At 46.1% G+C, this 54,384-nt stretch overlaps 1 protein-coding gene across 3 annotated transcripts; it reads left to right on the top strand.

Moving 5' to 3' along the window:
* The first annotated feature begins 15,115 nt into the window (after positions 1-15,115).
* Positions 15,116-50,245, top strand: LOC102376251 (TATA-binding protein-associated factor 2N). Of its 3 annotated transcripts, none has more exons than XM_006037343.3 (16): positions 15,116-15,417; positions 24,572-24,611; positions 25,854-25,902; positions 26,118-26,208; positions 26,287-26,404; positions 27,287-27,597; positions 29,368-29,482; positions 38,723-38,757; positions 39,305-39,337; positions 41,015-41,124; positions 41,560-41,689; positions 47,561-47,659; positions 49,115-49,199; positions 49,293-49,378; positions 49,491-49,593; positions 49,898-50,245. In XM_006037343.3, the coding sequence occupies exons 1-16, from the start codon at positions 15,408-15,410 to the stop codon at positions 49,935-49,937; spliced, it is 1,455 nt and encodes a 484-aa protein (XP_006037405.1). In that variant the 5' UTR covers positions 15,116-15,407; the 3' UTR covers positions 49,938-50,245. The 3 variants fall into 3 exon arrangements, with proteins under 3 accessions (XP_006037405.1, XP_006037407.1, XP_006037406.1); XM_006037344.3 differs by having other exon boundaries at positions 15,126-15,417; positions 27,290-27,597; XM_006037345.3 differs by lacking the exon at positions 47,561-47,659 and having other exon boundaries at positions 15,117-15,417.
* Positions 50,246-54,384: the final 4,139 nt, after the last annotated feature.

Genomic DNA, 54,384 nt, shown 5'->3' with positions numbered 1-54,384 from the left:
CTTCACAGCTCAACAGGTAATGGAAGTTAAATGGCTCATACTGGGCAGCCAAGTAAGGCAACGATGCTGCAGAAGCAAGATGGGTGTGAACTGCTTCCCTGGGCATGCTGGCCTTGGGGAAAACCACCAGATCCCTCCTGGCTGGGAGGAGAGCAGTTGGCAGTGTCCCTGTAGAAGCTCCTGGGGGTGCCTCCATCTGCAAGCCCACTTTTCACCCGTTGCAGCCAAGCCTTGGCCAATGGGCGAGGCTCCACTGTTCACCGTGACACTGGATGCTTGAATGTCGCTGGGCCACCTGAGTGGCAGTGCCGAGGTGAGTCAGGCGGGGGCCTGTGAAAAGGTTACATGAGAGTGAGGGGGCAATCTCAACATAAGGACTACCAAGCCTGTCTGTTGGAGTGCGCGGGCCCAAGGCAAGGACACAAGAGAAGAGGCTGCAGAAAACTACATGGAGTGAGAAGCCACTTACATGCTTAGACAGGCAGAGGCACCAACGCTGTCATCCCGTGGACCCATCCCAGATAGGGCAGGGGAGGACGGAGGGAGGGGACGACGGGGGTTGATGGGGAGGGGAGGAGTGCAGGGCTTCACCTCCTCAGGGTGAAGCAGCACGGGAGCAGCCAGGTGAGCTGGAACCTGCAGGAGAAGGGCAGAGTCAGGGCACGCTCAGTGTGGGGTCCCTCCGCTCACCCCCAGGAACAACCACGGGGTAAAGGAGCGTCTCCCCAGCAGGGAGCAGGACGTGGCTCTCACACACGCCTCAGTGGGGCTTTCTGTCCCAGCCTGGGCCAGAAGCTTTGATTCCCGGGATGAATCTCTGGCAACAGGGTCCTCAGGCCCAGAGGTGGGCAATGAGGGGCCAACCCAGGAGATAGCCGGTCCATGCAGGGCACTAGGGCCCTGGCAAACAGGTGGCGGGCCCTGGCAGAGAGGTGGGACGGGTCATCCTGAGCGGCCTGGAGGTGGGGGGCACCCAATCATCATGTGGGCTGGTGGAGGGGCAGCCCCTCAGGCCTGGGTCTGGTTGGGGTGCAGGGGGGAAACTCACCTCCTTGCTGCCCCCGACCTTCTCCTCCTCCCCTCTGCCACAGTGTCAGCCCTGCAGGTGGGAGGCAGAGACACTGGTCACCTCCCATTCACCCCAGGCTCCGGCCACTGCCACCACCCCATGCCCAGGTCTCCCCTCTCTCCATCACTGCTTTTGTACCAGGGACCAGCCCTGGGCATCCTGCCAGACCCACTTCGCATCCTCCCTCTGTGCTGCCTGCGCCTAGCTCTGGTTCCTGGCTGCCGTCTGGACATACACAACAGGGACGGCTCCCAGCACAGAGAGCCCAGGCCTGCAGCACCCCTGCTCCAGCCCTGCCCCACCTAGACAATCAGGGCGGTGGAGGGAGTTGTGGGCAAGGAACTTACTGAAGACACACTAGTCATTTCCCCTTCACTCACCTTTTCCTTCCTGGGCTCCTGGCCCCCACCCCGTCCTTCTCCCAACCGGCGAGACCCTTCCCAGGACCAGGAACGGGCTCCTGGTTCCAGCCCTCCTTCAGCTCCCCTCACTGATCCCATGCTCACAACCTAACGCTAGTGAAAGCATCGTGTTTGCCGGCTGTAGGGCCACTAATGGGTCTGGACTGACTCACAGAGCTGGCTGATTTGGCTTGGAGCATGAAACATTTCTTTAGAAAAAACCCCCAAAAACTAGGAACATTATCATACCTTTCCCCCTGTCTTGTCATCTTTGGACCCCGCAAGGCTTTGGTCCACAGGGGCAGGGGGTCACAGCCCATGTCTACCAGGCAGAGGGCCCTTGTCTGGATGGAGGCGTCCTGATTTTGGGGGCCATCTGCCTGGGTGCTGGCTTCCACAGTGGGGGGAACACTTGCTTTTGTCCCGGCCTCAACCCCCTGGGAGGGGCGTTTCCTCCTGCTTGCACAAGAAGCAACTGGTCAGAGATGGATCATGGACTGAATTCAAGCCCAACAGGCCCTTTGATGGAAGAACTCCCTGACCTGCAAACCCCCCTGCCCCCAGCCCCGCCAGCCTGCCCTGCAGCGGGAACGCTGCATGTGACACCCCCAGCACCCCCACACACTAGCAGCATAAAAAGCATCAAACCTCTCCCTGTGCCCTAGTCCTTTTTGACAGCGTTGAGCCTCTGTTTGTGTGCTCACCGCTATCCTGGCCCCCCGGCCAGCCCGCATCGGCCAGGCAGAGGGCCCTGGTCTGGGTACCGGCGTGCTCGTGGCGGGGGCCCTCTGCCTGGGTGCTGGCCTCCACGGTAATGGGCAGGCACTCCTCTGCGACCCCCTCCACAGAAGGCTGTTGGAAATGAAAAAACAGTGGCAGTGAGGACAAAATGCAAGCCCCTGGCGCAGTGCTGGCAAACTGGCGGAGTATGGGAGAGGGGACAGCCAGCCACGAAGCAGGGGAGGTCCGTGCAGCACAGACCCAGACCTGTCACCCCACCGGTCCCACAGTGTGACACCCACAAGGCTCACGTGGTGCCCAGCACCGCACACACATGCCGTCTACCCACGCCTGGCCGGGCGGGACCCAGCCTTGCCCTGGGCACACACGGGGCCACACACACTCCCCGTCTCCCTGGGTAGGGGCGTGCAGAGCAACTCACCTCTGTGGGGCTGTCCTCCAGAGCCTGGCCCTGCTCCCTGTGTGCCTGGAGGGCCAGCACCCGGGCGCGATTCTCCTGTTGCAGCTCCTCCACTTGAGTCTGCACCACAATCACCCCAGCCCGTCAGACCATGCCCACGGCTGCACCGAGCATATCGGGCACCCAACAGCGGCACCTCCCAGGCACCCGTCAGGCCCCACCTGTCCCCACACGCAAGGTGCCAGGACTCTGTTTCCCTCTTTCATGTCCTCTGGGATATACCCAACTGGCCAAGCTCAGCCTCAGACTGCTCCCTCCCGAACCCCACAGCCGTGCTGGCCTCGTCCCCCCTCTTCCCCCCCCGCAAAACTCACCAGGAGCTGTTCTTCCCTTTGCCGAGCACTGTGGGGACAAAGCACATTTGTGGGCTCAGGGAGACTGATGGCGCCATCCCACAAAACAGCCCTTCCCCAAGGAGAGACTCACGCAGAAGCAGGGACGGGCTCTGGGCTTCAGCCCCGAGCCCTGCGCCGCACCCCAGGAACAGCCCGGTGCCCCCCAGCCCCACACCTACCGGGACAGGAGGACTGCTGCGTCCTGCTCCTGTTGAGCCAGGCGGGCCCTCAGTGCCTTCAGCTCCAGCTGCAGGAAACAGGACCGTGTGGGTTAGAGAGGCCTCACGCCACTGCCCGTCTGTCTGCGCACGGAGCCACCTCTGTCCCTCTGGCCCTGCCTTTGCCCTCCATCCCCCAGCCCAGCCCCAGGCTTGTCCCTCTGCTCCACCCCTCCGTGCAGCCCTCAGCCAGCCCACTTGGTCTCATCACAAGCCCCCCGGCTGCTGGGACCCACTCACCTGCTGCTGGCGGTACCCGCCGCGGGGTTTCTCCTCCTGGAGAAAGAAAAAGCGTCTGGGGCGATGGGCTCCCTTAGGCAGCAAGGTCCCAACTCCTCATGATGCAGGGTTGACGGGCCCCCGAGCCCCGGGGCCGGGCAGGGCTCCTAGAGGTGGGCCCGGGGATCCCAGGGGCTGGTTGTTACCGCCTGTCCCACGTGAGTCCCCACCTCCCAGCTCCAGGTGCCCCCAGAGCCCACGACCCTCCCTTATTCTTGGAGGGCACCTGGAGTTGGTGGGAGTCGGAGACTGTCCCCCGGGGTCCCATGTGCTGCATGGGGCTGGGAGGGGCACGGAGCACCTGGGGAGAGACCCCCACCCTCAGAGCTGCCTGTCCCACTCCCTGGGAACTAAGGGAGAACTTAGTCCCCCCACTAAGTCCCAGAACTTAGTCCTGTCCCACTCCCTGGGAACTTAGTCCCTCCACTAAGGAACTAACTAACCAACGAAATAAGGCACGAGGACGAGGAAGGGCAAGTGGCGCGGGCGAAGGGCAGGCGAGCACTGGGAGGAGCCGGTACCTGAGAGTGAGGCTGGCCATTGTGATGTCACTGGGCACAACAGCTGTTTTGCCATGGCAACCAGGGGTCACCCTCCCACCCGGGCAAAGCGCTGAGTGCTGGGGTGTGGGCTCCTTTGGCCTGGCCTGGCCTGGGGGTGCTCCCGTCCTAAGACGACCTGAGCCCCTGAAGTCTTTGGGCGCATTGTCCGTCCTTGTCCGTGTGGCCCAAGCAGTGACCGCCCTGGCTGGAGGGTCACAGCAGTGAGCGCCCTGGTGCAGGGGGTCTTGGTTAAACAGTAGCCCCCTCTGATCACTGCCCGGTGGGGTCAGGGCACATCCAGCAGTGATTGGGGCTGGGAACACAGAGCCCAGCTCGGCCTCAACCCCTTTCTATTCAGGGCAGGATGACGATCCAGGGAAGAACAGGCCGGCTGGAGCAAGGCTCAGCACGCACCTACCTCCAATGCGGCCTCCCCTGCCCGGCGCTGCTGGGCCTGGTCCCGGTGCAGCACGTAGACAGTGCCCTGTGCTACACAGAGCAGACACACATAAAGAGCCATGTGAGAACCATTCAGCTGCACACCACCCCGCCCCACCCCTGCAGTGACACTTGCGTGCGCTCACACAGAGCAGTGACACCCAGGTGCACACACAAACACATGCGCCCTGCCCCATCTGCAAATCCAGAGTTACCATCGCCTCCACCCCTGCTTCTGTCGGAGAGAAAAAGCTCCCATTCCTTAGACTCTTACAGGAGCCTCCCAACATGATCCCCCGTGGGGGTTTCCTCTTGCCCCTGTTCAGATACAGCTCAGCTCCCCAGCACGGTGCAGTCACTAGGAGTGGACTTTCCTGATGGTCCTCTTGCCCCACACTCACCCCTGCCACCAGCAAGGGGATGGGGTGAACACGTGCAGCTCAGAGGGACACTCCCTGGGCCTTGTCACTCCACATGGGGAAGGAGGAGCAGGGACGGGCATGCTCATAGTTGTGACACAACCGAATCACCAACAGGACACTTGTGGGCTTCTCACATGAACCCAAGTGCCAGGGATGGGCCCTTCGATAGTGCTTGCTCTATGGCATGGGTCCCAGGGATGAGGCACTCAGACCCCCATGTCTTTGGGGTCTGTCCACAAGTCACCATTCAGCTGAGACCAGCGGGGTGGCAAACAGCTTGATCTTTATTAGGAACAGGATTCAGCAACTCACAGTCTCACAGCTTGCAGGGAGAACTACAACTACCCACCAGCACAAACCGCACCTGCAGGGCATCACGGGGAGAGACTGGGTCATCCCACTGCTGGCCCCTTCAAGGGACCTCCCATATACCACATCCCCCTTCTTTACTCAGGGAGCTCCCTCTTAACTACTTGGATGTTCATCAGGTGCTACTTTAACTGGGAACGTTTCAGGATCATGGAGCCAGAGGTTGCTAGCACTTGGCTCACCAGTGGGCTCTAGCCTTTACCGTTATCCCATTATGGTCCTTGTTCTTCACAGAAAATCTCACCACACATCCACTCTTAGTTGGCGTGGTGGCATCAGGTTCCTCTGGGCGACAGGTGGATTCTCTGCAATGTGATGAAACTCTTGCTTATGGTGGTCTGGTTCGTGTTCTGAAGTTTGCTCTGCTGCCATTTCTTGAGGTACACCAACTTGTCGTGCTGGGACTGATGAGTGATCCTATCCTAAGTGTCTTCTGTTCCTCCTGTAGACATTACTGCTGGGAGCTGTTGCTACATAGGAATGCGGTTAATTCCTTTTTGCCGTGACTGACGCTGGTGTCCAACTTGTACTTGTTTGCTCCCTACTTTCTCCCCATGTGGTAGAGGGAGCAGGAAACCAGCCGTGCGGTCGTAGCGCTCCTTCTGGTGCCTTTGAAGGTCCCGCAAGTTGTGGGAGGCTATCGACAATCGTCTAGGTCTCAGCACCGCCGTTGTAGCAGGGAGGGGACTGCACAAGAGTCTCCCCATCAGAAGCTGCGCTGGACCTTACTCAGGACCGGAAATGGGCATGTTGCTCAGATTGAGTAAAACCAGATATAGATCAGAGCCATCCTGCAATGTCTTCTTAAGCGTTGATTTGATGGTCTGAACTGTGCGGTCAGCCTGGCCATTGGATTGTGGGTACCCGGGGCTAGAATGGGTGGTGGTTATTCCCAAGTCAGTCTTATGCCCAAGTCAGTCGCAAACTGTTTCATCGTGTGACTTGCAAATGACACGTGATCACAGACAATTTCTCTAGGTATGAAATGCTGAGCAAACACAGACTTTGTTTTGCCTACTACCATGCCAGCTGTTTTGTCTGGCAGGTGCAAAACTTCAGAGTACTTGGAGTAATAGTCAACTAGGATCAAATGAGACTGCCCCCATTGGTCATAAATGTCTGCTGTCAGTTTTAGCCAAGGCAGGTCTAGGATCTCATGTGAGATCATGGGCTCTTTCTGATTCCTGGGTTGGAGCTCTTGACAAGGTGCACAGTTCGCAATCCATTGCTCAACGTGGGCATTCATTTTAGGGCAATACATGATTCGTCGGGCTCATGCTTTCGACCTTTGTTTGCCTTGATGTGTCGTGTGAAGTAATGTCAACATGCTGGTCCTCTCATCATCTGGAATGATTATTTTTGGCCCAATTATAAGCAAGTCATCCTGAATCCGGATTTGGTCTCTGAGAGGCCAGTAAAGCTTTAGTTCAGGTTTGACAGGTTTTTGCCTGCTTGGCCATCCATGAAGATGCTGTGCTGTAAGGGCTTGGAAGTCCTTGTCAGACTGCGTGTGGTCCTGTAATTGATGGAGTAACTGGTCGCTGAGTGGCTCCATTTCCATCAGACCATGATTCACCTTTTCTGAGTGGAAAAGATGCGGTTCAGGAGCAGGAGTGAGCATTGTGGCTTTAGAAAGTGTGTCAGCCACTAACATGTCTTTGCCTTTGGTATAGTGTATCTGGACGTCATCTTTTTTGTAGCTGCAACTGCATCCTCTGCAGCCGTGCCAGAGCCTGTCCTATGGGCTTCGCAAAAATCGCTTGCAGGGGTTTGTGGTCTGACTAAACCCATACCTGGGTGCCATACACATATTGGTGGAGCTTTGTCATGGCGAACACAATTGCCAGAAGGTCTTTTTCAATCTGTGCATAATTTCTCTCGGATTGTGTTAGAGCCCTCGAAACATATGCAACTGGTTGATTCTGCTGAAGCAGACATGCTCCTAACCCGTCTTTGGATGCATGGGCTTGGATTTCCAGCTGCTCTGCCGGGTTGAAGTACCTGAGCATAGGTGCTGTTTTGATGGTTTGCTTGAGCTTCTCCAGGGCTGCCTGATGCTTGGGTCCCCATTGCCACATAATGTCATTCCTGAGAAGCACTCTCGGTGGGGCCGTCAGGCTGGACTCACGTGGAATGTATTGCGCCAAGTACCGAACGTTTCAGAGGAGTCTCGGAAGGCCTTTCTTCAGAGCTTCTGAATCTATTCGGAAAAGATTCAGAACAGATTCAGTAATTCAGAGACTCGGAGGCTGCCTGTATGGGGAAACAGAAACTTAGAAGAGGGGTGGGGAGCAGCAGGGAGAGGGGGAGCAGGGAGGGAAAGACTGACATTTCTAGGTGGTCAGTGGCATGATTTCTTTCTGACTGCCTTGCCAATTACAGTGTCTGTGGGTAGGGACATACAAACAGCATAAAAGCCTTTGTGTGCAGGGTTGCTGTGTCTTTTGTGATCTGGTTCTGTCTGAAGAACAGCAACAGAAAGGTACTGTGCTGCTGCCTGGCTTGGTTCGTAGTCAGGAGTTGCAACTTGTGTGCTCCTTTTTGTTGTTAGAAAGGACTGGATAGGATTTAGCTTAGCTTAGCTTAGTTTAGTTTAGCTTATCTTAGAATCTCTTTACTTAATACTATCCAGTTCATTTCTTTCAATTTATATTTGCTCTCTTGTTTTATGTGCAAACTTTGAAAAAAGAAAGCTCAGTGTTTTCCTTGCCAGCGTGATCCATCACTGTGTAGGGAGGCACACAGATTGCCCACATACACTTATAATATACACACATAGAAGAAGGAAAATCAGATATTCATAGGAGATGAAGAGAGTCAGATTATACATAGTAGTTCTTAGTTATTAATATTATTATTAATATTTATATATACGCAAGTCAGATTCAGATTGAGTCTAACACAGAACTCAGGGTCTTAGAAGAAGGAGATATATCATTTTAGGTACACATTACAACACAGAAAAAGAACAAGAAGTACAGTAGCAGTCACACATTTGCATTAATAGAACATCACAGAAGAAGACACCATATATAGTTAATAATATTCAAAGAAGAGTCCAGTGCACGCACGTAAAACAGAGGGAATAAAACACACAGCAGAGTCACACTCCACATTCAGAATTCATAAAAGATAAACACATCCCAGCAGAGAAGAAGATAGCCAGCACACATTTTTTACATAGGCATTCATACTTATTAGTGAACCAAACAATCAAACCAGAGTCCAGTGCACAAGCGCAGCACAAAAAAAGAAAACACACAACGCCAAAGGACTCTCTCTCTCACACACACCCCCCTTTTGCAGCACAGGGAAGATTAATATGAAGCGTGCTGGAAAGGCAGGTGCCAGGTCTTCTGGCAGGGGAGGGAGAGGCTGTAGGGGGAGAGCTACAGCTGCATGCCCACCCCCCACCCCCAACATAGATGCATTCTCTTCCCAAGCAGCCATGATGCTTCTGTTGCCAGTGGAAGCAAGGAGGTGGGAGCAGTGTCTGCACCTGACATCCCTGCACCTGCACCACCTCCCCTCAGTCTAGAAGTAGGCACCAGGAGCAAAATCACTGTCTCCTCCACCCCAATGTCATCTCTCAACATGAGCCTCCCACTGCCAGAGGAGGAGCTGGAGCTGAAACCAGGGGTGCTGAGCACCCTGGCTGAAACAATTCTGGGGACTGAGGGGGAATCAGAGTTTGTGCTCCACACCTCTCAAAATTCCCCTACACCCAGGTCTCCTCCTCAACCTTGGAGGAGGTTGAGGTTGTGGAGGCAAGTGGCTCAGCTGAGGCAGCTCTTCCCGCTGTTGTGCCTCAGCCTGCTGAGGAGAGGGATAAGGCAGGATCCTCACCCTCAACCCAGAAGCAGGCGAGTAGCGTAGCATGGTAGCATTTTGAGCTGGCAGATGGTCCCAGGTTTGCCATCTGCCAGCACTGCCGAAGGCACATCCGCCATGGCAAGGATGTGAGACACTTTTCCACCACAGTGATACTGCTGCATCTCAGGAGACACCACCCCCTTTGCCCTTCTTCCTGCTCAGCCTGGTACCAGTGTGAGCGTGTCAAAAGGGAAGTCCCCTGCTTGCTCCAAAGCCCCTTTCCCCCCAAAGCAGAGGCAGGCCACCCTGGACCAGTGGGGGAAAGCTGCAGACAGAGCAGGGCAAGTTGCAAAGGCAAGCGAGATCACCCACACCATTGGGGAGATGCTTGCTGTGGATAGCCAGCCCTTCTACCTAGTTGAGCGGCCAGGGCTCAGGTGGCTCATAGCACTTCTGGCCCCATCTTACAAGGTGCCCGCACGCACCACCTTTAGCAGGACGGTGGTACCTTCCCTGTATTAGACATGCAGGGAGTACTTCAAAGAGGAGCTGTGCAAGGCAGGGCCGAAGGTTGCCTTGCACTTCACCTCGGACATCTGGAGCAGCTGGGGTGGCAGTCACACCTACCTCTCCCTCACAGGGCACTGGTGCGATCAGTGAGGTTGTCGGTGGGCTCTCTTCCAAGCTGAGGTGCTGGATGAGTCCTACATGGCAAGGGCGATCATGGGGGACATGAATTGCATGGTGCAGGGGTGGCTCATTGGGCAGGCCAAGCTCACTTGCGGGTTCATGGTCACTGACAATGGGGTCAATATGGTGAAGGCTGTCCATGATGCCATCTTTGTTGGCATCTGCTGTGTGGCACACAGGCTGCACCTCACAGTCAGGGATGCCTTGGAGGGGGACAGGGCTGCCAGTGATGGCGCTGCCACCACTACTGCTACAAGCCAGGTGATTTTGAAATGCAGGAAGGTGGTGGGCTACTTCCACCGCATCATCAAGGGGAGCAAGGTGCTGCGGGAGAAACAGGTAGAGCTGAGCATCCCACAACACAAAATCATCCAGGATGCGGAGACTCAGTGGAACTCCACATACCTGATGCTTGAAAGGCTGGTGGAGCAACAGAAGACTTTCCATGAGATGGCCTTGCTTGGGGAGATCAGGATCTGCAGCCCCCTGAACAGAGCTGAGTGGGGTACCATTTCCCAGATCTTGCTGGTCCTCAAGCCCTTCCTTGAGGCCACCGAGACCCTTGGCGCTGGTAATGACCTCCTCAGCCAGGTGATCCCCGTAGTGAGGGAACTTGAGAACCAAATGGAGAAGTTCCAGGGGATCGATGTTTCTGGCTGGGGCAAACTGCTGTCACTAGATGTGCAGGCACTGGTGAGGCGGCTGAAGGAGAGCATCAGGAGATGGCTGGATCCTTTGCGGTCCAGTACGATCCACATGATGGTGGGCACATGCGACCTGAGGGTGAAAGGGAGTATGTGCACTGATAGCACCAAAACCCTCGATCACTGGATGCAAGTGTTGGTTAACAATGTCAGGGAGGCCAGCAGGTTGCAGTGTCAGAATTCCACTGTCTAATCTATATTGAGTCCATGAGTTTCTGTACTGAGAAGGCTGATGAAGTGAAGTTCATAGGCCCGGCTATGAAAAGTGGTTCGCACTGTGATTTGTTCCCTCTCAGGATCAGGTCTGAGAGACTGGAGGCAGAGTGGGGTTTTTTGGTGAGGAATGTGCCTCCACAGGTAGCTGGGTACTGCTGTCTTTGATAGATTCTGGTGTGCAGTTTGTGGGGATGCTGGAGATAATTGGCAGGTTTTGTGTTTTGAGCTGTAGGAAGTTGACTTCAGTTTTGGTGATGAGGTTAGGTGCTCGTTTGAATGTACAAACCAATTTTCAGAGCTGGGCCTATGAACTGCACTTCATCAGCCTCCTAGGTAGTAGGTACAGAAACTCATGGACTCAGTATAGATTAGACAGTGAAATCCTGACACAGTGCGACCTGCCGGACATCTGACTCCCCAGGTACCCCTGCACATCCCCCTTTCCACCCCCACCTCCCACTCCAGCCTGTCCCTCATCCCCTGACGCCTCCATTTCCATTTTCATTGACTGCTTTATTGCCTGTACTGCATGCCAGGCCAGCCTCTGGCTTCTTTACTATTCCTTCCATCCAGGACCAGGAGACACACCAACTGCAGGTCCTTCCTCAGCCTGACAAAGGGTTTTTCAACCCGAAAGCTTCCTAAGATATATTTTTTAAGTATTCCTTTCTTTTTCATAATAAACATATAAACATAAAAACACAAGATAAGCCATCACACACCGTGAGTAACATCATATATCCAACACAACACAATATTTTTACTTCTTGCTGTCAATTCCTTGATAAAAAGAAAGGCTCTGGGACAGTTCTGTCTGGGTACCTTTGATGCTGCTGCTACTGGTGCTATTGGTGTTGAGCCAGCTAAGTTATTTTGACCTGCTGTTGTTTACAGTGGTGGACCAGGCCTAGGCTGTAGGAGGAGGCCTCACTGGGGCACACTGCTGTGTTGTGAAGAGGCCCCAGTGCCAGTGAGGATGCATGTGAACACAAGTACACACACACAGACACACATAGAGTTGCACAGTGAGCGCATACCTTAACAGACACGCTAGAGAAGAAGCAGCTCCTACTTGAGAGGAAAGAAGGGCTCTCTGACTGTTTGGCTACCTGAGATGCTACTGCTAGTGCTCAGTCAGTCACTAAGTTATTTTACCTGTTGTCATGTAAAGTGGTGGACTGGACTGAGGCTGTAGGGGAGGAGGAGCCCTCACGGGGCACACTGCCTTGTTGTGTAGAGGCCCCAGCACCAGGGAGGGTGCACCTTAACACACACACAGTGTCACGCACCCACATCACGAGATTTGCCTGTTAGTGGCCAGAGGTTCAGGGCCCCAGAAGCCAGACTCCCCCTACACCTATCTCTTTGACAGCTGGCGGGCTTCGTGACCTAGCAGGCCTGCAGTACTGTTTTTCACCCCCCTATGCCCTAAGACTGACACAGCTGGCAGGCTTCATGTCCTCAGCAGGGCCTGGCAGGCATGCAGTAGTTCTTTTCACCCCTCTGTGCCCTAAGAGAGACACAGTCACACAAGCACCCACGTCACGAGTTTTGCCTGTTAGCAGCCAGAGGTACAGGGCCCCAGAAGCCAGATTCCCCCTGCACCTATCTCCTTGACAGCTGGCAGGCTTCGTGGCCGCAGCAGGGCCTAGCATCCGGGCCTGCAGTAGTTTTTTTTCACCCCCTGCGCCCTAAGAGAGAGACAGTCGCACAAGCACCCATGTCACGAGTTTTGCCTATTAGCCACCAGAGGTACAGGGCCCCAGAAGCCAGATTCCCCCTGCACCTATCTCCTTGACAGCTGGCAGGCTTCATGGCTGCAACAGGGCAGTTTTCACCCCTCTCTGCCCCAAAACAAACACAGTCCCACAAGCACCCATGCCACGAGTTTTGCCTGTCACCAGCTAGGGGTGCAGGGCCCCAGAACCCAGACTCCCCCTGTACCTATCTCCTAGACAGCTGGCAGGCTTTGTGGCTGGAGGAGGGGCCAGCCAGCCCGCAGGGCCTAGCAGGCCTTAACACACACACAGTGTCACCCATGTCACGAGTTTGCTTGTCAGCAGCCTGAGGTGCAGTTTACCAGAAACCCCTGCACCTATCTCCTTGAAACTTGGCAGGCTTTGTGGCCTCAGCAAGAGCTACTACCCCTGCAGTTTTCACCCCACTGTGGTGTAACACACACACGTGACATGAGTTTTGCTTTCATGACTTTGAGGTGCAGTTTCCCAGAAACCCCTAAACCTATCACCTTGAAGCCTAGCAGGCTTAATGCTCTCAGCAGAGGCTAACACTCCTGCAAGTTTCATCCAAATCAGACAAAAAACAACAAAGTTATAGATATTTCATTGATTCTCCATTATACTCTATGGCCCAATCTCCGAATCTCAGCTGTATCGAAGCAGAAAACTGATTTGGAGCTCCGAATTGAATTGCCAGCATCCAAATCGGCTGAATCCAGATCCGAATCGAATAGTTCCCTGTTCGCACAGGCCTAGTACCCAGTGAATCCATACCTGATGCTACCTGGGGAATCGGCAGTGTTCTCATATCCATGATGTTTAATGTGAAAAGTAGAAGCTCCCAGTGCTTGATCTGAACAAATAAGGGCCAGATCCACAAGGTCATTTAGTCACCTAAACTCCCAATACATTTATTGAAATGTCCCTAACACCCTAAAGTGACAGCTGTAGTAGACACTTATTTGCCTGACTGAGCGTCCTCCCCCCTCCTAGTGTTATACATCTCTAGACACTGTTCTGGATTTTTTCTCTATCTGTATATTGCCCAGGGCTCTATCTAGATTATTTTTAAATGTTTCAAAACCAGGCTTTGAGCAATTCCCTCATGGGAGTCTGCTCACTAGCACTGCCTGCTCTAACTTTTGTGTGTTTACTTTCATTGTACTTATGAAGGGATCCATGCCAATTACACCAGCCAAGGTACTGGTTTGATGCGTCTCAGCAGCAGAGGCTGCATTAATCTGAGGGCTAGAATCAATGAGAATTACAGGGTCTGTCAGCATCCAACAGCTTTGATGTATAATTCCTTTTGTATTCATTACAGTCAAGTCCTATGTTTTCTCTACCACGAGGGGCAGGAAGAGAATCTTTAAATGGATAACGTTCAGTCTGGTGATTTACCTCACTTGACTTCCTTATGATCAAGAATGTTCAGGTTTAGAAACAGTTATCATTATTGTCTCCTCGTGTATCTTACCATTACAGTCATCTGTACTGGCAAATGACATCATGGAAGGCTGTTTTGACTGTTCATCTGTTTTGGGGACCAGGATATCCATAACATTTCCTGTGCTTCTCTGTGTAAACAAGATGGCATAACCCACTTTAAAAAAGTCTGTTGTCTAGCCCATCAAAACACTGCTAATAATTCCAACAGAATCCTTTGAGGTTATGACTCCAGCACTATAAGTAGGCCTTATGGAGTGCTGTTGATAAGTAACTAATAAAAAAGATTATTTTCAGTGAACTGATAAGTATCGGAGACACACATCCTCTATTCATCCGCAGACCAGAGAGCCAGATACAGGTTGAGGCCTCCTCGCAGGGTGGTATCAATGGCCTGCCCCCAAGGGGCCAGCTGTAAAGGCAAGAACCAGTATTTTGAAGAGTTCTGTTTGCTGATTGGAAGAGGTAGGCCTATAAAAGCATGCTCTTGTTTCCAAAGTGCTGGGGTGAATTTGCATAGTGATCTGGTCTTCAATGTATTGGGACTGGCTTCATTAATTTATTCTTCTGCCTAGCACACAGTTTCTCAAACAGTCTCTACCTGCTGGGAACATGCCTACTAAGCAGGGCCACACAAGGAGCTCACTGTAGGGTGACCACTCATCCCTAACTGGCAGGTCAGCCCCCGAATGGAAACCTCAAGTCCTGTCCTGGGCCGCTTGACTCCATTTGTTCTGGATCTGCAGTATCCTGCAGGGACTGGAGTTTCCCCTTGCACGCTGGCTTTGCTCCAGCCTGCAAGGGGCTGCCGGGAATTGGGCACAGGGGGTGCCACGGGCATGCGCCTGCCCACACACATGCAGGTGGCTGGGATTACAGCCAGGCAGCCTGGAGAGTAGCTGGGGGAGGTGGCTTGGGGGCAAATTGAGCCCCCCCCCAGTGAGGGAGGGAGGGAGTGGGTCAGGGACTGGGAGTGCTGCCCAGCCAGGGTGGTGCATGGGGTGGGGGCTGGGAGTGGGACAAAGCCCCTGGGGGCTCTTCCAAGGGTGGGGGGCAGCTCCCCACACTCAAGGTGGGGGCCATAAGGAGACACGCGCCCCCCAGATTTGTATGCGATGCCGGGGCAGGCGTGTAGCCCCGCCGCTGCCGGGTGGGCAGGACAGGGCAGGGGCACGTGGTCATCACGCGGTTGCCACAGGAAAGGCAGCAAGGCGCGCAGCAACCCTGCCCAGGCAATGCTGGCCGCCCCCTCCCAGCGCCGCCTATTGGTTCAGCCCCGCGCTGGGGAACAGAGCCACGGGACCAGCACACGCCGCAGCGGGGGTGCTGCACTGTGACACCCCCCCCCCACAGTGGTACTGCCCCGCCCTCCAGTAGCGGTTGGCCGGTGGCGTTGCCCGGCCCCCCCCGCCGGGTGGTAGGAGCCGCGCTCGCGGATTGGCCGCGCGGCCCCGCAGTCGGTGCTGCGGCTCCTCAGTGTGTGCGGGGCGCTCGGGGCCGCGTCCCGGTTCGGCGGAGTGGCAGGATGTCTGCGGGTAGGTGGCCGCGGCCTGGGCTGTGGGGGGCGTATGGCTTAGGTGGGAATGGGCTGCGCGCCGCCATGTTGGGGGGGGGCGTTCCCAGGCCCCCGGGATGGTGGGGTGGCCCCCTGAGGGAGAGGTGCGAGGGGGCGGGGTCGCCGGTCAGCCCCGCCCCGCCCCTCGCTGCGCCCTGGGTGCTGCCTGGGAGCAGTCAGCAGGGCTAGGCCTTACTTCTGCGTGACACACAGGAGGGGGGGACAGCATGTCTCCCGGAAAGTGTCCTCCGCGGGTGGGGATTTCCAACATGGATTCAACATCTTCACTTCTTTTAAAAGTTGAAACTCCCACTGCAAGAGGCTTGACAACAGAATTGTAGGAGTGCCCCCTTCCTGCCCACAGGAGGTCAGCAGGCAGCCCTGGGCAGTAGATGGACCCATTTTTTTTTGAGTTTGGGTTGCTCAAACTTGTGATTCCTTTTATCAAAAGGAACCAGAGAAATAGGAGCATCTGAAATGCAAGTGCTCCAAAAGTCCTCTCATTTTGAAGTGTGCGTTGCATGTTGTTAAGAAAAGCATGCTTTAAAAATGGCCCTTCAGATTTGGGAGATGGGACAGGTCTTTCGTGCTGGTTGCTGAGTTTAGGCAGCAGGTTGGTCCCAGCCAGGGCCCCTGTGAATTTTTCAGAAGTTCAGAAAAAGTGATACACCAACAATCCCAGAATACCTAATCTTTCCAAGAATACTCCAAGGCTCACCCCTCTGTTAAGCTTCTAGAATAAATCACAGTGGAAGTTTGTAAAGGACCTCTGAGCATTATTATCATACTGCACACACCAAGTATTTTTTCTAGTTTATTGGGTTGTTTTACAGTCTCCTTGTCTGGTTACACCTGAACTTTGACAAAAAGCGTCTTGCTTTGGCAGAAGGTTGCAAGTAAGTTGGGGAGATCAAAATGAATCCTCTAATTTAGAGCTGATTACGTTCTTATCTGATGAGCTCCCTTTGTTGAGCCCCAGCTCAAGTCTGGGATCGTGCCCGGTATGCAAAAGCCAATAAAGATACCAGGGGTGAAATTATAAAGAAGATTTATTGCTAGCAATACAAGGTGCAAGCAGAATAATTTCACGTAACAAGCACGCAGATTCTTAATTCTAAGCATCTTTTATACAGAAGTATTGGACCTTCATAAGCATTCTTGTTTGCTAATTGGTTATAAAGGAGTGACGCAAGGAGTTCTTTACTGAGCATGTCTCTATACCTGTGTTTTAGCTATGTATCTCATTTACATACATGTATGTTTCATTAGCATACTTTCTCCCCACCTAGGGGTGTGATTTTTAATATTTAAATTAGCTCTTTGCCCTAGTCCTCTGATTCTGCTTTTGTTTTCAAGCCTCCTTTATCTAAGACTGTCTCCTCCTTATCATTGCAGATGGGCATTAGTTACATAACAGAGACTTTTGCTTGGGCTTTGTATAGTGGTTTCTAGGTCAAACCTGACACCTTTGCTGCAACTCCATAATGTTTTTTAGTTCAATGTTTTAATTCATTTTGATATCTTTAAATATGTTAGACCCATGATTCTTGAGCCAGATGTTGTTGGGACCCTGGGGTGCCTTGAGATCTTTCCAAGGGTGCTGCAGGGTGCCACAAAATGTTAGCACTGTTACATGTAAAAATGTGATTCACAGGATAAACTCAGAAATTTCAACTAGGAATCTATAATATTGGAAACATTCTGACCTTTTGTGGTCTTTCTCAGTTCTTTGCAATAGAAGGTTATTACTATTATTATTATTATTATTCCTTTTCCTGTTATTCTTCTGCAGTCAAAGGAACTGGATTGATAAAATGGTAAATGAGGATTTTACTAGGTCGTCTGTGTGTAGGAGGCATGGTGGACAGCATGAAGGTGGGGAAAGAGAGACACAGTGAAAAGAATAAAAATAGCATGGCATGGGATAGAGATGCAAGCCAGGCAGAATCATCTAATATCCTCAAGGTGAGGACCCTGCAAGGCACAGCTTTTTGGAGGGGAATATGGAAATGCCAGGAATAGAGAAATAACATCAACTGTATTGGTGGAATTTGAAGTGTGGGTTTGAGAAGCTGGGAAAGGAGTTGCAGTACTTCAGCTGTGATAGAATCATGGCACGAAACTCAGTTTGATTAGTGTGGACACACATGAAGAGACAGATTATTCGCTGGTTTTTAGAGTGAAAAGTAACAATGTTTGTCAGGGTCCTGGATGAGAAAAAGAAAAAAATCAGAGAGAATCTCAAAGTTGTCAGGTTGAGTGGCAATAATAGTGGCATTGATGGAAGAGGAAAGAAAAGTTCAGGGTTTATATGCAAAATTTGAGATGATCTTTCCCAGACCATGTGCCAGAAAGAGGCATGAACCTGGATAGAGGGGAGAGATTGACTGTGTCATTAGCATTAAGTTAACAGAGATGTGCTCCTGTTTTGCATCTCTTGAGTTTGTCTTCAGATTTGGATTAGATCACAGATGACTTCAAGAAGTATTTAAAAAAATTGTTATACAAATTGAGAGAAGTTTTTTGGGTTTTTTGAAGCCTTTTTTTTAAAAGCCTTTTAAGCTCACCAAAAGGGAATGTGTTTTTGAAAGTCCAAATATATTATGTCAGCTGGCTCCCCCTTGTCCACATGCTTGTTAACACCCTCAAAGAACTCCAGCGGATTGGTGATACGGGCTTGCTCTTTACAAAAACCATGTTGACTCTTTCCCAACAGATCATATTTGTCTATGCAGATGCTGATTTTATTTTTCACTATAGATTCTACTGCCTTGCTAGGGATAGATGTGAGAGTCACTGGTCTCTAGTTCTCAGGATTGCCTCTGGAGCCCTTTCTGAAGATGGGTGTTATGTTGGCAACCCTCCAGTCCTCTGGCACTGACTGTTTTTCACAGTAGGTTATGTATTACTGCCAGCAATTCAACAGTCTTTCAGAACTCTGGCGAATGCCATCTGGCCCTACTGACTTATTAGTATTTAGTTTGTTGATTTGTTCTAAAACTCCCTGTTTTGTCACATCGATGTGATCCAGCTCTTCAGAACTACCTACTAAAAAGGATTGATTTGGCATGGGAATTTTCCCCCTACCTTCTGTGGTAAATACCAATGCAAGAAATGCATTTAGCTTCTCTGCTTTGGCCTGATCACTTCTGAATGCGCATTTTACACCTTAGTCATCCAGTGGTCACACTATATCTCTTACTGGCCTCCTGCTTTTGATGTATCTAAAAGGGCATGTCTTCCTTTTTTTTTTTTTTTTTTTTTGAAGAAATGCCCTTTTGCCTTCAGCAGCCTCCTTAACTCTGCCGTTGAACCAGGCAGAAGTTTTTTGGTCCACTTGGTACTTGTTTTCATCTGTGGTATACACTTTTCCTGAACCTCTAATATGTTATTTTTAAACAGCTTTCAAGCTGCCTGCAGGCTTTTTACTAGAGGTGCACCGATACATCAGTCCAATATCAGATCGGTACCAGTATAAAGAAAATTGGCTGTATCAGAAATTGGCTGGATGCGGTCGATAATTTGGCCAATAAATGTTGTGCATGGTGCTGCCGCAGTGCAGCATGCAGGCAGCAGGAACACAGCCCAGCAGTGCTAGTAAGTCCATTGTGGTGGAAGGGGAGGGGGGAGGGAAGGGAAGGGGCATGTGGGGCAGATCAGCCCCCCCTCATGGCAAGGGCCAGGGCACAGGCAGGCACTGCCCAGCCATGGCAGGGGGGAGGAGGGGGCCACAGGACAGAGCCATGGCTCGTCAGGGGAGAGGAGGGGTGTGGAGGTGACTCCCACCACTGCTTATACCCCGGGAGGGCATGGGGGGGTGTACCCCCAGATCTGTGTGGGGTGGATAGGTGGGCTGGAGCCAGGGTTGCGCTGGGCTCTTCTCATCAAGGCAAGGGCTATGGAGGGGGCTGCAGCCACCCCAGATTTTGCCATAGCTCCCTCCCAGTGCCACCACTGTTGGCCTCCTGGCGCAGTCCCAGCTCTTCCATGGCATGTGGGTAGAGGCAGGGGTTGAGCCCCAGCACCGCTGTGCCAGGTGGCCGGCAGTGGCAGTGCTGGGAGGGAGCTATGGTGAAATTTGGGGTGGCTGTAGCCCCCACCCTGAGCCCAGCCCCTGGCAAGCAGCCCTGGCTGCAGCCTGCCCACTGTTTCCCCGCCCTGCCCTGTGCAGATCCAGGGGCCCACACCCCGCCCTGGTGCCCTTCTGGGGTGTAAGCAGATGCAGGAGCCTCCCCCCTGCCCCCCTGGCCCTGTCTGGGCAGTGCCTGCCACTGCCCCCTCCCTCACCACGGGGGGGATCTGCCCATCCCCCCCCCACCCCTTCCTTCCCCTTCCACCACAATGGACTTACCAGCTAGAGGCAGCTCTCTATGCTGTATCGGAAATCGGATCGTATTGGCCGATATGCCTCCTTACAAATTGGATATTGGTATTGGCCCCCAAAATCTTTATCAGTGCAACCCTACTTTTTATGTTTTTGACTGCTCCTATAAACTTCTCTTTTAGCCAACTTCCTATTATTTGTGTAACTGTCCTTCCTGAAGTTGTTTATTGGAGTGGTGGACTTGTTTGGCTTATTGCAGGGGTGGGCGAAATATGGCCCATAAGCCAGATATGGCCTACCAACTAATTGGATCTGGCCCACTTGTGGGCGCCCATCCATTGATTGCATCTGGCCCATGGCTACCCCCGTGGTGCTCTGTGTGGGGCCAGGCCCCACCCAGGGCAGCCTGCACTGCACTCCCGCTGGCCTCCCGCCCTGGCTAGCACATCCAGCTTCTCAGCTGGTCTGCAGCCACAGCTACTTGGGTATTACTGAGCTCCCCCCACTTCTAACTGCTCCTCCTCCAAAAATTGCCCTTGGAAAAATTGGCCAACTGTGGCCTCGGCTACACCACAGTCCAATGGCTGGGAAATTGGCTCTGAGGTCAGACCAAGAGAGTAGTGGTTGATGGCAGAGAGTCATTATGGCGCTCCTTGACCAGTGGCATCCCCCAAGGCTCTGTCCTTGGACTGGTTCTCTTTAACATCTTTATCAACGATGTGGACATTGGTGTCAGAAGTGCACTGGCTAAGTTTGCTGATGACACTAAACTTTGGGGCATTTTGGGGGCCACACCTGAGGACAGACTAGTGATCCAGGCTGGACACAAACCTGATGACGTTCAATACCTATAAATGTAAGGTACTCTACCTTGGGGGGGAGAGGGGGGAGGAGGAGGAGAATCCACAGCATACTTATAGGCTTGGCAGTGCTACGCTTGCTAACACCACTGCTGAAAGAGACTTGGGGGTCATGACTGACCACAAGATGAACGTGAGCCACCAATGCAATGTCACAGCTGGTAAAGCAAACAAAAACCTGGCTTGCATCTCTAGATGCTTCTCAAGTAAATTTCAGGATGTCATCCTCCTGCTGTACTTGGTTTTGAGGCCTAAGCTGGAGTACTGCATCCAATTCTGGGCTCCACAATTCAAGAAGGATGTTGAGAAGCTTGAGAGAGTCCATAGGAGAGCCATGTGCATGATCAGAGGACAAGAGAATAGGCCTTATGAAGAGAGGCTGAGAGCCTTGGGACTCTTCAGCCTGGAAAAGCACAGGCTCAGGGGCAACCTGGTGGCTGCTCATAAGCACATAAGGGATATACATCAGGATCTGGGAGAACGTCTGTTCACCAGAGTGCTTCAAATAAAAACAAGGACCAACGATCATAAACTCCTACAACACCATTTTAGGCTGGACATAATAAGAAAAAAATTCTTTACGATCTGAGTCCCCAAGACCTGGAATAGACTCCCTCCAGAAGTGGTGCAGGCACCTACTCTGGAATCATTCAAGAAACACTTGGATGCTTATCTTGCTGGGATCTTTTGACCCTAGCTGACTTCCTGCCCCTGGGGCAAGGGGCTGGACTTGATGATCTTCGAGGTCCCTTCCAGCCCTAACGTCTATGAAATCTATGAACCGCTTCAGGCAGCAGGTAATGCAGGGAAGCTGTGGGGAGGTGTGCCGCGCAGCAGATGCCCAGCCAGCTGTGTGCATGGGAGGGTGCAGCTGGATGGCTCCTGCCCCAGCACATGGGGCTCAGGCTCCAGTTCCTGGCAGCCTTCCACACACTCGGCTGTCTGGCACAATGGGTAGCTACTTGCAGGTGGCTGAGTGGGTGGAAGGTGGCCTGGAGGTAGAGCTGGAGCCCTGCATGCTAGAGCATGAGCCACCTGGATCACTCCCTGGCATGCATCCACATGGTTTCCCTGTGCTACCTGCTGCCCAAAGCAGGGACAGGAGGAGGGATCTGCTGGAGGCAGGTGGAGCTGAGCAGTACCTGGGCAGCTGCGACATGACCGGGGCTGGGGCAGTGCTGTCTTGCAGACAGAGCTCAGCCCCGTGTGCCGCGCTGCAGGGGCTAGATGTGGGGGAGGGGAGGGACAGTTTGCACCTGCACTTGAACTGTGCAGACAAACTCTGCTGTATGTGCCCCCTGCCCCCTCCACCCTCCACTCCTGGCCAGCTCCCTGGACCTAGGGTGCAGGCAACCCCATGCCTACCCCACCTTTCACACACACCCCATGTCCACCCTCCACAATATGCAAGGATACGATTTTATTTCGAGCTATTATGCGATTGCCTCTATATACTCTACGCTACTCAAAAAAAATAAATCGGGAGAAAAATATTTTTAAATAGAATTTAAATGCGTTACAGATGTTTGGGTTTTTTTGTTTTTTGGGGGTTTTTTAAGTATATGATTTATTTTTTTTTTATCTATAGTGTTGGTTTTTTTAAAATGATATCTTCTGAAAGATTTTGTATGCAGCCCTTGATGGCTCACCAAAACTGATTAAGTGGCACTCCAGCCGAAATAATTGCCCCCCACTGGCTTACTCCCTCCTGCCAGAAAGTTGAATGTGATTGTTATGGTTGCTATGGCAGAGTGCAACCAACAGATAGCTCTTCAACCAGGTTCTGTGTGTTACTCAGGTTTAGATCTTGAGTTGCTTCTCTTCTTGTGGGTTGCAAGATAGAAAGCAGTCCTTTATCACAGCCAGAAATCTTGCTTCCACATTTTGCCGTGATGATGTGTTTACCCAGTCTGTGGAAAGGTAGCTGAAATCTCTCGTTTTTATTGCTTGTCCCACTCTAGCAGCTTCTCTGATCTCCCTGGGCATTTCATAATCACCTTTACCTTTCTGGTCAGGTGTTTGGTAGTACAATTCTACAGGTTCTTGCTGTCCCAAAAAAGTTCCTCAGTTCCTGATTAACGTAAACGCCTCCTCACTCTGCCATCGTCTCATCCATGCACTGACTCAGGAGCTCTGCCCATCTCTCTAGCACTCCGCATGGAGTGGAAAGCATTCTGGAGAATGCTATAGTGGAGGTCTTGGACTTCAACCTCCTGCCTTGGCACCTAAATTTAGCTTCCAGAACCTCTCCCCTCTGCTTTCCTATGTCGTTGATACCGACCTGGGCCATGACCACTAGTTCCTCCCCAGTACCTACTAGTAGCCTATCTATACAACTTATGAAGTCTTCTACCTTTGAACCTGGCAGGCAAGTCACCATGTGGTCATCCCAGAAGTCACAAACCAAGCTGTCTATATGTTCCTAATGATCAAATCCCACACTATGATCACCTGCTTCCTTCTGTCCTGTGGGGTCCCCTCCCTTGGAGGAGTATCCTTGGTGCAAGAGGAAACTGACATCAGCTGGAAGGTGGGTCCCATCTAAGGAATAGCTTCCCTCCTTCCCAGCTTGATGCTCTCCATTCCTGAGGCTGTCGTCCTCAGCAACACAGGAGTTGCTACAGTGAAGGTGGGACTGCTCTACATTGTACCTGAAAGCCTATTCTATGCATCTCACTGCTGTAGTTCCACCGCCCTAGACTCAAGAGAACATACGTTTTCTCTGAGTGAGGAGTTCCTTGCATTAAGCATGCACACAGGAAATCTGTGAAGTTCCTTTTCCAGGCAGTGTTCTCTCATATTATTATCATACATTATTTTAAAGTGAGAGTAACGGATTGGGTTTTGCCTGATTAGCTCTTTTTAAGAGGCTTATGTTGTACTCTTCACTGAAAGCATTTTATATTCTCTAGCCTTTGGAACATCCCCACTCAAAATCATCCTATCAATGGAATGTAAAGTGTCAGTTCAGCGAGACTCAATCTTTTTGTTCCCAGGGGCCAAATGAGGGATGTGGAGCCATTCCATGGGCCAGATCAAATCCCATGTGCCAGGATCATGCCCTGGGGCCCTGCCCTGTGCAATTTCCACTCAATCCTGCATGCAGAGGTCAGCTTCCAGGGCCCCATACTGTCTCCATCCAGCCCTGCACCCCAGGATTGTGCTCTAGGGGCTCATGCCACCTCTGCGCAATCTCACACACTAGGATTAGGCCCCAAACTGCATGGGATGCCCAACTTGACTTACAGGGCCACATCTCATGGGGCTCCCCACAAGCCCATGGGGAGCTCCATGTGCCAGATAACAAGACTCTGGGGACTGGATCTAGCCTGTGGGCAGGGGGTTGAGGGACCCCTGTTCTAGTTAATTTCAGAAAAGTATATGAAATAGTTGAAAGTGGTGCCAGGGCATCTGAGTCCACAATATTTTGTTGTTCTTACAGAAAAGTGAGTTTGTATTTGCATAAAATTTCTCTTTCCTGTTTTCTGTTGCAAATGAAGGGGGAAGTGCTATACAAAGAAGATATCTAAACTCATGCAGAGTGATGTCAAATGCAAAAGTAAACAGTATGCAAATAAACATTTTTTTATTTTAATTAAAAGTTTAGGAGCTACTTTTAACAATAGTTAATACAAGATTCAAAAGGAATTTTTTTTCTTAATTATTGTTTTTTAAAAACTTCAGGTCTGAAGAATTATGGAGAAATCCAGTTTTAACCTTTGTATGGAGAACCCATCTGAAAATCATTGAAAAGTTACTGACTTGAAACATTTGTATTAATAACTAACTGTTATTAACTGCCTACAGCTCTTAGACCCTGAAGAAGAGAGTATTTTTCCTGTTGACTCTCATCTAGGCACTCTATGGCTCAGGTTTCATTTGAGTAAATTGTAAGTGCTTAGTTCTACTTATTGGAAATATTTTTTTTCTCTTGTCTATTCTTTTAACAGACTCTGGAAGTTACAGTCAATCTGGGGGCCAGCAGCAAAGGTATGTATGCGGTTGCTCTTTTCCTCTCTCTCCCTCTCTATTTTGTGCCACATTTATTAGTGTTCTTTGGGATTGCAAAGTGTGTTTTGTTCAATTCAGGATTTCCTACCAAGACGTTTGATGTGCATGATCATACATACTCAGAAAGGTTCAGGTGCACAGGACATCCTATTTTGGGTCCTTGTTACAGTCTTAAGCTCAAGTATAAATATCTATGAAAGGAAGAAAGCAAACATGCTTAAAGCAGGCCACAGATGCTAACACTTAAGGACATGGACAATGTCATAAATATACAGCAGTATTTTTCCTTTTTTTTTGACTGCCCAAAGTTGTTCACAGGGGTATCAGCAAGAGGTAATGCAAGTATGGTATGTATGAGCAAAATAGAGGTAAATTTTCATCCAAGAACTATGGAAAGGTATATAAACCACCACTCTGAAATTGATATATGTAAAATTTAAGGGCTTTTAAGAACAGATTCAGAAAATAGCTACAAAGGTAGTTACAGTACTACCAGTAGTTTTTTTGGATACAAAAAAACCAGTAGTTTTTTTGTATCCTTTAGGACAATAACCAGGTGCCTTGAATTCCTTTCAAGGATGCCATACAATATTAGCACTGTTAGGTTTACAAATACAATTCATAAGATAAACCCGGAGATTTCAAATAAAAATCTGTAGTTGTGGTCTTTCTGAGTTCTTTGGAACAGAAAAACAGCTCTATTATTTTTCTGGAGGTAAAAAAAGAGTGAAAACTAAGAACTGGCATTTTCAGAGAGGTGCCTTGAGTCTAAAGAGGTTGAGAAACCACTGCTTTAGCAAATATTAGATGAACAGGAATTCATAAACAACTGACTTCAAACATCTGTATGTGTTTTAGATTTGTCTCTTTAAGTGATCTGGACTCATATGATAAACTTCACTTTAAGTATTGTAGCAGCTTCCAATAAGGCCCAGATCTCATAATAGCGAAGTTTTGATCAGGGTATTGATTTGAATTCTTCCTTAATGGCCTCTACAGATCGTTGTGCTTTTCAATCAGCGTTTTATCAATGCATTTCTAATGTGCTCATCTCTGTAATACAGTATGTAAGTTAAACACAAATAACAAATGGTTAAATTAGAAATATTACCAGATGCAGGTTCTGTACAAGAAACCTGCAATTTACTTTTTCAGGTAATATAAATAGGTAGTATAGGTTAAGATGCATTTATTAAATAAAATCCCTTATTTCTTTTACAGTTATTCATCTTACAGCAGTCAAGGCAATCGGAATTATGGAGAAGGGCAGGTAGGTTGAAGCACAAATGATGCTTTTTAAAGTAACTTTTTCTGAGCAAGAAGTGATTCTTATGTGGCCCTGTCTATATTGGGCTGTGGAGCTATTTTCATCCATCATGGGAGTTGCACTGGTGTAGCCCCCAGTCTAAACAAAGAAATGTGTAGGGGGGGGCGGGTTTCTCTAGCAGCATTTACTGCTGCTGAAAATCTGTCTCTAAATTATAGGGTTATTCTGGCTATGGACAGAGTGAAGAAAATTCCTCTTATGGACAGAACTATGGAAGCTATCATGGAAGCTATGGACAAAATCAAGCAGGTTTGGCTAGCTTATTGAATTTATTTTCTGTGGTTAATCTGTGACTATTGAGTAAATAATTTCCTGCGCAATTTTCAGGTTATGGACAAACTTCACAAGGATATAGCGGGGGATCGAATTATGAAAATCAAAATCAGAGCTCATATGGCCAACAGTCTTATGGCAACCAGGGACAACAGAAAGAATCATCTGGAGGGTGAGGAGACACATTAACTTTGTCAGTTTCAATTTTTCTTGGACAGAGATACCTGGTTAGGGCCTTAATAGAACAATAAATCCTCTACAACTCCAAGTTCTGAAAACTTTAAATGGAAGTGTAAGTTAAATGGCAAACTTTTAAATGACTGTATTTTTGTAACAGTTCTCTGTCCAGATTACTAAAGCTAATTTATTGCTTTATGGGCATAAATAAAATCAGATTAAAAAAACAAACCATAATGCAGTATGTTCTAAAAACTCTGTATAATTTTGTGGAAACTGGAATACCAGAAGACATTTGAGGTCTCGCCTCCCTCCCACCAGGGCCTTTCCGCCAATTGGCACCAAGGGATGGGGTGGGGCAGGGCGGCACGAAGGGCAGCCCACAATCAAGATGGCCCCTCGTTCCTCCTTCCCCCAGGGCCTTTCTGCCAATCATTACCAAGGGGCAGGGCTGCTGCAGATTCCTCACAAAATTGGCTCTGTGCATTGCGAGTGGGCCACAAATAGCCCTTTGTCTTGCTGTGATTTGTGATGAACCATATGATGAGCCAATATGATAAAATGTATTCTCCTGTGGTTCTAATAGTTTGTTTTTTCTTTTCCATTGGTTAGTTTTTGCTGTTAATGTAATAGCATATCTTTGATTGTAATGGTTTAGTTTTCTGCTTTCTTTATTTGGAGCCATCTAGATTCTATCCAAGTCAGCAGTGAAATGTTATTTTATTTAAAATGCTAACTCCTGGACAAAATCAAGACTAGGAAGTTGTGCCAGAATTACTATGTTCCTGCAGCCATTGTGCTGTGCTTTGGTATTCGATGAGTATAAACTCTCTTTGCTTCTAATACTCAATCAAGTGTTATTCCTGTTTGTTTTAAGTAGAAGATCCTCTTCTTATGAACAGAAGTCAAGCTATGAGCAGCACAAAGACTCATATGACCAGCAGTCTGGCTACGGGCAAAAAGACTCATATGACCAGCAGTCCGGCTACGGACAGCACCAAGACTCATATGACCAGCAGTCTGGCTATGGGCAACACCGGAGTTCATATGATCAGCAGTCAAATTTTGGGAAGAACCGAGGTTCTTATGATCAGAAGTCAAGCTATAGCCAGCAGCAAGGCTCATATGGTCAGCCACAGCAATCCTATCAATCTCAGCAAAAGGCAAACTACAACCTCAACACACAAGGTAAAGCATATTGAATGAGTGCAGTGATTTTAAGTTACATTAAGAAGACTTTGATATTCTGTTCCATGAAAAATGTTAGGCTTATTCCTACTGGTGGGTCATTAAAGCCCTTTTTTCTACATTTTGCCATAGGCTTTTCTTGTAGTACTTTATACAGAGATGAAAAATTCTAATTTCACAAGGTTTGGTAGAGCCTTGTGTCTGTGAATGAGAGAACTGGTAGATTAGGGTTTTCTGTGATTCTTGGACAAACATATTGTATAAAGTTATTGTTAACCTATTTCTTGTGTGTGTATTTGGAAATATGGAGCTTGAAAGGGTAGCTCTTGGAACGTCATATGTCATGTTCAGTGCTAATTTTATAAGGCTTTCCTGCCTTGCAGTTGCCTTAGTTGAATTAAACAATATCTTGATTGGAAAGGAAGACAACTGACTGAAAAACAGCACCCCTTTTTATTAGTATTTGTTTTTCAGTCTAAAGTGGATTTTTAAGGGGAGAGAATAGATAAGTATATGTAAAGGGTGAATGGCACCCAAAAGGCATTAGGGACCAAATTTCTGCAATGCTTCAATTAGCTAGCAAGATAAACATGGATAAATTTACTTACATTTGTGTAGTAAATATTGCTACTTTTGTGTTATTTCTTTGCTGACAGTGGTTGAAACAGGTGGTATTACCATAGGCAATTTAAAACTGTACAGGGAATGAATGGAGGAACAATGGAACCTGCAGAAAAAAAACTTGTTTATCATTACCTTGCGCACACTGTGCACAAAAAAGTGTCTGTCCAAGGAGTTAGTGCAGAATACCAGGTGCACTGTAAAATGACATCCTAGTTAGTAGAAAAACCAAGAGACTTGCAACTACTGCTGAAGAGGCAGAAGGAGTTAGAAACTTGAGAAAGAGGTCTTTTCTAAGTGGCATTACAGAAGCTACAGGTTCAGAAATGGCTAGCATTAGATCTCTCTCCCAAAACTCTGTCCCTCCCTCTCTTTGCTTCTTCCTCATCAGAGCTTTTTGGAAGTGGAAGGAAATGAATCTCCTCAGGTAGAGAAAAGGCACCCTGAAATCTGTCTTTAGCTCCCTGCATAGTGTTCTAATCTGCTCTGTTCATCACAGCATGCACCTCTCCACTTGGTAAATAAATAGGGACATACCAAATTCATGGCAGAAGTGGGGTGCATAGCGGCTCCTTTAATCTTGCAGGTTCCCCTGTGCACACCCTTCCCCCCTACTGTAAATGGTGCCATACTTAACACTGCAGTTTCTGCCTCCCTTCTGATCAGAAGCAAGTAGCAGGGCCCCTCCACCAATCAATGGTGGGGGGTGCACAAGGGAACCTGCAAAATTAAAGGAGCTGCTGTGCAGCCCACTCCTGCCATGAGTTCGGTAGATGTCTATAAATAAGTGATTAGTACTGTGGTTCTTAACCTTTTTAGACTTGGCACCCTGGTTGAGAATCACTGGATTAGCATCTGAATTTTAACTTTTCACACTATATTACTCAGATATCCTTTTTCCAGGGTAGGAAAATTCATCCTCGGGTTTTTAGACAGAAATTATGTAACCACCATACGATTCTGAGGAATATTTTAGAAGATCAAGTGAGACATTGGAACCTGTCTTGGTTTTTTAAGTCCTTGTGATTGTTTTGGAAAAGATGCAACAATTTAAATATAAATTAGACTTTAATGGTTTTTAAATGACAAATTTTAAGCATACTGTTTAATCAAAATTTACATCTCAGCTGTGTTTTGTGGTTTCCTTAGATGATCATCATGAAAAGAGTAGGTATGGAGAAGAGAATAGAGGATATGACAGGTCACAGGGAGGAGGTAGAGGGGGATATGACATGGATGGAAGAGGTCGTATGTTTGGATTAAGGTAAGTGATTTAATCCTGGTATCTGCAAACATCATTTTTATAGCTTGCTCTGTAGCTGTATTAGTTTTAGTGTATAATTTAGACCAGGGTTATCAAATGGGCCTGTGGACCAGGTGAGTGGCTTGGGGCCTGGTCAGGCCCACAGACTGGCCTGTGGCTTGTTTCGTGTGGGTGCTGCATGCAGAGCACACCCCAGCCCCACATAACATGTGCAGCATGTGTCCTGGTTCATCCCTATTGCCACTAGGGATATAAATACCGACTAAATAAATATTTGTAATTACAACAGGTTAAACAATTAATTAGCCTAGCATGGGGTTGGAGATGGGCATGGTAGCACTGGGCTCCAGCCTGTGGCTGTGCCATGTGATGGGGGAGGAGGGGGTTGCTGAGCACCAGGCCAGTGCCTGCCCTGCCCTGTTGTGGAGGAGGGAATACGCCCACCCACTGGGAGCAGCACCGGGAGCCAGGGGCCATAGCAGCCCTGCCAGACAGGCAGCACAACCCAGGAAGCCCCAGGTGGTAGCAGCCAGTGATGGGCGACAGCTGCTGGTCCTCAGTTTCCCAGGGCCACCTGCAGCAGTGCAGGAAGAAGGAGAGAGGCAGGCAGCAGCCAGCAAGGGGCTTTATGGTGGGCCTAGGGTTACCATATTTCCTGAATCAAAAATGAAGACATCTGTGAGAGGGCGGGAGAAGTGGGGGAAGAGGAGGGAGGGACATATGATTGGGGGGCAGCGATATGCCCATGCCCTGCCTCTGCCCCTCACTCCTGAGCTGCAGCCCCTGCCCCTCCCCCCCAGCCCTGCTGCCCAAGCAGCTCCCATCTGCATGCTTACACATGCACATGCACACACATGCATGTGACTCCTGACAGCCAATCACCTTGCCCACTGCTTCCAGCCCCAAGCAGCCAGCCTGGGAAAGCAGAGGCAGAGCAAAAACCCAGGCATTTGCTCGCATTTCAAAAAAATGCCTGGACACGAGGGCCGGGGGCCAAAAAAGAGCACATGTGTAGGAAAACTCAGACGTATGGTAAACCTAACTGGTGCACTGTGAGAGAAGGAGAAGGCACCCCCTAGCCTCCATCCCGTCCCCCCTACCACCTTATGTTTCTTGCTGGGGCACTGTAGGGCTTCCCTTCCTTCCTGGACTGTGACTAGCCCCAGGCTAAATGATAACTAGCAAGCTAGAACCAGTTATCATTGAGCTGATCAGTTAAACAATTAATCATTTAATTGTTCACATCCCCAAACCCTACGTGTAGCATGCATGCCAGATACAGCACTCAGGGTGGTCCAGGGCACACTGCATGCACTGTGTGGCTCCAGACTTGCAGGCAGTACCATGAGCTGGATGAAAGGGCTTTGTGGGCCATATCTTTGACACCCCGACCTAGACCATACTATGAGCTTGGAATGTGGTCGACTTTCAAAACTACATTATGTAGGACAAGATCTAAAAGCATTATCAGAAAGCACTTGGCTAAATGTTGTTGCTGATGATTATGGAACAGCTCTTTTTAAAAAAGATCAGCCATTGAAGCCATTTAACATTTTTACAAAAATAAACATATTCATTGAAAAGATAGAGAGGGGACTTAAATATGGAATTCAGACCCAAGGCATGGCTAATTATCTGTCACTAGTTGGGCTAATAGGCTAAAACAATCATAGATAGCAACCTAATTCACCAATTTTTGCTGTACCTAGAAAACCTTAGGTTTCTACATTTATCTTTAACATGTTTAATTTAATCTATGTTAGTAATCCACTTGATTTCACGCGTGTGTAGGCCATCAGGATTAGGGCCTTAGCTTCTTTTTAATATCCCTGTAAACTGTCCAAACTACAAGTAAGGTTAGTACATCACAGTTATTTCCTGCAAAGTATACTTTCATCCCTGATTATATAATTCTGTAGGTGGAAAATATGCAGGAATTCAAACCAAGTCAGGAATAGAAGCTCTTGGTTACCCATAAACTGTTTTGTATTAACATGACCATTCCACTACCATGCTGTGCTGTTTTTATTGCTAAACCCTGTGAGGTGGAATGGGAATTTTTTTTTTTTTTTTTTTAAGCAAGCTCCTTTAGGATCTTTTTCACTTTAAATCTCAACATTTCAAGACAGTTCTTTCACGTACAGATCATGACATGACGCTGTGCAGATATGTATTTTGTTGAACAAATTGTCTATAGATTTTTGTCCAGTACTAAATTGGTAGGTTTAACTTGTACTATAAAAATAAATGACTGTTGTAATTTGTTTTATATGCTTGAGCTAAAAGTGAAATTGTGTTCTGTAGCAGTGGTAGCCAGCCTTTGGCATCTGGGCCCCAAGTGGCATGGATCACCTCTGTGTGTGGCACGTGCCATAATGGGGAGGGGGCAGGTACCTCAGCAGCATAGAGCAGAAAGCAGACCATCAAACCAGGCAAGGAGCATGGCGTGTGGTGCAGAGTGGCACATCAGGCAGGGAAAGGGGACTGGTGTGATGCTTAGGGAGGGCTCAGGGCTTAATTTGTGGCACACCCACCAAAATGGTCGTGTCGTTGTCGTGTCTCCTCCCCCCCCCCCCCCCCCCTTGCCGTTCTAGAATGTTTTTAACTAATCCAGTCATGTAGAACAAGATTGTGTTATTTCTAATATGGTTGGTCCCAAGTTGTATTTAATTGTGGCCACTTCAATAGTATAGATGGACCCTGAGTTTTGTTACTAGACAGATGGTAAAATTTCTAGAAGCCCATAAATATATAGTAGATGAATGTTAAAGATATAAGAACTTCATGTTTCTTTATTGTGGTTTTTTTTTCCCCACTAATATATACATAAGTGGCAGCAAAGTCTCTTCAAGTGTTCACTTTCAATTAGAATTGAGTTTCAAAACTGTAACTGTTCCATTGTAGGCTAGAGTCAGTACTTTCATGATAAAACATGTATTTTTCAGGATTTATAACAGGTTTTTTAAATGAAAGGGAAAAAAGTGGCACAGAACTGATGGACATTGTCTATTCAAAAGTTGTTTGCTTACAAGACAAAGGAAGATAAAGTAATAGGTGTGAAAATAAACTTCTTAAGCAACGTTTTGTTTTAAGCACCATTTACTATAACAATATAGTTAATCCCACTGACAAAAAATCGATGGAAAGAGAAGAGAGGTGGGGATTTGAAAATCACCGAGGCAACTACTGAAATATAACAAAATAGTTCTAATTCCTTTACAAGTTGTCTTCCTCCATTCAGTACTATGGACATTAAATTTAAATTCTAACTTCTGTAACTGAAGTGTCATTGAATATTTTATCCCAGATGAAACTGCCTATTGTAAGTTTGATAAAGGAGTCTACTTCTAATGACTTTTTTTACTTCAGATTCTATGATTTCCTAGAAGAACAAAAGCTTCAGGTTAAATAACAAAAAAAAAAATGTGTGTGGTGGGGAACAACTTTAGTAAGTAACAAATTGCAACTTCTAGTGTCATGGAAAATGTTTTAAATGTTCTTTTAACTATGAAAAACAGCTTCTGTTCATCTGTTGCTTCTGCTTCTAGTGACTTTTCTATAAATAGTGTTTTGTCTTTTAATTGGACCATTTCCATTGGCATAAATAATTAACTAGAAGGGCTTGCCTAAACAGTTTTTGTATTCCTGTAACAATATAGGCTTAAACAGCATGGGAAGGGGGCAGTATGTATATTGTACTTGAGAATTCTAAAACACTGCCCATTTTTAAATCAATTTGAATAGATTTATTTAGCAAAGGTATAATGTTTGTCTCAAAATGTTTTTGCTGCATTATGATGCGTGATATTTCTACCAAATCTGAGATCATGGTCTTTGAATGTCCTTTCCACTAGCCATTCACAAAAGTTCTCTCTCCTGGCATGTAAAATAAAAAAACAAACACAAAAGGCTGTCACTGTTGCAGCTCTTCTGGTGACAACACTCCCTCCCTGCCCAGCTATTGATGTTCTTGCTATTTTGTCATTTAATCCTACTCTAAGCAGTGTTGAACAACATAATGATTAAAAATGCCAATAACTAGTTGTGGCAGGCTAGCTTTTGTTTTAACCAAGGGAATTTGCCCATTGTAGAGGTATTTGTGCACTTGTGAAATTCCAGGATATTGTGGTTACAGCCTGATAATTATTTTTTAAACAAATTTGATAGTGTATTTCCATGAAAGTTCTGGATAAAAGTTGCTAAAAGCCTAAAATGCTCTGGGCTAGTATGACGGGTCTGATTCGCTTGGTATTACGATTCAGGAGTCAACAGCATACAGTTCACTTGTAAAATTCAAATTCATGACCGGTGGTGGTGGTGGTAGGGAGAATGTTAATAGCTTGTGAAAATCATTGTTTGAATCCAGTAACCCATATTTCTTAATTCAGGATTTCTAGATCACTACTACTTTTGCTTAGGATGATTACTCTTTTGTAATCGTGCTCAGTAACTACCGTTTTCAGAATGACTTTCTTATAAAACAGGTTTTGGGGTTTTTTTGGTGTATCTCTTCGGACTTCTATATGCCAAATAAAATTTAACTCAAGCCCCAGTTTTCTAGTTTTTAAAACTGATGCTCAGTTTCAGTAGTCTAATTTTGGCAAATAACAAGTGTTTGCACCGGTATCATAAACTTTCTTTTAAAAAACAGGTTTATAACTAAAACCCAAGCAAAACCTTTGTAGTTTTAGCAAGCACATGGACTTTAGGGAGATTACATGCTAGCTACCTATATTATTCCGTCTGTCTTCTCTCTGCTACCTCCACCAATCAAATATGGGGAGATCCACTACAGGGTTTCTGCGGGCTTGTGGATAGAACACAACAAGCTGGGGCTCATTTGGATTCCTGTTTTTGGCTTGGCCTCCAAGTTTCTTGAATATAATTACTTTCTTTTCATGCTGGGTCCCCATCTGAGAAATGAGTTTATCTTACAGGTTTATTGTTTAATTCAATCATTTTTAGCAGTTGTCTTAGTTCCATCAGTTGAAAGGTGCTACGGAAGTACAGAGTGGGCTTGTTACCTTAAATCTGAAAAGGTTTGCTCCATTATTGCAGTGTAACAATGATTATGACCATTCCATTTTTTGTATCAGAATGCATGGTCCTTAGTGGATGATGATTCTACCTTTGTTATACTTATGCAGTCCTTTTTCACTTCAGTTGTATGGGTGAAATTAGAACAGAATGTCTCCAAAAATATAATTATCATTTTGTTTAATGTAGAACTTTTCTATGGAATGTTAAAGTTAAACCTCGTTGTAAAGATGTTCTCTTACAAGTAGTTTATTTTCTTACAAATGAAAACTGTTTTGCTGCTAGTATCAAGAAATTGTGGCCTAACCAAAGTGATTTGTGCTACATTGCACAACAAGGGCGGGTCCAAACAAGCATGCACGTGAGCAATACAGCACTGCATGCTGCACATGCAGGCATTGCCCGTGCTGCTAATTTGCAGCACGGGGGGTGGGGGGGGGGGGGGGGGGGGGGTTGACACTGGGAAGATCCTGTTGTTAAAAAGCCCATGCCTGAAAAAGGGTGATGCACATGGTGGTAGTCTGCCACCCAAAACCAGAGCCTTGCCAGCCTGAGCCACGCTCCGGCTGCTGGCCAGGTTCCCTGCTGCCAGATTGCCACCGCTGGAGCCCTGAGAGGCCCCCAGGACCGCAGGTAGGGTTGCTGGGGCCAACCCAGGTGCTGGCCTCAGCCTCTCCTACCCCACCCAGGGCAATTTGCTGCATGCCAGAGTGCAACTACATGGGCATTCCCTGGGGAGAAGTAGCAGCATATTGTGCCACTGCTGTTTGTCCCTGGGGGAAAAGCATGTGTGTGCTTGTTTGGATGTACCCCTAATGTTTTAAGGTAGTGTATATGTGTACTATCAATCTTCACATAGAGCTTGAAAAAAATAAGCAGGGGCACTGTTCAGTAAATAGATGGACACACAAATTATTAATATTACTATGTGAAACTCTATACTTAACAGCGTGCACTTCTCCTGTCATCATATCTGTTATACTTTCAATGGTTACCTCCTAGTTGTGTTCCTTTAGGCTTGCCCATATTTAAGGATTTGCAGACAGCAATAAAAAGCCTGTGGCAAAATCTTCACCTTAGTAGCTATAGTTATTTTTTCAATTATGTCTGGAGAGATCCATGTATATCAGAAAGAAGAATTTAGCCCTTGGATTTTTAATATCACTTTTCCCAATATACACTGCTTTTTCTCTCTCAAAATAGTTCTATGGTATAGAACTAAAAATGATAATAGTGTACACCATTGATTAAAAAATGTAGTAGAAAAGCTGTTTAAAAGGTTTTAATGGAATGATGCTGCTTTCTTCAACTGGAAGTAACACCAGTTGACACATCCTCCTCCTGTAATTCTTGATTTGTGAAGCAATGGTAATATCCATTATACCTAAGGTTCTGGGATATACCAAGAGATTTGATGATAAAAATGAAGCTGGATGAGTTATCAGAACATCAACAAAAAAGCTCGTCTAATGATCCTGTTTTCATAGCATTAGGTATAATTTTCAGGAGAAGTGGCAGGTGTTCCTTATGGCTGCCTGGAATTCAAACTTTTGTACCGATGGCATTACTGAACTTTTTGCTGGTTCTTGACTGGTTTAAAGGATTGTTAAAACCTAGCACTATTGCTGTTCAGCTCCCTTACACAGTCAACATAAGGCAGTACACAGTGTGGCACTACATAGTTACAGTGTACATACATCATGTATATTTATATTAAGAATTCAGTTGCTAAACTATCTAAGAGTCTGTAATTGACCTAAATTACAAGTCTTAGTACAGTATAAACTCAAGGCTGTACTGTATTAGCTGGTTAAAGCAAACATCTGTATGGGAACTTATCCCTCATGTAGGATGTTTTGGGTACATATTCATGTACCTCTTTTAATGAGACTAAAATCTAAATTCATTCTAAAATGAAAAGAAATTGAGCTTTTTTGTCCCTGGGACCCTAGCAACAGTGCTCAACAATACCAGGAGTGTAGCAAATGTAGAGTACATGTGAAAAATGGACCAAAATGTATAACTTAGAATGAATATAGGTGTCTGCTACCTGATTGATGTAGATGGATGCATTAGTTTAGTTGGTCACATGAGACCAAGCAGATTATTGATTGCGAAGCACATTAAGACAAAACACTTTTTTTTGGTCTTATTCTGGAATCATGGGGTATCCATTTTCCATTTTTACCCTCCTGTCAAAGTTCTCATGTTTCATAAAATCCTGGCTTCTTACTATCAATTACATCCTGTGCATGTCTCTACCCACATCTTTTCTGCTACATATCAGCAATCAAAAAACATGCACATGGCTTATAGTTCAGGCCTAATGAATTGGGGAATAATACAGAATTTGAACATGAAATTAGTCTGATTTCATTTACTGTAAATTAGTGTCCATAGTTCTAAATTAACAAGTTTTATTCAGTGGCCTATAATAAGGAGGATATGGAGAACCTTGTCCGTAGCTTGGAGTGAATTATGGGTAGCAGGTTTCAAATAGAATTTTTATGACCTTGTTTCTGGTTTTACCTTCGGTCTTTAAAATGATCCATCCTTGAAGAGAGGCCAGCATTAAATGTGTTGGAATACATGCATTATCCTTTTTGTATAGCTGAATAAAATTGTTTATGTATAAGTAATTGCCACTTAGTTTTCCAAATAACACACGGTACAATAGCAACTTAAAATCTGCAGCAGCAAGCTATTAAAATACATCTCAGTTAAAGATAATATTTCATGACTGTAAATACCATTTCAGGTTATGTCATGTTATGCTAGCTGTTACTATACAAGTTCTCCTAACTAAATTACATAGTACCTAATAAAATGTTGACCCTCGAGTATTAATTTCAGACAGTTTTTTACCCCCTTTTGTAGAAAACTTATAGATTGCAACTTTAAAAAAATGGAACATACCTTGCATTCAGTATTCTGCATTTTCTACAACAGAACATGTATGTACCACATTCTAAAACAATGAATCCCATATTGAAGTGCCCTAGCTATCTTCGTTATCCTTTATTTTGGGTTCTTGACCCATGTTTGGTCTGACGGATTGAGATGGGTTTAATTTAAAAATTGAAGAGACTCCTTACTGTCAGTACACTACTACAGAGGCTCCTTCTGCTGAAGACTCTGTGAAAGTTGGGAATGGACAATTAGTTGAGTATTTACTTGTATTTTTTTCTTTATCTTAGTTACTCAGCATGGAAGTTCTTATGATGAAGAATAGATGAACTTGTCAGGTTTCTTATAGATAACAGCTATAGAGAACCTCTACTCCCTAACTTCGAGCAGACAGTTCTAAAATATTTAAATGATCTGGCAATTAACTTAAAGAATTCTACTGATATTTTTTCCCCCTTTATGGCTTTAAATATTGAGTATATTTAAATCTTTCCACATGAATGTAGTTAAAATGATAAATTCTAGAGAATACTACCAGCATGGAAATCACACTTGATAGAATAGTCTTGGGGAGATATCAGGCTTTTACTTATGATAAAATTGACTTGGGAAGGCATAATAAGCTTGTTTAAACTCCATTTATAGTCTTTCAGATAATTTGTTAATATGTTAACTTGGTCTACATCTTATGCCACAGGTCTCAGAGTGAATTAATTGAAACTTCTCCAACTCTGCCACTGAAGCTTATTCTTATATATGCACGCTTTCTGTTTAATCTGAAATTTCTAGTAGTAGTATAGCCAAATTTCAACATCTTCCCAGATTTTTTCCCCAGAGTATGGTTATTAATGCTAATTTATCCCCACTTAATGGATGCATAACAGCTGAGATATATTAAATTTAGTTCATTTTATTCCTAGCACAAAGTGATAATTACTCTGAGCTATTACTTGTATGTACATTTAAAGCCTGTTAACTTTTTTTAAAAGTATGCCTCTCTTCAAAACCCACCTTTTTAAATAGTATCCATTTGGAATAGCATTTAACTTAACACATCTACATACCTGTCTTTATTTCAGCAACTCAGTGGGAGCCTAGCTGTTAGACATTATGCTCTTTGAAATTATTCACTTCCAGTTAGCTAATTTTTTAACTTAAATAATTAGTACGGTAGACATAGAGGTGATGCTTTAGGCAATAACTCTCAACTTGTGATCAGTTAAGTGTAGATTGAGCCTTGGGCTCAGCACATAGAGACTTAAGGAAGAAATCATTTCTTCAATTTTTCCTCTGCAGTGGTGGTGACCCTGGTGGCTTCAAAAATTTTGGTGGTAAGTGCCGAGTATCAAAAATGTTTCAGTGGAAATTCTGTATAAATCTAAGAGCCACCAATACTTTGTTACTATCCAATAGACGCATTCTAGCATTTCTGTTTTGCTGAGGCTGGTGTGTTTGTGTGCTTTTAAAAATCAGTTTTAACAATAAGCTGGATTTTTACTCTGTCAAATTGCATGAAAGAATTTGTGGGGACCAGTGACCTTTCCCGGATTTTGTTTTGTTACAAATGCTGCTTAGAAAGATACTAGTGACAAAACTGGTAAACTGCTTGGTAATCTGACAACCAGCATTTGCAAGATAACACCAGCATAACATCAGTGTGGCAGCTGCCACATACTGCAAGTTAAAGAACATGTTAATATTCTACAGATGCCTGCTATTGAACATTTTAATCTAAATACTTTCTAAACCTGTGGTTAAAATCCTATATTTTTAGATACATTGCAAACATAACTTGAATACTTGTCATATTAAAACAAACAAAAACAAGAATTCCTTGGTTAAAATAGTCTTCCCTTTTTTACCTGTCCTGTTCTGTAGGTCAAAAGGATTATGGACAGAAATCAGATGCTGGTAAGAAAACAAGGAATTTGGATTGCATTTTATAGTTCAGTATTTTTTGGAACGTATGTACTCCTAAAATTCATGCCTAGAAATGTGATGTGAAATGTATTGTTTCAGTATGGTTTAACCTGATGGGCTCTTTTCTGGGAAAGATCAAGCCTGTTAATGGTATATAAGAACTTGATAAGAGTAGGATTTTTCCTTGTTTACGTGCCACAATGTCCAGCAAGTTAGAACAAACTTTTTCTAGTGAATTTTGGATCAGCTTGACTCTGACTGTGTAACAGTGTTAATGCTTCCCTGTAGATGCTGACGTTCAGATAGTGTTCTTTTAAGAACGGACTCCTCATAATAAGATAGTTCTTACGCTTGAATGCATCCTTTATATTTTTGCTCCATTATTGCTCTTCACTTTTTCCCTTTGTTGAATTTGAAACTAGATTTAAATGGAGTTACTTTGTTTATAATTGCATCTTTTGGACAAGACGCTTATATTTTCCTAACAATGTTGGGACTTCCAAACTTTACATTTTTAAAAATATTTACATCTCAACTATATTTTAATAGACTTCTTTTTTGTATAGAAGACATAAGTTTTGAACCAACTGGAGTGTTCCAGTTAGAGGCATACTATGTGTGCGGGCCGGGAGCGACCCGAGCCCTTTTCCGTGCTGCGCGCGGGCTGGGAGGGCGACGAGCTGGAATTGGGCACAAACGCTTAGTGGTAGTTTTAAAGATTGTTTACTTACGCCGAGATGGCAGTGGTGTAGGCTGGAAAACTTGCTTGAGTTGCGGTTACAGACACAGACAACACGGACGGCCACGTGGAGTTTGCTAGGCTCCACGGAACAGAGCTCCGGATGCTCTGGGTGAATGCGCCACCAAAATCGGAATCAGAGATACGTCTTATAATTCTTTCCGCTCGAAGACGGGAAGAGGTGGGCGATGGATCAGGTCGCCACGCTCCTCTGAATCTCACACAGGGTCTCTATTACCCTGCCGTGTACCCAGAGCCCCCACGAGATGGATGTGGAGTCCTCTTCGGCTTGGGCGGAAACTGCTCAAGCCTCTTATACGGCTAACAGGCCAATCGTTAGCCGCCACGTGGGAATAATTTAAAACTAGCCAATAGCGGGGAACGAATTTGCATACCAGTGGCGGGAACTCTTTTGCACCGTGCATTTCTCTTGCAACTTGAGCAATGCACTCTGCAAAAGAAGCTGCAGAAAGGCAGGAAACTCGTCCCTGCACCGGGGTTTTCCTCTGCAACAGGAAACTTTCCCGTGCAATGAAGTTGCAACCTGGCGGGGATAATTCTGGTGCCAAAGCACACACAAAATCATGCCTTTGGTTCATGACACTATGAAGCCTGTCTGTCAATCAATCCAGTGTACCTTTTGTTATGCTGCTCCAAATCAAGTACTGTGCTCCTGCAGTTCTCAAGTTGATACAGTTAGCTTCAACAGCAAAGACTTCTTGACTTCACACACTAACCAGAGAGCTCCAAAAATGCCAGTGATCTCAAAGGCACTTGCTGGGCGTTGTGCATCCAAGTTTTTAAAATGGAGGGGATTTTCTTTGATGTGGAAGCATATTAATTTTTTTAAGTGCTGTGATATGTAACAGCTGCTTCTGGCTAATCCCTACAGTGGTGTTTAGTTAAAAATAACTTAATTTTTTTAATAGATACAGAGTCTGATAACTCTGATAACAACACCATCTTTGTGCAAGGACTTGGAGAGGATGTTTCAACAGATCAAGTGGCTGACTATTTCAAGCAAATAGGTATTATAAAGGTGTGTAAGGGGATACATTGTTAAGAAGAGACTTTGCCAACATGTTAGAACAACAGATTCCCTCTGTGCTGTTACAATTCAGGGTGTTTCCTCTCTATCATTCCCCAGCAGTTGGAGATCATTTTATGCTCCCAATTCACAGATGACAGCTTACTTCAAAGGAACTGGGGGCACTACCATTTTAGTAGCCCAGTTCTTAGCTGCCATTTTTCTTGTTCTACTCCTAGCTCTATATTCTTTTTTTCTCCACTTAATAGACAAATATATCCCTTCCTTTAGCAAGTCTCTCATGTTTCAGTAAATTCAGTAGACCCAAGAATCTCTTCTACCAATAGTGTCTAATTGCACCTGCTCTTACCATTAACTTGTTTGACTAGTCATTTCTTCATTAATTCAGTACATGTTCAGGAAATAAAGTATTTCTTTTTTCTCCAGACCAACAAAAAGACTGGCAAACCTATGATAAACCTCTATACAGATAAAGATACTGGGAAATCAAAGGGAGAAGCAACAGTGTCTTTTGATGATCCTCCTTCTGCTAAAGCAGCTATTGACTGGTTTGATGGTAAGATATTTTTTTCCTGTTACTCATGGGGGGGAAAAAATATAGAGATTGCATATTAACACTTGCTCAAATTTTGATTGTTCCAGTTCTTGGAATTCTATTTCAGAGAGATTCCTGTGCACCCCTAGTGTGATAATTTAGTCATTAAGAAATAAAACATACCATTTGAATACTATAACTACATGCCAGTTGTTACTATGTGCCATTTAGTCTGAGAGTGGGTGTTGTCTGGTGTTATTCAGGACAACACAACTTCTCACATCCAATTGACAATGGTAACAACCAGGGGAGTACAGATTTAAAAGGTGGAGAAAGTATGACAATATTGGTATTACCAGTATTTGTTAGTGCCTAGAGGTCCCACTCCACGTTAAGGCCTGATTGTGCTAGGCACTTTGCATTTTAATAGTAATTCCTGTCCTTCAGAACTTTCTATCTGAATAAACAAGACAGGCAAAGTGAGTTTCCTGTCAATGGCAGAGTTGGAAACTCCTGACTTCTGTTCTTGGTGCCCTGTCTACTAGATTGTTTTACCTCCCTAATGCTTCAAACCAAATCCTGTTAAGCAAACAGCAGTGTCTTAAGCCCTTTTGTGGTAGCTCTCTTTATCTGCATTTTGCACCACTCCCATTTTTCCCCTCAGTCTGTCTGGCTAATGTGGATACTTTAGCACTACATTGATACAAGTTGGAACATAAGCTCCAGCATTGCATTAGTTATCATAAATAGCTGATTAGAACTTGAAGTTATCATGCTAGCTTATTATTTCCTAAGAACTTCATAAAAGCAACTGTGTTGTTTATTATTTTAATCATGAGGCAATTAGCAAAACCAAAACAAACATCTCTTTTGCCTTGTAGTTAGTAAGTATTATGTAGCTAATTGAAAGCACAATTGGACAAATTTTTATACTGTACTGAAGTTCTACAGATGCTGAATTTTCTGGAACTTGATCTCTTCTTCTCTCCACTAATGTGCTGCTAGCAGTGATGCCCTTCTATAATAGAGGTTCAGATAATATCAATGCCTATTCTAATGGCTTTGTGTTTTTAGTGGAACTTGGCGCGCACAGTTCTGGAGATCTGTGCCCAGTTCTGGAGCTGACATAATAAGCAAGAAGAAATCGAATATCAGTTTTCACTGTTGCCTTTTTTTGGATAACATAATGCACATTGGTTCAGTTTAAATGTTCCTGTATTATGTACTCAAGCAGTAATAGGTCCCAAGCATCCTGTGATGAACCTTAAGTTTATAAAGCCTGCTAATTGTGACTTTAGTCCCTATTCTCTGCCTGACTTCAGATTAACACAGCTAACTACTCTTCTTTAGAGAGCCAGTCTAAGTAATGCTTTGAATATTACTGAAAAAACTTGCACATAATATATGAATGATTTTATGGAGCATACAGGTGACTTCTTTTTCAGTGTGGTCTGCTTTTTCAGCAGTGGCCTTTTCCCACCAGTAAAAAAAGTGTGAATCCCAACGTTGTAAAGGCCCTTGTCTTTGTTGCAAAGCACCTGTCACACAGCCTGTCTTTTTTGGTGGCATCCCGAAAATGTTGCCCTTGTAGTCAGTCTCATTTTCTGGGCCGCACAGAAAATGGGGCAATACAGCCCATCCAAACTATGGGATTGTCTCTGGTGCACAAGCTGATGTGTGGGCGAGGGTTGCCATGTGGAAGCAGTACCGCAGACATGTCTCTGTCAGGCTCTTTGTATACAATACTTCAGTTCCTTCAGGATCTCCACATAGACCACTCTGTTTCCTGTTGCTTCCTTAAGCAAGAATCAAAAAGGAGAGTAAGCACCCTCAATGTTCATGTCTTGCACAGGAGATAAATATTACTAGGCATTACTTTCTGACTGGCCTCCTACGAAAGTGCATTTCTTTTTTTCCAAATGGAAACCTAGGTTCAAATGTACAAGAACTTTTTTATCTGATTGGGGAACAAGATTATTTAACTTGTAAGCAGTACTGGTGACAAGAATGCCAGGGAAATGCATAAGCCATCACCTTAGGCTCTTTTCATTTGAATTGCAACTAGACATCTTTGCCATCTGTGGTGGACATTAGGGTTGTGCAAAGCTTCAGTTACTGATTTGATTCGGAGGAGATTTGGCCCGATTTGGTGGCCAAATCCGAATCAAATCAAGAGACCCATTTAATCTCTCCGAATTGAATCGGAAGCCTATGTCTTTTCTACATACCTCAAGGTACCAGGTGCAGCTTGTGAACACTGATATGGTGGGGCAGATGGAGCATCCCACAGGAGCATAGGGGGGCCCCCGCATGCTCAGCGGCAGACCCAGAAGTGGACTAGACATACTTCCAGTCCACTTCCAGGTCCACCACAGAGCACGCAGGGGACCTGCCCCCTGGCTCAGCGGCTGGTGCCTCCTGGGTCTGGGGGGGGCCCCCTGCACGTTTGGCGGCAGACCTGGAAGCGGACTGAAAGTAGATTCATAGATTGTTAGGGGCTGGAAGGGGCCTTGTAGAACATCGGGTCCAGTCCCCCTGCACTAGGCAGGAAAAAACAACTGGGGTCAAGTGGCCCCAGCAAGGTGACTGTCCAGTCTCCTTTTGAAGCCTTCCAGGGTAGGTGACTACACCACCTTTGCAGGGAGTTTATTCCACAGTCCGGACGCCCTGACTGAAGGAGTTTTTCCTGGGATTAAGCCTGAAGCAGCTTTCCATGAGTTTGTATCCATTGCTCCTGGTCTTCTTCAGAGGTGCCCTGGTGAACAGCTGTTCACCGAGTTCTTGATGTACTCCCCCGATGTTAGTGGCTTACCGCTACAAGTCCCCTCTCAGCCTTCTCTTCTGTAGGCTCCCAGGTCCTTCTGCCTCTCCTTGTATGGCTTGTCTTGCAAGTCCCTGACCATACAGGTGGCTCTTTTCTGCAGCCTCTCAAGTTTTTCCATGTCCTTGTTGAAGTGCAGCACCCAGAACTGGATGCAGTACTCCAGCTGCGGTCTCACCAGTGTGGAGTACAGTGGGAGTATCACTTCTTTAATTTTGCATGAGATGCAATGGCTAATGCATGCCAGCTGGCCACAGCATTGGCACTGCCGGCTTATGTTTATATGATAGTCGATCACAACTCCTACGTCCCTTTCGGCCGTGGCGCAAGTCAAATTGTCGCCACCAAGCCTGTAGGTATGTTGGGGATTGTTTGCCCCCATATGGAGCACCTTACATTTCTGAGTGTTGAACTTCATCTGGTTCCAATTTGCCCAGCTCTCCAGCCTGTTCAGGTCTGTCTGTACCTGCAACCTATCTTCTGGCATGACCACGCTCCCCCATAACTTGGTGTCATCTGCAAACTTGGCCTGGAGCTTTTCACCCCCACATCCAAATCATTGATAAAGATATTGAAAAGCATCAGTCCAAGAACTGACCCCTGAGGGACACCACTAGCCACTTCTCGCCAGGATGAGACAGATCCGTTCATGAGAACTCCCTGGGCCCTACCTTGCAGCCAGTTTTCCACCCACTGAACTGTTGAGCAGTTAAGCCCACAATCTTCCAATTTTTCCACAAGGATATTGCGGGATACTAGATCAAAAGCCTTTTGGAAGTCTAGGTATATAATGCCAACCTTCTCTCCTGTGTCCAGGTGGCAATAGACTTGTTCGTAGAAGCAGCTGAGATTGGTAAGACAAGACCTACCCATGATGAAGCCATGCTGGCTGTCGTTCAGAATCTTACCCTCAATAAGCGTATTGCACCTAGATTTTTTAATAAGTTTTTCCAGGATTTTCCCTGAGGTGGAGGTTAGGCTGATTGGCCTATAGTTGCCCGGGTCCTCCCTCTTCCCCTTCTTGAAGATGGGTACAGTGTTGGCCCTCTTCCAGTCCTCGGGGATCTCCCCTGTGTGCCACGATTTCTGAAAGAGTTTTGCCAGGGTTTCCGCAACGACCTCAGCCAGCTCCATCAGCACTGTTGGGTGAAGTCCATCTGGTCCTGCTGACTTATAAATGTCTAGCTTTTCTAGTTGGTTTTGCACCAGCTCAGCATCCACAGTGGGAAGGCTATAATTCTCACCATGCCCCCTGTGATCCTTATCTTGCTTGTCTTTCCCCTTGGTCCAGTGAAATAGCGAAGCAAAGTGGGCATTCAGGAGTTCAGTTTTTTTTCTGAGTGTCCATTACCAGCTGTCCTGAGGTGTTAAGCAGAGGCGCCATGCTTCCATTTGTTTTCCTTCTGATTCCTACATAGCTAAAGCATTTCTTATTGTCCTTGACTCCCTTGGCTAATTTAAACTCAGTCACTGCTTCCCTACAAGTGTAGACCACTGTGTGTACGCCTCTTGTTTCATTTTCAAGAGGACTGTGATGTCCCTATTGAGCCAGGAGGGCTTGCCAGCCCTTCTGCTACCTTTCTTCTTCATGGGAATGGTTTTCTTTTGTGATTCAAGGATTGTGTCCCTGGTCCCTCATCGCCTCTCCTACTAATGCCCTGAGCCTGTTGAAGTCCTCATTTTTGAAGTCCAGGACTTCAGTCCTGCTAGTTGATTTGTCAACCTTGCGGCAGACAGTGAACCTGATGAGCTCCTGGTCACTGTCACCCAGGCTACCCTCAGTGTTCAAGCCACACACCATATCATCTCCTTTGGCCAAGACCAAGTCTAGGAGAGCGGTTGGCCCTTGCACTTTCTGGATAGAAGAGCTCCTCAATTACAGTTGAGCAGCTACGTGACCAATCCGACCTAGCCAAGTGTTCCTCCCAGTCTGTGTCTGGGTAATTGAAGTTGCCCATGACAATCAAGTCACTTGCACGCGCAGCCTCTGTCAGTTCTTGAGACTCCAGATCCAGCTCCTCCCCTTGGTTCAGTGGCCTGTAGTAAATGCCCACACTTAGGTCTCTCTCACCTTGCCTCACGCCCCACCCCCGCCAAAGCTTGAGCTAGAGGGTATCAAGCTGCTTATCTTTGGAGCCAACGTCAGCCTCTAGCGAGGTGTACTGCTCCCTCGTATAGAAAGCTACCCCTCTGCTTTTTCTCCCTGCTCAGTCCCTTCTGTGCAGGATGTAGCCTTCTGCGGCTACACTCAATCATGCGAGGAGTCCCACCAGGTTTCCATGATCCCTACCAGGTCTTGCTGCCCGCTAGAGAGCAGGAGGGCTGGCTCTTCCTGCTTGTTCCCCATGCTCCTGGCATTGGTGTACAGGCAGCTGAGGCCCCTAACTGACACCCTCGATTTCCTGAGATGCTGTGGGAGAACCGTTCCCTTAGCATTTTCAAAAACAGTTATCTTAGTGTCCTCCACGTGGGAGCTTTCCTGTGTGCCAATCCCCAGGCATGTTCCACTTGGAGTTTTCCTGTTCCCCAGCAAAATCAGTTAAAAGCCCTGTCTAGTAGTGGAGGTCTCAGTGATGCCAGGACGCCTGCGGGTACGACAAGTCACCGCCATGCCTGTTAAGTATTTCTGGTCCACCTCCGGGTCTCCCCCCACACGCACGCTCCCGTGGGACGCTCCATCCACCCCACCATCTCAGCGTTCATGAGTTGTGCTGGTACCTTGAGGTACATAGAAAAACCATATAAAGCTGTGTCTATGGCCGAATCGCTGATTCTCTGAATCAGAATCGAATCTTCAGATTCATCTGAGTCGAATCGGGACAGTGATCTGAATCAGTGAATTGAATCACTGTCCCCCGAATTGGGCCGAATGTGAATCCAAATCGAATACTGCCCACTTCACACACCCCTAGTGGACATGATATTTGAGCTGATACTTTCGGATGTATATGAGGATTTTGCCCCGTTGTCTCTTTTTTCTAGTAATTTAACGTTGCAGACTACTGTTGCCTGTTGAACTTGTTCATTATTGAAGTCCTGTGAACTGTGTTCACCTTTTCCTTTTATTCTAGGTAAAGAATTCCATGGCAATGTTATCAAAGTTTCTTTTGCAACCAGAAGACCTGAATTCATGCGAGGAGGTGGTGGTGGTGGTGGTGGTGGCCGTCGAGGTGGTACTAAAACTTAGAGGGCCTTTTCCTTTTGAAAATTTAATGCTTTCACTTGTGATCTCTTTTAAAGGGTAGCTTCATAACAGTGACTTTTAATTACATACTGCATTATAGCATAGACTTCTGGAAGGCATAGTAGAAAGGGGTGACTTTTGGGACAGGAGGGACTAGAGGTGGTACAAAGTATGTGCAAGTTGAGTAAAACTGAATTCTGTACTTCAGTTTTTTTGGGCTATGTTCAATTTTGCACATTCCTTCTGATATGGAGATATTGTAGTTTGAAGCTTATCTTGGCTTAAGATAAAGCACCGACTTTAAGGTTGGGCATATGGAATTGTTCAACCCTGTGTGTCTGCCTTTTGCCTTTGAATTTTAAAACACTTTCTCCAAAATCTTCAAAGGAGACTAAGCAGGTTAGTCAGCCAAGTTTCTCCTGGCTCTGAAAAGGAGTTGGGTATGTAATTCCTTCACTTCCCCTTGAAAATCCCAGGCACTTTGTATAGTACATCTTTATCAGATGAGTCTGTTGGATATTAATCTTCATTTTGCAGGAAGAGCATTTTGCCCAGTGACTGGGAAGAAACACTAGTTTTTGGCCAAGGAGTTTTGGAGGCTAAAAACAAATCCTTTTAAAAGTTGTGTTTGGTGTGAAAGTTCACCACTTCTATGCTAAAAGCAAGTGTTGTGGTGTTCTAGTGTCTACATAGGAAGAACACTAGAGGTATTTAAGAGGGAGCCAGAGGGAGTATTTTTTTTTAGCTCTTGTGAAGTGACTTGGTCTGCACATATTTGTTTGCCATTGTATCAAACAGTGACATTTTTAGTAATGCACATTTAAAAAAAAATTAACTGCCAGATACAGGATTCAAACAGGGTCAGCTGTTGTAGTGCGGTTAAGAAGTTGTATAGAAACCATACGAAGCAGATTTCTCTGGCTACCAGGTACTGTTCCCACACAGTGTTTTTTTTCCTGTTGCCATGAGTTGAACTCTGCATCTGACACGCATCTACAGTTAACAACATGTATTCATTGGGTTTACTGACATTTAGAGACTGGTCAGATGCTGCAACTTCTAAGGGTTAGTTACCTTGAGATTTATATATCTTTTAAAATATTAAACATTGATAGTTGCCTCTTGGCTACTCTTAAAGTCTAGCATTATGTGGGAGACACTTTTTTCAATGGTTTTTCAATTTCATACTTTAATAAAGTGTACAATCTTATACTTTATTGTCATTGGCAAACTGATACCCATTTCTGGAGTTCCCAGTTCATTTCCTGAAACTAATCTAGAAGAGGGAGGGAGGTATTAAAGCATCTGGCTACTTTCTTCCACCAAGAAAGTCTATTACTTGGGCTTTGAAACCAGTGATAGTTCTTCAGTAATTGTTTCTCATGAGTAGGTCCATAGAAGCAATTCCCCTAGTTTATTCTGATTATAATTCTGTCTACAGGTTCACGAGGTGGATATGGAAGAGGTGGGGGCTTCCAGGGTAGAAGTGGGGAACCCAAAAATGGTGATTGGGTTTGTCCTAACCCGTAAGTGTTACTTTAATTGAGCAGTGGTTTTTCACATATCCTCTTTGAGTTTCCTAAGCAACTGAGCGTGTGGAATCTTTTTGTCTTTTCCAGGACCTGCAGTAACATGAACTTTGCTCGTAGGAATTCCTGCAATCAGTGTAATGAGCCCAGACCAGAAGATTCGCGTCCATCAGGAGGTGGGTACAAGATCAATACATACGTAAGAAGTTGCTGCTTTGAACGTTCATGACATTTGCTGCATATTTGTAAACCTGGCTAAAATTTTGCTTTTATGCTTCTTCCATGCAGACTTCCGTGGGAGGGGAGGCTTTGGAGCTGAAAGAGGATACAGAGGACGTGGTGGTAGAGGCAGTGACCGGGGCAGTGGCTATGGTGGTAAAATGGGAGGAAGGTAAGTATTTGTTATTTCATACCTACCTGTGGGATGTAGACTTCAGGAATGTCACACCTTGAGATGGATGGAAAAGGCAGGTGGCATGAACCATGTGTAGCAGTATTACATGCATGTATTTTTTCTTAGTTTAGTTGTATGCACAAAATATAGGCTTATATTATAGGCACATGCAGGTAGACCTACTTTGGAGTGTTCTGTGGGCATGACGAGTGGAGCCTTGTGGGGGTGAGTAATTTCCGATTGTAAGGAGTGAGTCATGCTACCACAGGCAGGGCTAAAGAACTATCTTTTTTTGTTTCAGAAATGACTTCAGAAATGACCAGCGGAACAGACCATACTAAAGACCACTGCAAATGTTCCATTTGTCCTTTCGATGCGTTTAGTAGTGAAATCACCAGTTTCACCTGCTGCTTTGCCCTTGGCATCTTTTGGATAATGAAATAACATGAAACTAGATTCTTATTTTCATGGGAGTGACTGGGGCAGTTTTTGGTTTTGGATTTTTCTTTTTAAGCAAGTCCATTTAAATTGTTAATTTCCAACGTTTTCCCATTTTTTCCCTTTCAACTCTTCAACTGGATGAACTGTAAAATATTGCCAAAATCTAACATGTTTTGTAAGACAACAATAAAAGCTGATTGTTTTATTTGGGAAATCTTACACAGTTTCTTCCAATCATTTTATGACTAAGGCCTATATTTTTTCACTCGACATTCTGCAGCTTACCCATGAAATAAATAAGAGTTTTCCTTACTTTAAATGGCAGATATCCCTAAGTACCTAGCTATGTAGGCCCCCTGTGGCTTAGTACTTGGAGAACCCACTTTCAGTACATCTTCAATCTCAAAACTTACGTAGCTAATGGCCCTTCCCCTCTTTTTCCCCTGTTTACTTCCTGAGCAGAATCTGGAGTCACCTTCCCTAGAGCAGTGGTTCTCAACTTTTTTTGTACCAGACCCATTTGTAAACATCAATGGCCAGTCCTGACCCAGTAAATAGTTTAAGTAGAAAACAGCCCCCCACCCCTGTTGGTGCCCCTCACTCCTGAGCTGCTGTTCTCCGCCCCCAGGACACAGGCCCCCGGTGTGTGGGGCACGGGGGGCCCCAAGCCCCCCTTGCAGGCTGAAACTCTGCCAGTCTGCAAGGGAAAAGCCACAGTTTCCCACATTTTTCTTCTTTAAAGGAGAAACCATTTTTAAAGTTTGTTTGTAACCCTTTCATATATTCTTGAGACCCACTTTTGGGTCATGACCCACAAGTTGAGAAACGCTGCCCTAGAAGTTTCTCCTACACAGGCTTGGTATGCACTGTTGTTAGAAAACAGAAGGTGGCAGTGTGTTCCCATGTTATTATCTAGGAATGTGATCTGTTCCTCTCTGTCACTGTTCTTGAAACCCAGATAGAAATGAACTGAAGTTAGTGTAGCGGCTAGCTATTTCATAGCATCCTCAAGGTGAATTTGAATCTAGTCCTGGTCTTAGAGATTAGTACCAATGCAGACTGCACCAGCCATTCAACAGGGGAGCCATCATTCTGAATTGGTGCACTGTTAACTCCTGCTTTGTTTGGTACCAATGACCATCACACATGCTAAAAGGGGAAACAACCCCTGTAGATCAGGGGTAGACCACCCTGGCACAGGTGCCAGAACATGGTGGGCACAGGCATTTTGCTTTGCATGTGAGCCTCAGGGCGGATGGTGGGGAAGTGCTGGGGCTTCGCTGCCACAACAAGGATTGGGCCACTCATGGCTTCCCCACCATCTGCCCCTGGCATGCTAACACCTTACAAGTCAAGGTTGGCACTCTGCCCAAAAACATTGCCAACCCCTACTCTAGATTGCATTGACATCCTTGCTAGTCCAGGTTCTAAATTAGGAGCACTTCGTCAGTGCAGCCATATCCGTGTACTCGACCAATGCAGCACCCCAACCATGTACCAAGCTTATGCTGGCAAAATTGTACTTATGTCAATATGGCTTATTAGTTTATTTCAGTCCCTGAGCAAAATAAACTATGTTAATTAAAGGGCAGCTTTGCTGCCATGACATGCTGCATTAGCAGAAGAAGTATCTATTGGGGATTGCATGTCATGCTCCTGACCAGCATTGCTATCCACGCAAAGGTGTGTATTGTAGACCTAAGTTTAGCATGTCTTGCTATTGAATAATAATAAAAAATCAGTGAAATACTGTGCCTGAGTGGTGATATTTTAGGACAAATCAGCCAAATGCAAGTGAAATAAGCATCTTGTAGAAATCAAACCAGCTCTAAGCAAAATTCTTTTTCTTCTGACCTGGTTTCAGTGAGAAGGAATGTTTTCTATGCATTGGAGGTCTTCCAACCACTCTGAAATAATTTAGGGGGGGAGGAATATATATGACTAGCTGCCATGTGGGCTAAGGGAACTGTGTAAAAGGAGCCTTTCATTGCCTTGTAAAGTTGAACAGTGGTGAGGCATTTTCTATTTCCCCTACCTAACTGCTTTTTATAAAATCCTATGTGCCTTGAAATGGCTTCCAAAAATACATGAAGTGGAAGAGAGGAGAGGGAAAATTAAATGTGTAGGTGCATTTTCCCTTTTTACAGTCTTAATGCATATTTTTCCCTGAGATTTGCATCAGTTGACCAAAGTTTGCAGCATGGCTTTCTGTAGGTTACAAAGTGTGTTCTAGTTTAAAACTAAAAATCGGAACGATGGTAAGCCTTTGTGGTAGGAATTTCCAGAATAGAGAACTACTATCACCTCTTGTGTCTTACACTTAATGTTTCTATTGATGCATCCCAAAACTGCATTCACCTTCTGTGCAGCTGCATCATTGCAGACTCACCTGAGTCTGTAATCTGTAATGCTTCTCTAGTACTGCCATCCAGCCAGGAGTCGCCCATTTTGTATTTGTATTTATAATTATTCTTCCCGAAGTGTAGCACCTCACATTTGTGAGCATTCAACTGCATCCTGTTACTTTCAGACCAACTTTCCAGTCTGCCAAGATTCTTCTGAATTCTGCTCTTGTCCTCCATGTTTGCAAACCACAGTGGGAAGGATTGTGAACTTGCTGAAGAAGCTTCCTATGGCAGTATCCTAATTATTAATAAACACGTTGAACAGCACTTGGCCCAGGATGGACCCTTGTAGGACTCCACTCGAACCATGGTGGGCAATTCAGGCTGGGGGACTGGAATGAAAACCTATTTAATGTAGAATGACCTGAACCAAGTGAAATTATGCCACTCGTAAGTTTAAAAAATATTTTACATAGATTTTGCTCTTAGGTGCCCATTGCCTGCAGGCTTTGATCTCCAAGCAGTGCAACAGCAAGCCTTCTACTGCAATATGTGGAAATGTATTTTGCTGTCGAGGCTAATTTAGGAGGAAGCAGAGGATTGAAAAATAAGAAGCTAAGGGAGGAAGGTTAGCAAAAGTGGATAAAAAACCAAAATTTTAGGAATGAATGAGAAGATAGAAGGGAAAAGGGGGTCAATTTGTTTAGCACAATTACATCATCAAGGAGGAAGCACCTAATCAAGGATGAGGACCTGGGAGCTGAGCAAAGGGCAAGTGATGATTCTCACCCAGGGTGCTGTGGCACCCTGGGGTTCCTTGAGATCTTTTCCAGGTTGTTGTGGAGCTTCACACAATGCTAGCACTGTAAGGTAGGCAAACATGATTCGCAAGACAAACCCAGAGATTTCAAATAGGAATCCCTAGCATTAATATTCTGACCTGCTGTGGTCTTTGAGTTCTTTTCAATAGAATAATTGCTCTTATTATTTTTTTGGTTGGCAAAAAAAATCAGTGAAAACTAGGAGATAGCATTTTCCAAGGCAGGGCTTAAATCTAACCAGGGGTGCCTGGAGTTGAAAAAGGTTGAGAACCACCGGGCTTTTGCAGTTTAGCAATCCTGGAATCCTATTCTGGCTGTAGCAGCATAGTGGTGCCTCATACTGGTGTAGTGTTGCACCCCATTGTCCTGGTAATAGTTCAATTTTGTGGACTTGAATTGTGGCCTAGGTCATGCTCCTGTCTAGCAACAGCTGTCACTGCCTGGCACATTTGTCACAGCAGCAGGTTTGTATACACCTGGCCTCAGTCATTCACCTAACTGGGGAAAACTGAATTGCACCCTCCTTTGAACAGTTTAATCCAAGTCATCCCCCACCCCCCCATCTTCATCTGGGATTTGAGTCACCTACCAGCTCTATTCATTCCATATTGGGTGTATTCCTATTGAGGCCCAAATAGTAACTCATTCCCTTTCCCTTTTAACTAAGAACACTTAAAAACTGTCAAGTCAGATGCTGCTGTTCAGGGTTATAAATCATAGCACTATTGGAGGCTAGCAATCTGTTTTTAAGCAGCTAAATGACCAATTAAGTCTCCCAAGCAAACCACAAAACTGCTGAAGCTGATACCAACTTTACTGCTTCCCAGTCAGCAGTGAGCTTGTACATCTGCTCTGTTTTTACTGGATTTAGCACTGGTAACAGAAGATGGTAGTTACAGTTAACACTGTTTGATATCTCATGAAGCTAAGGCACTTTATATTGAAAGTTGGCACATAAAGATAAGGGTGTAGCATAAGCCAAAATGATTGACTGCTCTCAGTTAATACTTTTTCAAGGGCAGGATAAATGTGGTGGAGTTGGGATGGTACAGGCTGTGGCTTTGGTTTAACCATATCAGTGCCCTGCTGTGTTTCTACCAGGTCCTTCAGTACAGTGGTTTTCACAGAAGTGACCTGCTGAAGATCAGTGGAACAAGACTGAATGAGGAAACAACTAGCAT

Source organism: Alligator sinensis, unplaced genomic scaffold (assembly GCF_000455745.1).
Source record: "Alligator sinensis unplaced genomic scaffold, ASM45574v1 scaffold345_1, whole genome shotgun sequence".
NCBI classification, from domain to species: Eukaryota; Metazoa; Chordata; order Crocodylia; family Alligatoridae; genus Alligator; species Alligator sinensis.
Note: the sequence above shows the minus strand (reverse complement) of the source record. Positions and strands in the feature narration are given on the sequence as shown.

Bases quoted from the DNA above. Each gene is read 5' to 3' on its own strand.
- LOC102376251 (XM_006037343.3), top strand. The intron at 29,483-38,722 runs GTAAGTGATTTA...TTTCCTCTGCAG, and splicing joins GGTCGTATGTTTGGATTAAG to TGGTGGTGACCCTGGTGGCT. The intron at 39,338-41,014 runs GTAAGAAAACAA...TTTTTTTAATAG, and splicing joins TGGACAGAAATCAGATGCTG to ATACAGAGTCTGATAACTCT.